The 71,949-nt window shown below is 36.8% G+C and overlaps 3 protein-coding genes across 6 annotated transcripts; 1 reads left to right on the top strand and 2 right to left on the bottom strand.

Annotated features, from left to right (window-relative positions):
• Positions 1 to 2,594: 2,594 nt before the first annotated feature.
• Positions 2,595 to 10,121, bottom strand: LOC112466841 (glucosylceramidase-like). Of its 2 annotated transcripts, XM_025035175.1 has the most exons (10): positions 10,095 to 10,121; positions 7,755 to 7,844; positions 6,300 to 6,515; positions 6,002 to 6,239; positions 5,715 to 5,868; positions 5,344 to 5,504; positions 4,229 to 4,626; positions 3,652 to 3,880; positions 3,391 to 3,504; positions 2,595 to 3,252 (listed from the first exon to the last, which is right to left on the bottom strand). In XM_025035175.1, exons 2-10 carry the CDS (start codon positions 7,795 to 7,797, stop codon positions 3,153 to 3,155), a joined length of 1,653 nt encoding a protein of 550 aa, XP_024890943.1. In that variant the 5' UTR covers positions 7,798 to 7,844; positions 10,095 to 10,121; the 3' UTR covers positions 2,595 to 3,152. The 2 variants fall into 2 exon arrangements, with proteins under 2 accessions (XP_024890943.1, XP_024890942.1); XM_025035174.1 differs by lacking the exon at positions 10,095 to 10,121 and having other exon boundaries at positions 7,755 to 9,041.
• Positions 10,122 to 12,361: 2,240 nt separating this feature from the next.
• Positions 12,362 to 17,090, bottom strand: LOC112466840 (glucosylceramidase-like). 3 transcript variants are annotated; one of them, XM_025035171.1, is made up of 10 exons: positions 16,927 to 17,090; positions 16,322 to 16,419; positions 15,723 to 15,938; positions 15,415 to 15,652; positions 15,129 to 15,282; positions 14,760 to 14,920; positions 13,671 to 14,068; positions 13,051 to 13,285; positions 12,791 to 12,904; positions 12,362 to 12,657 (listed from the first exon to the last, which is right to left on the bottom strand). In XM_025035171.1, the coding sequence occupies exons 2-10, from the start codon at positions 16,416 to 16,418 to the stop codon at positions 12,558 to 12,560; spliced, it is 1,713 nt and encodes a 570-aa protein (XP_024890939.1). In that variant the 5' UTR covers position 16,419; positions 16,927 to 17,090; the 3' UTR covers positions 12,362 to 12,557. The 3 variants fall into 3 exon arrangements, with proteins under 3 accessions (XP_024890939.1, XP_024890940.1, XP_024890941.1); XM_025035172.1 differs by having other exon boundaries at positions 15,415 to 15,565; XM_025035173.1 differs by having other exon boundaries at positions 15,415 to 15,562.
• Positions 17,091 to 33,859: 16,769 nt separating this feature from the next.
• Positions 33,860 to 59,638, top strand: LOC112466839 (putative uncharacterized protein DDB_G0271606). Its single transcript, XM_025035169.1, has 10 exons — positions 33,860 to 34,070; positions 50,057 to 50,228; positions 50,442 to 50,706; positions 51,827 to 52,125; positions 54,898 to 55,150; positions 55,662 to 56,581; positions 56,914 to 57,051; positions 57,326 to 57,708; positions 58,186 to 58,902; positions 59,105 to 59,638. The coding sequence occupies exons 2-10, from the start codon at positions 50,095 to 50,097 to the stop codon at positions 59,563 to 59,565; spliced, it is 3,570 nt and encodes a 1,189-aa protein (XP_024890937.1). The 5' UTR covers positions 33,860 to 34,070; positions 50,057 to 50,094; the 3' UTR covers positions 59,566 to 59,638.
• Positions 59,639 to 71,949: the final 12,311 nt, after the last annotated feature.

The following is a 71,949-nucleotide window of genomic DNA, read 5'->3' as shown; positions in this document are numbered from 1 at the left end:
GGCCCCCCTATTACGTACGCGGCATCAATAATGAATGGGCGAGGCTGCAACGTCGCAAATCAGACAGAGCTTCTTATCACGGGCGTGCAGACTCGCGGTTTCATTATGGGCTTCACTGAAAAACTTTTCCCTACAAATTATTTCATAATTATGTGCAATTGCGATGTATGAACGATGTCACATTCTTCAGAAAGGATTAAACTCGCGAAATTACCAAATTGTCAAACGAATTGCCGTTTGTCTCGAACGTTGAGCATCGTTTGTAGACGCGCGTGCACCGAGAGACGAACGAAAAATGAATTTGTCCTCGATCGGGTTACCAGGACCGCCGAGGATGCAGTTAGACCGCAACTGAGGATTCACCTCGTGGGGAAAGGGAAATCCAATAGCGTCGGAATTGAATAACTTATCGACAGATGTCGTGGAGCGTGAAGGCACGTTCGGGAACAACTTCCTCCTCTCTCGAGGAACCGCCGCAGATCAGCCTAAAGATCGATAGGCTACATCCAGTCACTCTAGCAGCCAGTGCACGATTTTCATGTTAAAATCTCGACCTTCACCTCCATTTACGCGGTTCTTTTTCTTCTCTTTTTATATATTGCATCGTCCCATTTTTCAAAATATTCTTCCTCTTCTTTAGATTCTTATCTAAACTCTCTCCTATAAATTGTCTTTATTTTCTCCAAAAACCTGTTTCTGACCAACTATTTCACCGGATGTATATATTTGATTGATAGATTAGATTATGTTACGTTGTTTTTATTTTATGTTTTTTTTTATCATATATTTATTTTGCAACAACGAGTTCAAACAGTGCGTCAATGTTTATAATGTACATGCACTTTATATAATCTTACTCATTGTGCCATATATACATATATATTATAAATATAAATTCTGTTACATAAATATATATATTAGACCATATTTTTTTAGACGGAATTATAATGATTTTATCTTCTCTCTGTTTGTCTATCTATTTATGCTTTTATTCATTTTATTTTTATACTATTTAAAATAGCTTTTCTGGAACAACATGAATAACACATAGTGTTGTAAGAGACACGAAGCCTTTTATATAAGAAAGAGAAAGAGAGAAAAAAGAAAAAAGAGAGAAAGAGAAGGAGGGAGAAGTATTCGTTTGCATACATAATTTTTTATCACTTAAAGCACTTTATTTTATGTCTGTATTGGAATAATACGGCATTAGATTAGTATAGATCCTAAATTGGTTAAAGAGAGAGAGAGAGAGAGAGAGAAAGGATATGTCGTTCAAGAAAGTCATAAAAATTTTAGTGAACGTACTACTGTCATATTGATATGTACAACCTCTTGTGCAAGAAGCATTCGAAGGATACCTATGAAGAATTGGAGAGGGTAAAAGCAGATCGTATTCACACAACAGTGCGCGAATGTATCGTAGTCGCTTTATTTCGTTGAGAGATCGAAGAGCTTGCTTAGTCTTATTTACCAATGAGATAGCACCAAATCTTCTTTCACAGTATTTCCAAAGCTCTTCGAAGCTAGAAAGTTGGCTGATCCTTCGATTACGTGCGAAGAGCAGCGATATTTGTTTGTCAGAAACAACTTCGTTTTTTCTTATCGTGAAGGATGGTGAAATCAATCGGTGCTGAGTTATTTCACGTACAAAGCGTTAAAAGGTGATGCATGTAAGTGACATGTTAGGCAATTTTGATCAGCTTTCGAGGAATTTCGAAAACAACGCTTTCCCGTTAAAATCTAACCCGGAATACGAGGCGAGGTGGTGGTGGAATATATGGGTCACAGAGAGGAAGTGCCTGCAGCGTATTACCTGCACATGAGCCCGCGCGATAACCCAGGGCATAGCATAGGCGAACCTTGGACCAGTAACCCATATAATGTGCGCACGCGGAAGCGACGCGAGTGTCCTTCATGTACACCGATAAGCAGCCTTGATCCCAGCTTTATTTTACTGGGGGAAATTTGGCGTTCCGTTCTCGCGCATGTCTCCCGTCCTAAATCTACGCACGTTCATTTTCTGAGATTCCCTGACGCACTCGATAGATATATTAAAACATTTCTCTCTCTCCGTGCCGGCATTGTTATCGAATCGGTTTTGGGATTATGGGAATCAACTCAATAGAGATGGAGAAAGTACTGTCGACAGGAATTCCACTGTGAAATAAAAATTATATACAAATGAAGAATTATATAAAGACAACAATAATACAAATAAGGAAAGAGCCATTTAAAGAAAATATAAACACAATTATAGATGCGTGAATATTTGCGATATAATTGTATGAACATGAGGGAAAACAAATCAAAAGAGCGAATAACAAAGGCTTTGCTCCGTTCTTTGATCGCTTTTAATGATTTAGATAAAATACATCAGATATAATCCTTTTCTTTCTGATCGTCATTTTACATACGTCAAAGATTGATCAAGTTGTGTTCTTTATTTATTACTGTTTATGAAAATCTTAGCTTTTCATTTCTAACATGTAAAAGTATAGTATACACATAACATTGTCATGAAGATAATTCATTAAAAAACTTAGAATAACATAGAAAAATAATTAGGACTTTTATCAAAAGTCCGTATGAAGTTTAAACCATTTCGTTATTATATATTAAAGTTCAGTCTAGCTAGCGGATTAAACGCGGAAGATATTTTAAACATTCAGCGAGATTGAGAAAGCGTTTGAGCAAGCCCGTTTCTGTGGCGCTCATCAAATCCGGCGAATTCTTACCCGGAGGTAAGAATTCTCAGTGAGAGTTTTAATGGAGAGTGACCCGAGTTATGCAGAAGTTTAGAGTAATTGCGAACCGACGAACTAACAACGCGTAACCGGATGCAAATAAGGCACAGTCCGGGGAGTTACAATTCGAGTGAAAATCCTATTTAAAAAGAGAGGACAATTTGCACCATTACATATTTATACTATCAGCAAGATTGTACCGCAAGAAAAGGCGAGAAAGCTCGGCAGTATTTTATGACACACTTAATGATTCTTCTTAAAATAGATTAAACTCGCTATACTATATACTTTAGCGAGATATATTGTGGCAAGAATGAAGTTTAAAAAACGAAAATTATTTGAGTATTCGCATCTTACACGTGTCGTGTATACTTATCGACACATTATACGGCGGATTTTGTATTTCCGCTACCAGTATTTCATGGTATTTATGGACTTTCCGAGGACATTTATCTTTGTTGTTCCTTTCTTCGGATCATCGATCAGAATTTCTTTCTCTTCTTCGTTTCTGAAGAACACAAAAGTTCAGTAAATATACGAGATTTTCACCGCAATTCACCGCATGAGGCGTCGTGAAGCATGATAATTCGCACATTTATATCTTATATTTATGTCTTATAAGAGTATTATACAAGACTAAACTTACAGATTTAAGATCACCAATACGACGCCGCCGTCAGGCGTAGAAAACGCAATATTTTGAATTCCCTCGGTATTCTCCGATGTTGTGCCGATTCTCACGCTGTTAGGTGGGACATACCTATTTAAAAAAGAAATTAATTAATAGAAATATACCGATGAAACGCTGTAGATAGATATTAAACGTAATTATTTTACAATAGTTATCAAAGTTTTGTATCACTTCAGAGTTACAAGTATCAGTCAAACTACAAAGATATGTACAGACTTTGAAAAATGTCCAAGAACATAGAACATCGGTTGCTTGTAGAATTCGTCGGCAGTGCTGTTGACTAGTATTGGAGAATTAACATAATTTTCTATATAGGTAGGTCCACCATTCGTATTTAAAACAATGTTCCAGTCGATCCAAGAGGATACCCAATGCGACATACTCTCGATGATATTTGTTGCGTACATCTCGCCTTGTTTCCACGAGCCCAGAATTACCTTTGTGCCTTTTTGTTTCACAAAAATTATTAGATTTAGATCTGTTATACAGTTGAAAATGTATATCCGCAAACATATGTTAAATTAATTAATTCTTTTTTTACTTGAAGTTATAGAAAATGACTAAACGAGAAATTCTTATAAAGAACCATATTTTTATAAAATATATTGTATATATATATATATATACAATATATTTTAAATAAAAATATATAACGGCAATATATATATAAAATATAGAAAAATATAGAAATTTTTCAATTTACTGTCGTTGTTTAAACTAACATCAGCAGGGAATCTTTTGGAGCGATAAAAATTTAATGTAAAAATGAAAATATATACATATCTTCACCAACCTTCGAAAGCTGCAGCGCAAGCTTCTGTGTATATCAGTGATTTCTCTGGAAAAAGCTGTTTTATTTCATCCAAGACACTCGGGCCGATTAAAGTATCGTAATAAAAGTGGATCGCGATTCCAGAAATAATATCTCTTGCTTTCTTGTTTTGAAATACCGTTTTTGCCCAATCAGGAAGCGACAGCCTGTTATCATCCAATGAAAAGATCTTGATGTGCTCGAAACCCTTTTTCTTCAGAGTTGGCGCCAAGTGTTCGACAATCCAATCACGCTCTTCCTCGGCTGTCCACGCCATCGCATTGATACGAGATAGCGGAATATACTTGTGACTTTCTGGCTCATTCTGGCACATTGTACCCCAAAATTCTAAGCCGTTACGACGATAAGCCTCAAAATATCTGAAAAAAGAATAATTATTTTTATAAATAATTATTTTACTTTCAATTTACCGAGAAGTTCGAAACAATTGATCATCTTGTGAATGAATAAGAAATTTTATTTAACCCTTTATTTAACCCCCCTATTTAACACTCTAAATGTTCAAAACTTACGTAAACTCTAAACATGGATAAATTTTATGCAGCGCATTTTTATTTGCTCATAAACAGCCGAAGAAATGATAGAAATTTAATGCTCTTTTTTAAATCTGTGTAGAAAAGTGTGTAGAAAGTATTGAGGAAGATATATAATTCTGTTAATAATTTTGTAATTAAATAAAATTGAAAAAAGTTATAATAAGAAAACAAAACACAAGTTTCTTCAAAATTCACTCTTTAAATCTGAATCAGTGAATTAGTACTGCTGAATCAGTGAATAGTCCCTGATTCAGATTTAGAGAGCACTTATCTCTAAAAAAAATCTAAAAAGTTTAAACATGGGTAAAATGTTTATAACTTAAACGAAATTTTCCTGTTTTTCTTGTCAAGAACGCTTAGGTGACAAAGCAACTAATTGTAAGTCATACTTTTCAATAGAGACTAATAAACTAATTTTAAACCCAGTGTATAGTGCTGTTAACTTCATGTTTTAAGAGCGTTAACGTTTGAAAAGTTTAGGTAAATTTTATCCATGTTTAGGATTTTAGGGGTAATAAAAATATTGTAATGATATCTTACTTCACGAAATAATCTGCCCACACTTGTCGATACTCCGGACGTAATTTAGAATTATTTGTCCAAGAGTTTTTAGTTTTCATCCAAAGACTGGCACTCCAGGGTAGAGATATTAATTTAATTTTCCCGTTGTTTAATTCTTGAGCTCGCTTTATTGTCGGTATCTATTAACAAGATATTTAATAAAATATGGCATTTAATGTACATACAATACATCAATTATATTGCAACTGCTACTTATATTATTCCAGTTTAGTTAACTCCAGAAACGCAAGTCTCTTCTCGTATATGTTTTTCGATATCCGAAAAGAGAGATTGCTTGTTTTATAAGATATGAATAAACAATTAAGATATTAATCAATAAATGACTAAACCTTGTAAACATAATCCTCTGTCTGTAATTCGAAGTAGTGAAGCGAAGTGTCGTTCTCTACCATCGCGTAGGTGTAAGGTCTCGTTGAAAAATCCGAGCCACCCATTGGTGTTCTGATAAAATTGTAATTGATACCACGTGGGCCAAAGTAGCTTCTAGAATTTAGAAATTGAATGTAAAATTAACTTTCCACGGAAAGCATTGCAAATTTCTTAGATGTGTCAATTGTGTCAAATCACTGAATTAGCAAAACTCTTTTGAAATTTAACAATTTATGAATTTTTGTACCTCATCAAGTATTCGGATGTCTCATACGTTAGATCGTGAATATTTATAGCTGCTGAATCGGTCACAGCTCCACCAAATCCAAAAATTTCTTGATACACATCCGTTCGATTTATGGTGATCTTTCCCAGCGGAGATGATTTTACAGTTTCTTCTTCAAGAAATATTTGAATATCCATATTCGAAAATATGGTAGTAAATATTGCTCTTAATGTTTGTTTAGCAAAATGCTGTTTTGCACCTACTCGTACAATTTCCTTTAGTGATTCTGATGTTTTAAGGAAACAACTTCAGTACTTACAGTCAGTCTCCTCAACATTGTTATAAATGCCGTTCGATACATTAAAAAATAGACCACTTTTGCTCGATGTTATCAGGACATATTCGGCAGGATTGCATGGCCTAATCGCGTCCGGAACTTCGTCGCAATATATCGCATTGCAGACGCAATAATATCCATCATCATCTCCATTTTCTTTTGATCGGCGTCTTTCGATACAGCTATTCGTTGGCGCAACTAAAAATTGTCCATCAAGAAGTATACTTGAGTAATTATTTCGCCATTACTGTTACATTAGGTACGCATTTCCACATTTCTTGATAGTTTATTTTTTTAATGGGCGAACATTTAACGAAAATTAAACTGATAGTTCTACGCTAATGTAAGTTTATTAATATATTCTAAAATCGTTAGATAAAACAGAAAATTTAAAACAAAAAACCTGCTTTTTACATTTTTGTAAGAAGAACCTGAACACACTTTTGAAAGAAAAAGCTTTTTATAAAAGAAGATTTGAGAAGATATAGGGAACTATATGAATAAAATATATACATATAAATTCTGCATAATTGCGATGATATGAGATATGACATGAATTATTATCTATTAATAATAATTATTTATGTGAATTATTTACTGATAAAAACGTAATATTGCACTAAGAATAAATTATTCCAAAAATTGGAACATATAATAGAAAATATGCATTAAAATGTAAATATAAAAAATATTGAGAAACACATAAAATGTATAACAACTTTCAAATTATATAAAATAAAGATTGACTAGACTTGAATAATCATTTTAACTCTCGAAAAATAAATCTTATTGATATAAAATGATCGAAAAATTACTTCGCAACACAAATACATTATATTCAATTTAATTCTAATTCTGCAAGACGACTTTTCCATAATTTAATATTTCATAATTGTGCATTTTGAATTAATTATATTTTAGAATTTTATCTTATGTGTAAGTTTATTTTTTTAACAGACAATTACTATTATATAAACAGGGAAGATTAAAAAATAAAGTTTGCATATATTATGAAAGAAATAAGTTCTCATTATTATTATTAAAATACAAAATTTCTGATTATTATTAAAATAAATATGTTATTATGACAGATATAGATAATAATGTATAATTTTCATAACAAAATGTTTTTTCTACAAATATTTTTTCTTTTGATTGAATTGAACCATATTTCTCAAGTGTTTTTGAATTGATAAAATTTTATAATATAATATTTGTTGATTAAAAGAAGAATATTTTGAGAAAAGATAGAATTTTATATCCGTACGTTAAATGTAATATACATATATGACTTTACTCAATAATTACTACTTTATTAAGCATTATGGAAAAAAAATGGTTCAGGACTTTACTCAATTTTTGTTAAGAAATATCGTTATGTAATTAATGGGCGCTTTTTAAGTAACCTTTTACATATGTATATAAATGTTTACTTACTTGTCACTGCAACAGAAATTACGAAGATGATCGTGCGCCACATTGTGAGTAACTGACGCAGAGATGTCAGTGACTCTATCGCAAATTCCTCTATGCTCATGAAGAAAAAAGAATTATTAAGAACTTGTTTGCGTCTTATACGAAGCAGTAAGACTTAAGCAGTAAGCAAATCAGCCAATCACAGTCAAGAACTTAAGACATGTCATAAGCGGTAGCGAATCAATACCGTTGATTTCCTTACGGCTTAAGTTTTTCTATGTGTCTGAGCCTTTAGAAACGTGCAAGAAACATACGAATTTAACTGCTAAAAAAATATAAGATTTGTCCGGATTCGGAGTTTAGTCTCTTTCAAAATAATTTAATTCAAAATAATTTCTACCGCTAGAAACATTTCTTAATATCGTTTTTCGGAATGTTCATAAGTGTCCTTGTCAAATTTTGTTTAATTGTTTCAACATTATCAAATCGATACCTCTTAAAGAGTTTTTTGAATTTCGGGGATTACAAAAAGTGCTACCATTAATAAGCTACTAACAATAAGCTAAGTCCGGCGAATACGAAGATGGTTGTGACCTTCGTTGGCTCGTAAGTAAATAAATTGAGACAAGTGGAGACATAATCGAGCATTTGCTCAACGAGCTATAATGAAGCAGTCTAGGACACGTATTATGGAACTTTTCGGAGTGGATTTTGATCGGAATTATTTTGTTTTCTCTAGAATTCAATAGAAATCTTGGAAATAACTAAACAATTCCGATCGAAATCCCTTTCGAAAAGTAATATTTGTCCTGAAAAGTTTCATAAAATATGTTATGCATATGCTCATATGCTATTTTTATAAAATTAAACGTCTTATTTTTACCAATAAACTTTGAAACAGAATTTAGTACAAACGCACGTTGCTCGATACACATTGCTCTCAAACATCTCATGAAAATTTCCACGGAAGAAAACATGATTAGTTTTATTGTCTCACTATAATAGACTGATGGTACGCAAAGACGCGTGAGTTTTAAAATATAATTGATCTGAACCAGTTCTACCTCATCATAACGCATGATAACGCTTATAATAATTATATAATATGGTTTTGATATATTTTAATACATATACCCATGTGTCTGAATACTTTTTAAATAAATCTTGTACACAATGTAAATATTGCTAATTATACGCAAGTTTTAGAAACGCTGCAGTGGAAATTACACGTGTGAATATTGTCAATTTTTCGATTATTACAATTGATTTTTTTAAGAGAAGCTTTATATGAGAAAATCTTGATTAACATTTCTTGACTATATGTAGAGAATTATAAAAGAATTTTTTTTTTTTAATTATTTATATCACTTTTGCTGCACTATATGTATCACTGATGTTAGTTTATTAAAATACTGAACTAACAATAAACACTTCTTTCCGATGAATGCGATTTATTTATCAATAATGTTATATTCAATAAGACAATAATCCCAAGTTCACATTTTTTTATAAGAAGAAAAATTTTATTTCTTTGTTTATTTTAATTATATATAGATTGCCTTCTTATCTTAAACTTTTGTATGTTACTGTAACTCCATCCCATGCGAATGTGTCTTGAAATAAACCGGATTTTGTGACATTGAAGTTTTTCTGCAAATGATAAACTTGATTTTTTTTTAATCTGTCTATTTTTAAGGTACAAACTATATATTTTTTTAAATACATATCTAAATATAACAGATAACATAATAGATAGATAAATTTAGGGCTGTAAATGACGACAGATATGTTTTTAACATCTAATTACATTAATAATGGTGACATATATTAAAGGAACTGTAACAAAGACTTCTAGTTATATTATTGCCGATAACGGTGTTTTTTTTTTATTAAACTATTATCCCTTAATAAAGTTTCACTGTATCACAGTTATTCTTTTCCATTTGCCAAGATAAATTGTGAAAATAAAATGTAATTCTCTTATGAAAACCCAATATGCATGACAATTAGGTATATACTAACTGCAATGTGTAAAGCATACTGTATGTTTACAAATCGTTTTCCATATAATTGTCTTAAAACTTTTACTATTATCACTATTATATTTCAATTTATTTTTTATTGTTGTCGCAACTTGTTTAAAATTATATTTTTATTTTCTAAATTTTGTGAAATATTTTCTAAATAAAATATATAAGAGAGTTGACAATGATTATTGGGCAATAATAATCTTGAAGGAAAGGGAAAAATAAAATCTGCATAAAGAATTTCTGTTTTTTGTACAAGACGAAATATCGAAAGATCTCGTTATTTATCCAAGAATGTAATTAATTAATTAATGAAAATGAGTAGAGAGCTCACCTGTTGAACGTGCCAACGAGAGACGGAACTGTGACGGGTGAGAACGATTAGCAGTATCTATAAGGTACACTACGTAAGCGCCACGTACAACTATGTTAAAATATTTAACGTTATATAAGTTGGTTATGACAAAGTATTGCTCCATTTGATACTCAATTTTGCCGCGACTGCACATTGTCTTAAGCGTGTGAAAATGATGATTCCGCGAATCTTTTGCGTAAATTAATAATATGAAGAGATTGATAGCATACTTGCCATACTTGAATATCTACGTCACTTATTTAGCTGCCGAATTGAAGAAAAAGAAGCTGCGCAGAGATACGTGTTTTTTTTCGATTTTTTTTACAAACACGCGTTTTTTTCTATCTTGTTCTTTTTCACGCCCTACTAAACGAGTTAATAATTATTTTATGAATGTATAAAACTAGCCAGTTGATCGAGCATGTTGTAACGAGCGAACTAAATTTCATTAATTGACGCACGCTTATATTTGGCTCTCTCTCAACATTTAAATTGAATTTTTTTGTTAACGGGAAACAGAGCGTCCGCGCCTAGCGAGGCATGTCCTTTTTCTCCCATTCGTAAGGTAATCACTGGACCAGATATTCGTTAGTTTCGGACTATGCCCAGAAGAGTTACTGCAGCCTTAATCGTATCTCACTATATTCCGTGTTATACTGCAACTCGCTCAAACCTTTCAGGTCCATTGTGATAAATACGTCGAAGTACTGTTTTATAAAAAGAAAACTTTATGAATAAACAGTACACGCGTTACTACAAAATTGCTAGATAAGTAAATGCTAGATACATTTTTTTTAATCTAAATAGGCAGTTTTTCAATGGGAATGGTAAAAATTCAATACAGCAAATGAAGAGCTAATATAGCTAGATATTTTTATTCTTCTACAATCAATTATTACACCAAAGTTGCCATGCATTTAAAAATAATATTATATTAAACGATTTGAAACATTTAAACTTGTTTTCTGGAAAATTTTGTTTTTTGAGTTATGTCATTGTTGCAGCAAATGACAGATATATAATTTCTTGGAGAAAAATAACGATGTCATTATTGACATAGATAAATTTGATTCAATTTTCTTTTTGAAAAAAAAAGAAACAAATAAATAACCGACGAAAACGATAATTTTTAATGTATCGTATTTTATGAATATTTTACGAAAACGTGTCAAGCGAAATATAAGAATCATGTACCATCTGAATGAAATGTATGAAAAATATGGCCAATCTTTCGCAAAGGATGTCGATAATGAAATATTGCGCAATTTAATCAATACAAATAAAAGAAATTTCGGCAAAAGAGCCAAGAAACTGAGCATATAATATAGCCGTATCCGACATTTACTGAAACTCAGATACAATTTGAAGTTTGATATTTGAATGCCGCGTGCGCTTACTGCGAGAAAAATAGAGTGGAACAAGTCTTTTTTGCCAACCCTTTTTTAAATCGATTGGTGACTATTGAGAAAAATATACGATATTCTGTGTGTATGTGTGTATGTATTGATATTGTTCAGTATCACTGTATACTGTTCAACGCAAGCGGTCTTGAAAAACGAATCTGGCCAGTCAATGCCAAAAATCAATTTGCACCCTCAAAGACGCTATTCTTATACGTACTAAAATTGTAATCTGAATCTTTGAACTGGCAATATGGTTAATTCAGATGAGTATTGTCAACAAATTTAAAACAACAGTGTAAGAGAAGTGCCGGTTTTGATCAAACGGCATTACCTTCTATCACGACAATACTATAGACTTTCACTCTTTCACAGTGTTTTCAATTAAAAAAAATAAATTCAGATATCTTGCATCTTTTATATTTCTTTACAGACATTGTTCTTGTTTTAATCGTTACAAACTAGCTGAGTAAAAAGAACTTTATATACTTCCGACATAAAATCTACGTGTTTTCATTTTTTAACGATAAACTATTTTCATTTTTCTATGATAGTGGCATGTGAATATCGCTAGGATAAAATGTTATAGAAAACAAAGACGATTGCACAAGTGATTAAATACAACATATGAAAAAACTAATACATTTTCTGACAAAAAGTTAAGTACAGATAAGTAAAAAGAACTTAAACTTTTATATCCAAATATATGAGGACACATTATATTTAAACAAATTAATAGAAAAAATATTTTACCGAAGAATTATTAAAAATACTCTACATTCTGCAGCATATTTCTCAAGAATTATTTAAATTTTGTCATGATACTTTTAATATAAAATATGAAATAACTAAATTATTTCATGACACACACACACTTAATGATTCTTCTTAAAATAGATTAAACTCGCCATATATACTTCAGCAAGATATATTGTGACAATGAAGTTTAAAAAACTAAAATGATTGAAGTGTTAACATTTTACACGTGCCGTGTATACTTATCGACACATTATACGGCGGATTTTGTATTTCCGCTACATATCTACCAGTATTTCATGGTATTTATGGACTTTCCAAGGACATTTATCCTTGTTGTTCCTTTCTTCGGATCAATGATCAGAATTTCTTTCTCTTCTTCGTTTCTGAAGAACACAAAAGTTCAGTAAATATAGATTTTCATCGCAATTTATCGCATGAGGCATCGTGAAGCATGATAGTTCGCACATTTATATCTTATTTATGTCTTATCAGAGTATTATGCAAGAATATACTCACAGATTTAAGATCACTAATACGACGCCGCCGTCAGGCGTAGAAAACGCAATATTTTGAATTCCCTCAGTATTCTCCGATGTTGTACCGATTCTCACGCTGTTAGGTGGGACATACCTATTTAAAAAAGGAATTAATTAATAGAAATATACCGATAAAATGCTGTAGATAGATAAAAACGTAATTATTTTAGTTATCAAAGTTTTGTATCACTTTATTGCGTTACAAGTATCAGTCAAACTACAAAGATACGTTGTACAGACTTTGAAAAATGTCCAAGAGCATAGAACATCGGTTGCTTGTAGAATTCGTCGGCAGTGCTGTTGACTAGTATCGGAGAATCAACGTTATTTCCGGCATAGTTAGGTCCACCATTCGTATTTAAAGCAATGTTCCAGTCGATCCAAGTGGACACCCAATGCGACATACTCTCAATGATATTTATTGCGTACAACTCACCTCGTTTCCACGAACCCAGCATTACGCTTTTGTCTTTTTCTGTAAATAATAATTATTTATTAAAGGTATACGTATGATAGACCATGACTCAGTTCGTGTTTGTTTCACAAAAATCACTAGATTTAGATCTGTTACAGTTGAATATGTAAATCCGCAAACATGTTAAATTAATTAATTCTTTTTCGTCTTGATGTTAATTATAGAACAATGACTAAACGAGAAATTCATATAAAGAACCATTATGAATAGTAAAGAAAGACACACGAATTTATGAAGAATATTTAACGGGAAAATATAGAAGATAAGGAAAGAAGTTTTTCAATTTACTAAATTTTATTGTCGTTTAAATTAACATTAGTAGAGAATCTTTCGAAGCGAAAAAAATTTAATATAAAAATGAAAATATACATATATCTTCACCAACCTTCGAAAGCTGCAGCGCAAGCTTCTGTGTACATCAGTAACTTCTCTGGAAAAAGCTGTTTTATTTCATCCAAGACACTTGGGCCGATTAAATCATCGAGATAAAAGTGGATCGCGGTTCCCGAAATAATATCTCTTGCTTTCTGGTCTTGAAATACCGTTTTTGTCCAATCAGGAAGCGACAGCCTGCTATCATCCAATATAAAGATCTTGATGTGCTCGAAACCGTTCTTCTTCAGAGTTGGCGCCAAGTGTTCTATAATCCAATCACGCTCTTCCTCTGCTGTCAACGCCATCCCATTAGTATGAGCAAACGGAATATACTTGTGATTTTCTGGTTCATTCTGGCATGTTGTACCCCAGAATTCTAAACCGTTACGACGATAAGCCTCAAAATATCTGAAAGAAGAATAATTATTTTTATAAATAATTATTTTACTTTAAATCTGCCGAGAAGTTCGAAACAATAGGTTTTGATCATCTTGGTGAATGTGATCATCTTGTGAATGAATAAGAAATTTTCCTTAACCCTAGCACCCTAAATGTTCAAAACTTACGTAAACTTTAAACATGGGTAAATTTTATGCAGCGCATTTTTATTTGCTCATAAACAGCCGAAAAAATGATCAAAATTTAATGCTTTTTTTTTAATTTGTGACAAATTATTGAGGAAGATAATTAACAAAACACATGTTTTTTCAAAATTCACTTCTCTCTAAAAAAAATTATAACTTTTTAGCGATAAGAGATAAAACAATGATTTCAACGAAATTTTAAAGAAAAAGGTTAATTTTTTTTTTTAATCTCAACCTTTATCAAAGATATTCTTAGCATTATCGTAGCATATTGTTATATTTCATTATCATTTTTCCGAATTTTTAATCTGACCTGAGTTGACCCGAATTGGATCGAGTCAACAAATCGAAAACGCTATATGTATAATAAAGTAATTTTAGATCTAGTGTAGTGCTGCTAAAACTTTTTATGTTGTAAGAGCGATAACGTCTGAAAAGTTGGTCTAGGTAAATTTTATCCAAATTTAGGGTTTCAGATTTTTAGGAGTAATAAAAATATTGTAATAATATCTTACTTCACGAAATAATCTGCCCACACTTGTCGATATTCCGGACGTAATTTACAATTATTCGTCCAAGAGTTTTTAGTTTTCATCCAAGGACTGGCGCTCCAGGGTAGAGTTAATAATTTAATTTTTCCATTGTTTAATTCTTGAGCTCGCTTTATTGTCGGTATCTATTAACAAGATATTTAATAAAATATGGCATTTAATGTACATACAATACATCAATTATATTGCAACTGCTACTTATATTATTCCAGTTTAGTCAACTCCAGAAACGCAAGTCTCTTCTCGTATATGTTTTTCAATATCCGAAAAGAGAGATTGCTTGTTTTATAAGATGAATAAACAATTAAGATATTAATCAATAAATGACTAAACCTTGTAAACATAATCCTCTGTCTGTAATTCGAAGTAGTGAAGCGAAGTGTCGTTCTCTACCATCGCGTAGGTGTAAGGTCTCGTTGAAAAATCCGAGCCACCCATTGGTGTTCTGATAAAATGGTAATTGATACCACGTGGGCCAAAGTAGCTTCTAGAATTTAGAAATTGAATGTAAAATTAACTTTCGACGGAAAGCATTGCATATTTCTTAGATGTGTCAATCGTGTCAATCACTGAATTAGCAAAACTTTTTTGGAATTTAACGATTTATGAATTATTATACCTCATTAAGTGGTCAGATGTCTCATGCGTTAGATCGTGAATATTTATAGCTACTGAATCGGTCACAGCTCCACCAAATCCAAGAATTGTTTGATATACATCCGTTCGATTTATAGTGATCTTTCCCAGCGGAGATGATTTTACAGTTTCTTCTTCAAGAAATATCCGAGTATCCATATTCGAAAATATGGTAGTAAATTTTGCTCTTAATGTTTGTTTAGCAAAATGCTGTTTTGCATCTATTTGTACAGTTTTTTTTTTTTTTTTTAATATTTGTGGGTTTTTTGAAGATACAACTTCAGTACTTACGGTCAGTCTCCTCAACATTTTCATATACGCCATTTGATACATTAAAAAATAGACCACTTTTGCTCGATGTTATCAGGACATATTCGGCAGGATTGGATGGCTTAATCGCGTTTGGAGCTTCGTCGCAATATACCGCATTGCAGACGCAATAATATCCATCATCATCTCCATTTTCTTTTGATCGGCGTCTTTCGATACAGCTATTCGTTGGCGCAACTAAAAATTGTCCATCAAAAAGTATACCTGATTAATTACTTCGCCATTACTGTTACATTAGGCTGATTAGGCACGTATTTCCATATTTCTTTGCGAGAAAAGACAAAGTTTAACATCCGTATATTAATGTATTATTCCGTGTATTATACACTTCTTTGTGTGTGGTATAGTGTGTTCACGCATACTAGGCGCACGACTTACTGATGTGCGTAAAAGACGGTTCTGATTGGATTGACTTTACTCAATAATTACTGCTTTATTAGGAAAAAAATGGTTCAGGACTTTTTGACTCAATTTTTGATAAGAAATAGCGTTATATATATAATTAATAGGCGCTCTTTAAGTAACCTTTTACACACATATGTATATAAATATTTACTTACTTGTCACTGCAACAGAAATTACGAAGATGATCGTGCGCCACATTGTGAGTAATTGACGCAGAGATGTCAGTTGTGACTCTATCGCAAATTTTCCCATGCTGAGTAGGAAAAAAGTATCATTAAGAACTTGTTTTGTACGATTTGTACAGTAGCGGAAAGAAGTTTCAGAAACATGTAAAAAATATACGAGTTTGGTTGCACAAAAATATAAGATTTATCATCAGTGAGAAAAATGTCCAGCAACTTTAATCGGAAAAAAGCGTTTAACTACTCTATCCAATCTATTTCAAACGGATATTCGATGAAGTAATACATGCCTTTTTATCCAATGAAATGTAATTTCCGATAATTATGTGAATGGAAAATGAGTCGCCGTTTATTTGGTCGTTCAAATTTCATCGGATTAATATCGGACATTAATTTCATCGGAAAAAAAAAACGAACTATTTTATCCGACAAAGTTTAACATCCCATGAAATTGAGTGACATTTGATGAAAAGTTATCCGATGATGTCAGTGAGCTGAATATTTTATCCGATATCATTTAGAGCGCACGCGTAGTACACGGCTCGATCTTCGTTTCCGCCGTCTTCCGGTATGCTTACCGTTTGCCTTGTGCTCGTGTCTGCTCGTGCCTGAGTGCCTCGTATGTGCCTCGCGCTCGCGTGCTTTTCGATTAGAATCGTTACAGCTGCGTATGTGCGTGTTGAGCCGGTGTGAAGTTGTGCAAGTGTGCAGTTTTATCTTATCCCGAATATGCATACGAGTAACACATAAGTATATGATATATGTTTCTCGTATGCATAGGCTAATGGCAGAAAACGAGACGTCTGTCATAGTCGTGGACGTAAAGTAAGGATGTTGTATGATAGCCTATAACATAACACTTATACGTTTTTCTCTGCCTTGCCTTATATCCACGACTACAACAGACGTCTTGGTCTTTGTTATCAGCCATATTCGGGATAAAATATAATTCTAATAAACTAAAACGTTAGAAAATATAATTGTATTTGAAATTACATAGAAATGCAGTTACAATACTCTTATTGGTGTTATACCTATATATATTTTTTTAATAGGAAGTTTTACATCACGTGACAAGCACTAATTGATAACATTATCTAACGTATGCTGATTTATTATGTTGTCTTATTTATAGAATTATTAACATTGTTAATAATTCGCGCGCAGATCAATTATTATAATGATAAAATGGATTAAACCCACGCGCATATGATGTATTTATTAAATTGCACGGAATTATAACGAAACTAGTAAAAAATATCGCATATTATTTTATTCAGCAAACACAGCTCAAAAAAGAGATAAAGCAAAATGTAAAATTTTTTAAATTCTTCAATTATTTGGTAAATGTTTCATCGAATCTTCTGCAGTATTTGTAATCTGCTGATTACCTCGTTTTGTATATACCTACAATAAAAATATTGATCACTTCACGTTCACATTTATTCACATACTGTTTCAATATTTTTTTACATCTATTTAAATAAACGAAATTAATATGCCAACTGAATTTTTGATCGACTTGGAACGGTTACATAGTTACTATTTATATCAGAAAGTTGCAAAAATTTATACCATTATAATATTAACTGTATGCTAATATTGACAGCATAATGCCTGATAAGATCCGCTTATTATTTAGATATGTGAATTAAAAAGTATAATATGTGATCATATATTACTGCGATAAGTTTGCAGGACATTTGCGAATATCTGCGAATTCATAACACGTATCATGAATTCCGCGTTACATATATGCAGAAAAATTTGTAAGGCTTGTGAAAGTTAATAAAGATACACACACACACACACATTATTTTTTAAAAGAGTCGTTGTGAGCTTTCGGTGCGCATATTCCCGAAATTATTTTATATGTGAACTTCAGCTTGATTGAACGTTATGCTTTCACAGTTAAGCATGCTCGAGTGTAAGCTGATTTTCGAAATATGAGTCTATGAGCGGTATTCATAGTCGGATCTTATATCTAAGATCATCTTAAGTCTGGTCAAAAGCAGTCTTAAGACTCCGCCAGGCCAATCAAATGACCGTATTAGCAACTTAAGACATTACTTAAGACGGTCTTGAAATAAGATCCGACTATGAATACCGCCCTATGAGCTTCATTGATTTATGCTTTAGTACGAGTATTGTTTCAATGGTTTATATGATTGCATACTCGATACTTCCTTTCGCTTATGAATTTTGATGTATTTGTTTATCGAGAACGTCGAGAAGAAGTAAGTTAAATTTTAGTATAATAATATTTATATAAGCGTGATGTGTGTAGGAAAGAAAAACGCTAAACCAATTTTATATAAAATAATTACAAAATGTTAGTCACATATCATGAAACTATATATGTACGGATTTCACGAGTCTTTTTTTTCCTGCAAAAGTCCCATGCACAGCTTTAGAACGAGAGTTAAAACTTAAACGTCGGACAATTATTTAGCGAGAAACAGCTTTTAAAAAATTGTTTTTTAAGGATAAAATAACAAACATGTGCACACACACATATATACACTCAATATCATATACAACTTGGAAAAAATGAATTTTTTAGGCGAAAGAGAAACTGCACAAAGTTGAGCGTGATGCATAAAAAATATTTCAAACTTTAACATAACAACTCTGGGAAAAATAAAGACGGAAATAACCCACTTTAGGGCCCACGATTTTAGATAATCAAATTATTTGGATATCCGTAACTCTGATTAACATTTTGGTTAGTCCTCTTAAGTGAAAATTATTTTTGCGTAACTGAATATCGACAGAACTAATTGGGAGAATTGACTATAGTATAACTTAAAAATCTTTGAAATAGATAGAATAGCTAATCAATTTTTAGTTACGCGTAATCGTTATACCTACGGTTATATTTTTCCCAGAACTAACGTTTAACCGAGCGACTGAGCAATTTTTCATAGAAATTTTTACTTCTGTTACTTCGGGTTAGCTATTGCTATACCTATTAACTGCTGACTGACAAATTTAATTTCTTTTGTAAGAATCTATTTAGAGAAAATATATTAATTTGACTAATTTCTTTACTTCCTTTTTTTTCGATTGTTCTCACATTTCTTGATAATAACACTTCTTGTAATTATAATAACGTTATTGCCACACAAATAATTCTCTATCATTGTTATTCAATTTTTTTATAAAGAGGTGAATTCACAGATTTTAGAAACCTAGAGTGGATGTGAAACAGATTAGAAATTGTCGAAACAAGAAGATTTACAAAGCATTAAAGAAATTGACAAGTTAGAAAACGTTCAAATTCTTGATAATTTTGCTATCTTCCTTTCTAATCTTTGATGTTCAACTTATCTATTCTCTTTCTCAAACATATTAATTGACACTTCGCTATTTTTTCCCCTTTTTCAATTTTTATTCAGAAGTGTTCTTCAACCCACACGGAACTGTTCTTCAACCTTAGTGATAAACCTTTTCCTCAGAATATTCCTTCCTTCTTTTTCCCTTCGTATATAATTGATGAGATTTTCTCTGGATTCTTTTCTTAAACCAGTTTCCTTCATTCACCCCTTTTTTCTTAGATCTTTTATTACAGAGTTCAGTTTTGCAAACATCGATAACCTCCGAGTCATATTGTCCCAAATAGATCCTTCTTATAGTATTCCCATATATACTCCAATAGCCTCTCTTATCCTACCTGAGCTCTCATAACCGCATTTTATCACTTCGTTTCTCTTTCTTACGATCACATAAAACTTTCTTCTTTCTCTGCGTTTTTATGCATGTATACATTTTTCTATTATTTACAAATTTTAATATTATAATTTAAATGTTGTGTAGATTCTGTGAGGTGTAAATCAAATTTAAAATTAACATTAAAGCTTTTTTTAAAAATTTTTTACTAATAGTATCCGTAACATTTGCAAGTTTACATATACATACAAAATTATCAAATTTAAAATAAGAAAAATAAGAGCAAAACGCTAATGTTAAAGCGGAAAATGAAATGCAAAAAAATAACTTTAATACAAACATAAATACAAATTCCAACGTTTCGGTCTTAGACCTTTTTCAGTGTAACAATTAGAAATATATAGTTATAATAATTTTAAAACGAGTCGTCAACAACGCATATATAAAAGTGTGACAATGTAGTCATGTTCTATAAACCAGTGGTCTGCTGCGAAGTTGGTTAAAAAGATTAACTAATGGAATATCACGAAATTGACCTCTGCCTTTTAAAAAAAGAAAAAAGATGAAAGGAATTGACTAACAAATTAGTAACTCGCAGGTGTTATATGATAATGTGTAATCTACTTACCGAACAATCAACTTCGCAACAGTCACCAGTGTCTGAATTCGATACGAGACAATGCTTTCTGTCTAATTGTAAGATTGGCGCACCGACTGAAGGCTTAGCCTCTGTTACAAGGTAAACTAGGTACAAACTGATATCATGAAGCAACACGTGTATAGTGGAAAAAAAGCTAGTCAATAAATAAAAACAAACAGAATTTGAATGTTAATCCCGTCATATTCGACGTCAAATGTACGAAAGATAAGGAGGAATCGCAATTTATCGTTGAGCGTATTATTGCCAGAAAAACATTGCGTAATAACAGACAAACAATACTAGAGCAACAATGCAGGCAGAATACAATGTGTAAAATTCTCTCGCGTTTTATACGAATTATATTTTAATAGTATTTTTATTGGCGCAGTATTCAAGAAACAATTTAATGCAGTACATTACATACTTTAGTAAACATTTTACAATTTCGTCGGAGCTATTAAAATAATTAATTACATCAATCAAATCGTTTTATCAATTCTACATTTGAATAGAATCTGAATATGTCAATTATGTGGAAGCAGTCTTTCAACAATAGGTGAATAATCATTACAAAGATCTAATGTGTTCTCTTGTAGGTTAATGCCATTATTTTACCTTTTGTATAGTATAAGATTGCTTAATATTTTAATTGTTATGCTATTTAATTGGCGATTAAAGAATATACATTGGAATATTATTTAACATATATTTTTCCTATTGAAATAGAAAACAGTTGCATTTCTTATTTCTCATGGCAGATTCGAGGACTCGTTAAAATTTTCCGCGATGCTGGATATTTTCCATAATCGACTTATTCATTCCGTAAATTAATCTATCGTAATCTTATTTGGAAACTTGAGCCTCCGATAATTATAAGGATGCAGCAGTATTCGTATCGAAATCCTCCTGTTATGGATCAGAGCTTCTCTTTCTTGCAGCCATAATCGGAATCCCTTTGTCCCCTTTCCCTTCTTCAACCACCCCCGTAAGACCAGTGAAGTATTAATGGCCGTAAAACACAATCGATTATCGCTGCAACCATTCGCCGCAACCAACTTTTTCTACCCTCTTAAGACCAATAAAATTGATAAATTACCTATCTACTTAATTTTCCTTAATTGCAACGTTGATATTTTACGTTATCGCCCTACTTTACGTTATCACTATATTTTACGCTGCACATATCACATATTTACGCTTTAGCTCACGTTTAAATCGAAGTAATTTAATTTTCAATAACAAACATTATGGCACAAATGTATATGGCACTGATACTTTGAGCACAAACATTTTTTTTAACAATGCAGGCTTGCGTAAGAGATTAAATGATAAATTGCGATATGAATTTATAAACGCGAGAATTTGTAAATGCGTGCATCAAGGAGAATAATTAGTTCGATATTTTTAAGCGCCCGTAATAGCCGGGTATCCGTGGAAAAGCTCGCGTATAATTTGATGCATTATTGATGCGGGAGGATGGATCAATGGTATGAATGAGATCGATCACGACTAGAAAGAGCATTCGTTTCGTGTGCAGATAAAACGTATGGGCCACGAGCGGAAACAATTGCGTTAGTACATGATCCTTTTTTTCACAGTATATCTTATCGAATCTAAAAGATAATATTGTTCGAAAAAAAAACCTTTGCTAAATTGATTTACCATTTTATAAAGTCGATTGAAATGCGGCAATGCATAGGGCCTTAATTTTCATAAATATTGTCGACAGGTGTCAATGTAACCCAAGATATATATTAAACTATCGAATATCGAAGGCCGGTATTCATAATCGGATCTTATTTCTAGACTGTATTTAAGTATAATATCTTAAGAAGTTAATACGGCTGTGATTGGTTTATGACATCTTAAGATTGTACTTAAGACGGTCTTAAATATAAGATCCGACTATAAATACCTGCCTAAGTCTCGCGAATGTAGACATAGTAGACATAGTTTGTTGATAATAACGTTGTTTATCAATGATTGCAACGATAGCTAGAAATAACAACATATATTAATGTAATTAATATTATTTTGATAGAATAAAAGTTCGCAGCGGCATATTTCTCTGTCTGCGCGAGGACCCTCGTTTTCATATCGTTTATTAAATTATACCGACGCGAAAACCTTCCACCGCGCCTTGAACAGCCGTCGTTAAAAGAGCGAGCGGAACGGACGGGCACAAAAAAGAAGAAGAAAAGGAAGAAGGACGCGCAGGCAGGAGCGTTCGCGCGGAAAATTTAATGCGAATTCAAAGTGAAGACGGTGGATCGCTTCTCGATGTCGCTCTTATCCATCTTCGGCGTGGCGCAAGTCGAGGCGAAAAGCGATCGATCAAAAATTGATGAAACCACGCTTCCCCGAGGCGAGAAACAGTAAATTCGACGTCCGTAAAGACGTGAGTCTGCGAGGCACCTCGATAATGGCGCCGGCAAGGACCGTCGAACGCGAATCGAAGGGGATAGGCTAACAATTTTCGCGTGAGCCATACGCGAGAGAGCTTTGCGAATGCATCTTTTATCTTGCTTCATCGAGGCGAACGATCGTGTTGCAGTTGCACTCGCAATAACAATGCACATTACATAATTAAGGATCCAAAATATTTCGTGATCCGAAACTTGCTTCTATCTTCGAAAGTTAATTATTCTTCATTTTCATTCACGTCCGGAACTTCGGTTTTCTCGTATCCGACGCGACGTCGAGCGGGGAAGAGCCTGTCGAAAAGTCGTGCAAAGTTTTCGTGAAAATTAACCGCGGTTCGTATTAAAGCACATCGAGCCTTAATTGGAAACCTTGGAATCAAAACTGATAAAATTCTCCTTTGATGCCGATGATATATAACCTAGCTCTCTCTTCCGGAGTAAATTAGATTGATTTAACTTCACTTGAATTTGGCGAAGAGTCTCTTAAGCAAATATATATTTTTAATCACTTTTAGGGCAATCTCTTGAAGTCTTCTTGATGCAAATACGAAGTTAGATCATAGAAAGTAAATTAGGAAGTTTAGGAACGAAACCAAGTTAGCAAAATGTGTTTTGAGATCGCAGTGTCATAAATTCGCGATAAAATGTAATACTAGCCGATTAATGTTAAATTAATCTTAAATACCATTTGGATGTATTTTCATGTGCAACAATACAAAATGGAAGACGTATTTTTGTATACGATTCATCGCAGTAACGAGGTGGATTAGCACGGTGGATTTCGCGTGATGAGTGGCCGCGCGACGACAGTCGCGAAACGTAATTCCTGTGTTGGTCGACCTCCGTAAACTCGGGATACTCTCGCGAAAATCCGCCGGTGATATGCGCGACATTATGAGTACGGCATTAGTACATTCGCAGGAATTAAGGAAGCTCCGGACTTTAAATTAGCAACACGTTTGTCCGTTCATTTATACGATAAAACTTTGTTACAATTACAGCAAATAATTATCATTTAAAAATTAATCTTATAATTATCTTATGATTATAGCATATTAATATGTTATAATCATATGTTTATAACAGTTAGGGCAATCTCTGAAAAACTTATAGATACCTATAGTTACAAATTTATAAGAAGTAAATTAAAGCATAGCAATATTATAGAATAATATAATTTTGGTGTTATTTTGTGGTAAAACGTAAAACGTAAGAAGTATGCGTTTAATTTTACACATTAGACGCACGCAAATAAACTGTTTCACAATCGCAATAATCCATTTGCCATATCTGCATAATTTAGTTATCCACGTTTGTTAAAAAAAATGCATTGCATTATCTATACAGTTCACACGAATTTCGTGGAAGAACAGAATGCGGACAGAATTCGCAGAAAGATGTCAGTTTATTCTCCATCGGTTTTTGGCATATTCCGCTACACTTTGACATACTTTACCGTGCACTGTGTGCTATTTATTTTTTATTTTTTCTCTTACATTAGCAAACCATTCCTACTTTATTTGATCTACATCAGGAATCCTATTAATTAAATTATACTTTAGCCGTAGCGGATAAGGAGAGAAATAGGAGACAGTAAGTATATAGAAGAGGAGAAGTAATAAGTTGCTCCGTTTTCTGTTCTTGGTATAATCGTGGAAAAAGACGCACTTTCATGTGCATGTACACATTTTTTTCGGCAATAGCCCGTGTATCTTACGTTGATGACCGTCTTGTAATCGTCCTCAGTCGCATTGCCTCGACGCGAGATTTTCACGAGATTTACAGCTTCCTGAATTTATCCCCATTCTCCGAGTGTCCCGCGGAGAACGTCTTTTTTATCATTTTACTCAGAAGAACCTTCCACATGTGATACTTGAAGCGCGCTCACTCGAATCCTCCCTTGTGTACGATCGGAGATATATGTCGGCCATCATTCACACCTTAAAAAGGCAGTTCAGAGGGTTATCGTCCACTACCTCTTTTGAATATTTATAAATAAACGAGTTCCCTTCTATTCTTCCTCCTCCCTTCCCTCCAGAACAATTTTCGTTCGACGAAATATCATTATTAACCGCGTCTCCCATATTATCACGTTATTATTGATCTTTTATAATTTTATAAATGTAAAAAAAAACTGTGAAATGTCGATGCCTTTTTTACTGTTCTCTATGTTTTTCTAAAAATAATAGCTAGTACGAGATGTTTTATTTCTTTTTCATAATTTTTTTAGAAATATAATCTTTTAAACAACTTAAACTAAGTGTTTGAAATTTTTAGAGTTCCTTGATCGTTTTAACATTGTCAAAATTGATCCGAATCTATGCGTGTCATATAAGATTACCTACCGAAAATGTACCACGCAAGGACCGATAACATGCAGGTAAAAATTTAATGAGATTAATGTGTTACGTATATAGTTGTGTGTTTGGTTGTAATTCGATGAATTTATCGTGCTGCCCTACATTCCGTATCGAAACCGTCTCTAGATGTGACCGTGATATATGTTATATATCCATATATTGAGATCAAATTTCCCCGCGCGCGAGATATTTCCCGGTGGCGTTAATGAGATCCTTTGTCATTCTTATTGTCATCTCATGCTTCGTGAGGTGGACGTGTAATATAGGTATATGTATATATGTATATATATGTTCCCCCCGCGTACCCCGCGTACTTCGCGCATCGTGGGGGCATCCGGTAGAGCCGCCCGGCATCTTTTTTATCTCAATTTCGAAGATCACTCATCGCCCGCAGACAAAACGCTAGCGTAAGCTAACTTCCCTTATTGTTCGACCGCAGATCGAGTGCCACTACTGGCTCTAAGTAGACTCATCCGTTCATGATCAGCCGCGGTCGGCAGCAAGAAAATACGGCGTGTTTTGTTCGCGGCTTTATTCATCTTGTTTTTTTTTTCGTTTATATTACCTCTGATTATGCCAATTTGATTTCTGTTCTATTTTTCCTTCTCTTCTCTTTTTGCTTTTTCTCTCTTTTTCTAACCAGATTTCAATTTAATATGAAATTATAACTTTGTTATAACACACGAATAACAATGATGGGTAAAAAATATTTTTAAAATGTAATCCTGAGAATAATAGACTTTTCTTTGTTTTTATACAATACAATAACAAATTATAATTTTATTAATAGCAATGACAAAAATTGACTACAAATAAATCTTGTGCTTTTAAAAAGACTGTTTAAATAAACATATCGAACTTTAATGGAGTTTTAAAAATAGTCAATAATGGGCATGTACAATACAGATGATTAAATAAACGTGTTAAACTTTGCTGCAATGTAAATGGATACGATTAATTGGAAGACGAATATGATATCATTAGAATACGTAATATCGCTGCATTTTCTCTGCGCCACTTGCCTTCTACCACCGCGAGCCATAATTAAAACGAACATATGGTGCCGCCGATAGCATGGTGATGTCTGACTTTTCCTACCATCGATACGTCGAGCAAGCAGATTCGATAATCGGCGAAGTTTTGATCCACCCTCGGAACTTTATTGCCTCCTCTTGCGGCCGACTATGTTTGTAATTAGAATCGTTCGAAACTACCCGAAACTGTCCAATGGCACGGCGGATGTTATCCAGACACATAGCGGCCACACAATAGATATTTAATCTCGGCCTTCCATCTCGGGCGACCGGATTGAAATGATCGATCGCTCGTGTCACTTTTCAGCGAGCGAGTTCAATCTGCAGTAACCTTTTAGGCTCCGCGACTTTTCCGCTATGCGCATCTTAATTCGATAAAAACGTAACGTACGATTACAGTGAAGTATCCCTGCTGGAAGTTTCCTCTACGGCGTGATGTATTGCTTCGTTTAACCAAATTGTCACTCTCTCTCTTTCTCGCTCTCTTTCTCGTAATATTGTTAGAACTTTCCGCGTGCTGAGAATAATACCAGTCAATATTGAATGCGTCACGCCAGTGCTTCGCTTCCACAATAAGCTGATCACTAAATTCGCACATAATAAAGAAGTAGTTCTAAAGAAGTACATTTTGCGATTAATAATTATAGCACGAACCACACATTACGTGAATTAAAGTTCGTTAAAATATATCGTAATCTTTAACAGATCAATTTATTACAAGCAACACGCCAGTGATTAATCGCGTTACTTACGTATATGGAGATACGGGGTAAATTATAATATTATTTATTTGCATAATGTAATTATATTAAATTAATAACAGTTGAGTTAATTAAATAGAGCGCGATGTATGATCGTGTTATCGTGAACAATTATATATTATAGTAATAATGTTGTTAAGCTAACATATACTTATGCGAAGAATCGAAGTTAACGTGATGTAGCAATTCCGAGGAAATTGATATACGCTTATACTATATTATTATTAGATATATGAACTTTAATTCCTTGATCCATTTTTATTATATAATTATATCAATTTCAATTTCTTAAGATAAGGCATGTACATGCTACCGCAAGAAAATCGCTATAGGAAAAAATTTAATAAACATCATCGTTCATTAGCTTGATAAAATATCTCCGACTACTATCGTATCGTAATCTTCAACGACTCCTCTAACCAGGGAGACTGAAAGAAGAATTTATATTATCAGTTATAGCAGACGCGAAAGAAACGAGATAAAAATCAAGATTTCCGCAGGATAAAAGAACGATGAAATTGGGTGCGACCAATCCCGCCAACAAATGTAATATAAATTTGCATCTTCAAGATCTAATTTGAAATCATGTATTTTCATTATCCACGATCCTTTATCATTATCGCTTAAACGACATCGGAGTAATTGACATTATCAGCTTGGCTTCATTTTCTTCAAGGAAAATTTTTACTCCCATAACTACAGTCAGAAACATCTCTCTGAGCAACCGCAATCAAATCAATCGAGTCTCCGCCTCTCGGTTCCCGACTTCATTATCATAATTATCACGTCTCTCGATCGAAGACGTCGCAGAGAAATCTTTTCGGTAGACGTCAATTCAATAGGAGGTCTGTGGCAAAGAGGGCAAAACAGGGATCGACCCGACAGTCTCACAGGACAGGCAAGCCGTCGACAGGACTAGCTAGAGCAGAGACGTGCACCGGCGCGGCGTGTTCCGGTCGCGGAGGCTGCGCGGAAAAATCGATAGTCGACGCTCACCGGCAGCAGCGGTGGCGGCGGCGTCGCCGTCGTCGCCGCCGCCGCCGCTGCCGCCGACGACGCCGACGTCGAGCGGCGCGATGGAGTCTGTCCGATGGCGCAGTCAACGTCGGGACCGGCACCCCAAAAGATCATCCCACGCGGTTAAACTCACATTCGCCAATCCACCCCTTTTCTGACTGGCCCCCTCTCGAGAGATGTCGCATCCTCGGCGTAAATAGTCCCGATCGACCGCACGAGCGTTTTTACGAGGCGCGTAAACGCGGCGGGTGCATGCGGATGACGGACGGTGGATACGCATGCACGATTCACGGAGCGAAAGTGCGTGCGGTGCGGGGATGCGTTTGTGCATGCGTGCGTCCGTGCGTGCTTCGCCGGCACGTTGACACCACCTTCGTCCCGCCGCAATCTCGATACGACGGGATTCGCGAGGAAAGGTGACGTACCACCCCGTATGATTGTTATAGCCGGGTCGACAACCTCGAGCTCGCGGACGCTCCTCCTGCGGCGATGCCGCAACGTGCATCGCGATTATTAACTCCGGGACACGACGCCGCCGATGAGCTCCCGCAGTGAAACCAAAAAGCGGTTCCGTTGCGAGATGCGAGCGACGGGCGCCGCAAGGTGAAGAGATATAGAGATTTTAGTGCGTACTGCGGCACAAAGCGAGTGCGTATACGTGTGCTCGCGTGGATATTCCGCTACATTCGCGAATTTGGGACCTCGATCCTTTTATTCGCGCATTCTCTGTTGGAGTGCTCTTCGACCTTGAGTTGGTGAGAATATACGCGGAGCAAACGAGATTGCGTGGATTGTGCATTTGACAATCGTATTTCGCAAAGAGGGAGATTTATTTTTTTCTCCTTCGGGGATTCTGCGAATTTTTATTTACACGAACGCCTCTGAGCAAAGCGAAGAGCAGGCACGCTCCGCGAAGAGCTTACCAGACATCGACTGAATTATCGTTGCGCAGAAAATACAATTACGGTTTTGTTTGGATCTGATTTCTGAATTTCTCTCTCAAACGCGCACACGACGACGGTACATTTCGTTTCTCGCGAAAAAACTTTCGCATGAAATGATGGCACGTGGTCGTTATTACTGATCCTCTGCTCGAGTTTTTATACGTATCGAGTTCCCTCTGCCGAGTTGCAAGCTGCGGATCTCCGATACGACCCTGCGATACGCGCCTTTTCGAGGACATTGACCTCCGCTTCCGCGTCTGTCTGGCTAGTTTATCTGTTTTCCCTGGCACTCAAACGTCCTCGAATCATCGAATTTCGATAAAGCGCGTACCACGGATGCAAATGCGCAAAATATTTTTCGCGGAACATTCCGAAGGGAAATTTTACGAGGTATCTCGATATCAAGTCCGCCTCCCTGTCGATTCGTTCCTCTCGGGTGTACATTTATCGTCTGACATTTGCTGTCACCATTATTGTTCTTGATTTTTATATTGAGTAGAAAGAAAATTTTTGAACATCTGTATCGTTCGATGTTCAGTAAATACACCGTTAAGCACTGATAATCATCAAATTGAGTGTTAAATTGGCAAGGTGTATACGAGGCGAATAATCTAACGATATAAATCCATCGTGATTAGTAGTTGCAGCTTCTTCCAGCCGATATATATCTCCGCTTGTTGTTCGAACGATACCATTATACCGTTCGTATAGCAATTTCTAAATTACCCCACCGTAATTTCTCCATTAAGTTGACCCACTAATTTTGCGTCTCTGTGTGTGATTTATATTCCTTTCTGCTTCGCTTTCCTTTTATACAGACTAATTATCGCAGAATTTGTCATTTGTGTAATTTGAATTTGCTGCATGCAGAAATGAAAAATTAAAACTTAATCGCCTGACCTCGCCTTCTCGTCTACATATAGCGCATAGGCGAGGTCACACGATTGAGTTTCAATGTTTCATTTGTATGTTTAATTATAATACTTGTTAAAATCATGCAGAGACTAAAATAACGGTAATTCAGTATTCATAATTACAAAATACGCATAAAATTAAGATGCAGAATATGCGTAAAATTAAAAGTCAAATACTTAATATTATTTAAAATCGAACCTTAACATGTGCAGAATTATTATTATTAAAAAGAGCGATTGATAATAATTTGAAACGTTGAAATTTTGCAGAATAATTCATTCATGATTTAGATCGGCGTCGTAAGAAATTGTCCGTTATGAAAGCATGATCATCATTTATCACCGCGACGATATACATCGCGCGATACGACGCAATCTGACGCATCGTACTGTAATGGGTAGCTTCTATTTCCCACTTTCCCTCAGTCCCTTTCTTTTCGCGGCTGTTTTTTTGTCCTGAGAAACGGCTACGGAGTCTTGAAGTTACTCCAGCGGCCAACTGCGCACTCATCTATATAAGGTGCGAGGTTAAAGATATTACGAGCTTCAAAAGCTGCATAATTATTACACGGTCGTCGTTATAATTTTGCTGATATTACTTCCCTCGTGCGCGACCCACTTGGACATATACGAATATTAATTTCCCTTCTCATCTCATCCCTCCACTTATTTGATGATTACATGAAGATCCGAATTCGCGAAACACAACAACGTGCTTTAATATGTAAATATGCATTAGCAGTAGGTCGATTAAGAAACAAATATAGAGAGCGTTAAATATTTTAATTAAATAACGGTAAAATTAAATTATGTAATTTTCGTTGTAGTTAATTAATGGAAAAAGAATTATTAGACTTCTATTAATATAAATTAATGACGAAGGGAGATTTAATTTTTATAAAATGCTTCGATTTTATATTTACTCATTGTGAAATTTTCGTGTCGAAATAACGAAAGAAGGATTTTATCAGTGGTACATTTCTCATATTCGAGGCATATAAAGCTTGTCAAACGTTTATATACATTTTATTTTTATCTTTATCGAAGCAATAATACACGACGTTCGTCAGAATCCCATGATCCCAAGTGTATGCTAAATTTTTTCTACCGTACGCCCGCTGCTCTTTTGAGTCATGAATTTTCAAAAGTCTTTGGAGAGCCGTCGCGTTAATCGCACCGGTAATTTATTCCTAAGTATCCGGTTGACTCCATAGATAAAAGTATCCAAATCACATTAATTAGCTTTCACTTTAATCGTTTAATTTATGCCAATAAATGCAAGATACTTGATCAAAGCAAATTTTGAACTGTGGCTCTGGGGTCGCCCTTTCATTTTATACGCGCGATAACAGTGTGACTAGTACAGTGTAAATAATGGTGAATTAAAAATTTTATGATATTCACGAAATTGTTTTGGAAGGAGCGTATTTCGGCTGATTATCGTTTCCGGTCACGGTGCAGTGATAAATTTCATTACTCCCGAATTCGAAGTGCATCCTTTCCTGCGGCCATCTCGACGATTGGTCCGAGCCGCTTGAACTGCTTTGTGGCGATTTCACCAATTCGACGCGAAAATAAAAATTGTTCGACGTTTCTCGACGAGAGACGGGAAAGCGGAAGCGTGCGAGAGAAAGTTTGTCACCATTGTACCGTAATTTTTCCTCGCAACGCAAAAATGTCGATCACGCGCGAGGATTGTTCGGTATCACGGAATTCTATTCGCATCGCTTTCTTCCAAAGGTTCTTTGTTCGAATTTTTGCTTCTCGAGCAGGAGGAGAACGATTGTCAAATTGAGAGTACAAGTTTCATAGACCCCGTCGTAAGAAAAATAAAATATTTTCTGCAATATAATACGCATCTCTGACAAAATGAGATCGAAAGGATATCTCTACGACTGAACGGAAGATCGTAAGTTTTTTATTTTTTTTTTAAGCTATAAGACATGAAAAATGTTGCTGTAACATAGGAGATACTTCTTCTTAGGTCGTAGAGCCACTCGAGCCCTTCCTTGTTGTAGGTCGATATTTCGTTATCGGAAAGCAGTAGCCACCTTGATGAAACGATGTGAGGGATATCGGTATAAATTACAAAATGGCAACACTGAAAACGTTAGGATGTTCACGATCTTGTTCAACGACGTTGTCGCATTTGCTACGAGCTCTCTGAATGTCTCATGAGATTCATTGCATAGATAACACCATTGTGACCTATAATCCCTACGGATCGCTATTATCCGGATATGAATAGCCATTTCGTCGAAAAACATACGAAACCGAAAAAATTCTAGTCAATTAAGTCAGACTGATCAATACTTGACATTTTTTAATTAAATAGAAATAGCATTTTTTAATCATGTAAAAATTGTGTAATTTAATTTTCCGAACAATTCTACGTTGAACCACTTTTACTGTTAATTAAAATAAAATTGTAATCGGCTGTGGATGTGCGCCGCGCCCCGCTAAATAATTATTTCAACAGATTCGCTCCTAATACGAAATTAATTACGGCTCAGTTATTCGCAATTAAATATGCCGGAATCTATCGCAGAACGATTCAGTTAAGCCGGTCAAAGGAAAGCAACAAGGACAAGAGGGCGAGGGTGGAAAAAATGGGTTCAGCATTTGAGGAACGGGAGCAAAGTTAAATCCGTGCCACCTAAACAGCCTCTCGCGATATCTTGTTGAAACAAGCCTGTCTCGGCGGGCCAATAAAGATCAGCGTTTTGTTTTTCCTGTCTTTCGCGATGAAAAGAGGACCTACCCTACGTGTAATCCTCGATTTCATCGTAGATATAAAAACGCGAAGGGCCAAATGTTTCGACGTAGAGATATTGGGGAGAAAAGTAAGGTTGTAAAAATAATAAAACGTTCGAAGAGTTTTCGAGATTGCATGGATTTATGTAGGAAGAAATTTACATAATGCTAATAAGTCAATGAATCTTTTTTTGTTGTATTATAACACGATATATGAAGAATAAGAGGTGTACGTTATTAACAATAATGACACCTTCGATAGCTATAAGCTATGATTAATAACTACGTACAAGTTTGATATTGAAAATCTGATGTAATAAGAGTGGAAGTTTATGCAATGCAAATAAGTGGACGTATGCCATTTTAAAGCCGGGTATAAAAAATATGGGCGTACATTGATGGCCTTGATAGCGCTTGATAGCTTTATATTGATATATAATCAATAAATCTGATGCAATAAGGGTAAATTCTAGAGAATCTAGATAGTTTTAACACTCTTATAAATTCTAACATTGCATTATAATATTGTTTGCAATTATGATGCGCTAAAATGGAATGACAGGAATTTGGAGAGTCAAAAGGAATTTTTTTTACAACAGTCGTTCTGTATACGTAGATATTGATTAACACATGAATTCCAGGAATTATCGTTCCCTGAAGAAGAAAAAGAATGATCTCGAAGCGACGAATATTTTTATTTGCAGAAGAAGAGATGAACGAGCATTTCTGAGGGAGAGAAAAGGAAATCAAATCAATGAACGAATGTGTAGAAAAATACGTTTTAATGAAATAACAACGAACAGGATTGCCGTGGAATAAACAATTCTGTTAGCGCCGTTTCCGCTGTGCAATAACGCTAGCGCAGTGCAAAGCAACGCTTTGTTCCCTTGATAAAGCGGCAACCAGTTAAGTGAAAAAGGAAAGTATATGGAGGAGTAAATGGTGTCGCGTGAAAAGTGCCCTTGGACAACGGATTCGTAAAATGAAGTGTTCTGCAAGCTCCACTGGGAAGACAAGCAAATCTAATTTCAACTGCGATCATACGGGGAATCACGCCTGATGGAAGCTTTAAGACGCTACGCGCAGTTGGCGGAATTGCGGAAAGAACGTCAATTTTCTTCTACTGCGGACCCGGTGCGCTTCCGGAGCATGGACGAGGCTGGATTCCGGAAACGACAGGTGTGGGAGGAACACCGGGATCGCCAGGTAAGAAAGTGACGATCAATAGCCTCACAAACGTGCGCTCGCGTCCTTTGTACGGTTTCTCGTTACCAGTCGATTCGGATCTCAATCAGAGAGGAAATCTCTGGAATGTCTCTGATATCGGGATACCTGCGACAGAGAGAGAGAGAGAGAGAGAGAGAGAGCTGCGCGTTGAATCCGCTGGAAAGAGAAATTCCTTCCTTGATTTTATCATCGTTAATTACGAATATGTATTTAATTAATAGTAATATTTAACTAGCATTGCCTTAATAAATAGCGAGAAATAATTGCAACTTGCTTGACAGCGCGCAGAGATAATACGAGCTTCACGTAAATAACGTCGTCACTATCTCACGGCGATATACTATTTAACTTCAGAAACTCGCAAAAGGTGTACAGACAAAAGACACGAGTCTCGGCAATTTGCTTACATTCGTATTTATTCGCATCGCAGAAAGTCTCAGTCGTCCAAATGGAAAACCAGATTAAAGAAATTAAACTGGTTCCTTCTCGTCGGAGACGTTTTTCCCATCCCCTTTTGTTGCAAGCACGCCCCATCTTCTGTTTCTCGTTATTAAGCTTTTTTTTTTCTCCGCGGGCATTTGAGATGCGCGGAAAACCGTCGAGTGTCCGAAGAGGAACCTCGACGTCAATTGACCTCGTTGCACTTTTTTCTGTAACATATTGTACGATATATTTTTTTTTAACCCTTGGCATGTAGACGACCGGAAGAAATGTTGTTTTCCTTCGTTTCCATCTCGCGGAAAACTTCGTCTCGTTCTCTTTCTCTTTCCCTCCGTTTCTGATCTCCTGGAGGACAATGACCCTACGACGGTTGCATTAAACAAGCGAGTTATTTTCAACTCCAGAGGAGACTTCTCGTTACGAAAGCAGCGTTAAAGAAAATTTTATTACGTTCGATGGATCGAAGTTTCAAATTTTTTATAACGCGTACAAACACACACACACACACGAGTAAGATTTTCCTGGTTGGAAGTATCGATTTCCGTTAACATTTAATGCGCGTTATATATCCTATCGCCGTTTGTTGCACCATTTTATGTAGTTACAAAGTGCATTCTCCTTATTCTGTTCTCCTCGTATCATTCCCTGCCTCAGTCTTCTTTTCTTTTCTTTAATTTCTGAAGATCTCTTTTTTTCGTAACAAAATCTTGATAGGAAGATCTCGCACTTTTTGAGAATTTGATTCTTGTCCTCGGTACGACGCGAAGGGTGCAAGTGCGCTCCTCTTATCGCATCTTCAATTTCCAGCGTTCTACCTTGGACAGTCGTTCCTGCAAATAAACTCGTTCGATCTAAATGAGTCGAGACGTAAAATAAATATCTTGAATTCGGTACTTTCGTTTTATGTTTTTTACAAGAAATATCGAAAATACTTAAAAATGCACATTATCCTCTTCAAACTAGAAATCAAGTAACCAACGCAATTGGTTTAAGCAAAATAGAGTTTTAATCGAATCTTTTGTTTATGAGATACTAATATACACATCAAATGCGTTGTTATTTTGTATAATAATTGTTATATATAATAAATAATGATTATTATGCATGTGTAATTTATTATATAATAATTCATCTGATACATTATTATATATTTACAATATTTACATGATAATCCAATCCCCTATCAATATTCCCGTAATGAAAAATACAACAGAGTACGTTTGGAAAATTAATCATCACAGTGAGTTTGGTCACGCCGGGTACTCGGAATCGTATTTACGATGATCGGCTTTTATAAATATTCATCGGCGCTGTACTTTTACAGGTCTAATTGTAGAATCAGATTCAATTTCTGCAGCTTTGGATATTCCGTCCGTGTTTAACGGCTCATACTGCGACCGTAACACGTCATTAACGAGGGAGCTTGTTTGATCATCGCGCACCAACAAATGTTTTCACCTTGGTACTCCCAATCAGGCTAATAGTGTTTCGTCGGTGGTGACGTAGAGCCTCCACCTAGAAATGCATCAGCCGCGCGGTTTGTGCGCAGTTGATGCAAGGCAGTCAGGGTGGTAGCCAATCTCATTACAGCTACCAATTGTTTTCGACTCGCATTGAGCTGCGGCAACATGCGTATCGCAGCTCTCAACATTTTGCCAATCCTACTGTTTCCTGCGAGAATGAAAAGAGCAAGGTTGCATCAGGTAGTTGAGTAGTTGGAAATTTACTATTCCAACTACGCATCAAAACGCGTTTCTCTATTCCTGGATTTTTTTTTTCATGACTCACGAGGATCAAATCAGGGACCGTTTGTGAAAAATATGCGACATTACTGATATATTAAACATTCACCTATATTTTTTATATATTTTATCCTACATATGTATATACAGTAGATCTCCATATAACACGGATTCGTATAACAGGACGGAAAATTTTTAATATCTGTCTGTTTTAAAGTACAATAAAAAATATTTTACCGTTACATTTATTTGACATTTTTTATAATAATTCTTTACTTCTTTTATAAATATGTGTTTCCATATGTATACCTACATAATCCAGACATGTATAATCTATATGACTTGTAAATATAACACGCTTCATATACATGGAACGCATTCTCCGTGTATGCAGGGGTCTACTGTATGTATATGTACATATATACATATATATATACACAAATACCAATAAATTTATGTTTAATCACGTCAATTATGTTTGAAACGATTAATTATATAATAATTATTTAATTTACGTTAAGCTCTACACGTATCAGAATAATAACTGAATAGTTTTCAGCGCGAGACAATATACTTGACAAGCAATGTTACCAGTAGCATATTGAATCGAAGTGTGTTCGCTATAAGTTACCGACAAGAACTGAAAAATTTAATTCGAGATGGATCTTTGCTTATTAAAAAGAGCAGAATTTGGATATAACATCAGCCAATACCCAATAATATGCCTACTAATATCAAAAGTAGTGATTAATGCGATTTTTCGAAAGAAGAAGTCTATAGAGTTACTAAAAAATATGAATGCAGGGTAAGGGATTGTATATAGGACAAGATCCATTTAGATAGGGTTAAGTTCTTTTATTACTGTGTCAGAAGAGTCTCGGGAAGAAGTTCAGGACTTCTTTTTTTTTCTTAAGACAAAAGACAGATTGTAAGATAAAAGCTTTAAGGAATATTTTATTAGCCAATGTTTGTATTACAAAAACTATTGGAGAGAATGAAAAAGATTCTTAAAAGGTTTCAAGTATATTAGAAATTTTAAAATCCTAAGGTAACACAGTTGCGGTAGATAATATATACAGAAACGAAGAAGTTATATCCGCAATTTATCAAGAACCACTATTATGTTCATTTTGATTAATGTCCGTAATACTGTTAATGGTAGGTCCAGAAAAAGCACAAAGAAAGTAAATGTATTATTGACATTAATAATTATATTATAAAGTCAATACTTTATTCAATTCTTTTTGTTTAATTTCAATAGTATATCATTTAAGAAATGCGTTTTAGTAAGACTTACTGTTTAAATTTTTTCCATAATCAGTCATCTTTGTATATAGCTTCTTTCTACCTACTCTATTAATAAAAATGGACGTGGCCTGAAAGAAAAACGAGTTTCTCGAACTTTAAGTTTTTTTTTGTAATTACTGGATTGGTTTTTATTTTTGATTAGTCGTTATAACAATAATTAGGCTTGTTAAAAATTCTATTGAAATTTAATGCAATAACGTATGGTATAGTTTTTATATTTTAAACTTTAAGTTTTGATTGACAGTAATATGGACATTGTCAGTAATATGGTCTTTCCTAGAACTTCCGTGATGAGATATCGCATTGATGCGTGTAACTACATGCTACCGACAATTCGCGTTATTCTGCCGTCTTTCGCAACCTTCATTGATACGTTTGTTCAAGCTGTGCGCCGCGTCATGACGACAAAGTTGCGTGGAATTCACGCGCGAGCAGTCGATGCGGCACGCGTGGTCGGATTTTGCGTTCGGAACGTGCTGTTGACACGTTTGATAAGGACACTTTTCGCCTATTGAGAACGAATAAAGGCCCGCGCGCTACAGCTGGCGTTTATACGCCGCGGCGCCGGGCCGATAGATTCGAGCCCGTCATTTCTTTTTGTTCATGTCCCTCGCGCACTCGTTTACGTCAAAATAATGATGCAGTTGCATAACGCCCGATGCTTTGCGCGTACGAGCCTGTTCGCTCATGCGAATCGAGTTTTTCTTTCCGCGTGACGGAAAAAAGGCGTCGATATACTCGCATAGACTGTTTAATTGTTTAAATTTTACTATTCAATTACGTTTTACACATACGAAGAATCACAATTGCTCTCTCGAAAACATGAAATTAATGATAATTATTAAAAGTTACGAAAATTTAAATATAGGGTCAAATACCTAATTCTCCATAATTCATAAACTATGATCAATGTGCTATGTCCCAAACGTGTCTAATACAGAATAATAACCGAGAAATTACTAACAATAAGACTAAATAACTAATATTTTATATACAATGAAACAGAATGAAATGAATTGAACACTATATTTACTGTAACTTGTCATTTTTGTTAGCATATAGTGCAAAAGAGATATATGAGCTTGTAAAAATAAATATTATTAAAAAAAGTCAACAATTTGAATAGTTATATGACTCTATTTCATATATATCTTTGAAATAATTGTCCGAATTTGAACAATTATCAAACAGTTATTGATTTTGAAAATTATTAAAAATTTCAATATACACTATTCAGTTTTAATACAATTTTAATTTCAAATTTTTACAGAAATTTCTAATGCAAGTTTTTTAAGTCACCAAGGGTGCTTACGAAGAAGGGCTCGGAGTTAGCTCGGGGTTAGATTTTGGTATAGCATATGTTACGTGAACTATACCAAAACCTAACCCCGAGCGCTTCTTCGTAAGCACCCCAAGAATAAATTCGATGTTAAAATTGACTAATATAATAAAACAATAATCCAATGTTGAATCATATACGCATAGTATATTTAATATGGCTTAATATATAATCTTCCTACAAAACAGAACCAAATTTGAACACAAAAATTTTATTAATTTTGATTTTGATGTTTATAATTAAAAATTTATAATAATGTTTAATGTTATTAATGTTTATAATGATGTTTATAATTCTCTTTTGAAAATTAAAAGTTCTAAGAATCTATTTAATTTTGAAAAATTTTTAGTTCGTTATACATATAATAACTGCATGTCACATAGAATTATATATAGAATCACATTAAAATAGCTCTTCTTTTTACAAATTTAACTTCAAACTTCTTAAGATTATGTTATAAAGAACTTCTAAAACTGAAATTGTATTGATCATATAAGGATATTCATAAAGTATGAATATTCTTCTCTTTTAGATTTTTTTCTGTTTTCGTTAAACTGTGTAATTGTCATTTTCGTTAAACTGTAAATTCTCGCGCGAAAGTTCGATAACTCTTTAGTAGAGTTAAGAGTTGCGATGTTGAGAAGCGATGTTGATTATTAGCTTCGACATTATATTCTCCGTAAATTCTAAGAAACTGTTATCGCGATTATCTCTTTAGTTAACATATACCTTGCGACGTGCAATTGTGATAACTGAAATACATATATATATTACAGAGTCTACAATTTTAATAATAATCTGTTAATTTTTAAAACGCTTGCATCTATCTTTTTATTTTTCTCTTTGAAGTTTATTTATTTATTATCAATTTTGTTCTATTTATATGTAGTATTACAATGTAATTAATCGTTCTTTTGCGAAGCACATATATGTGTATATATATATATATAGCTTTTAACTGTATATTAATATACATATAGTTATGTGACACACTTAGAAGTTTGTTCAATTGTCCTACATTTTTCAAAAATAATTTATTAACGCATATAATATTTCTCTTTTGCTGCTGAATACTAATGAACGTTACATCAATCATTTCTAGCTGAATTAGACTTTGATTGTACAGATAAAGATTAAGAGGAAGAAACTAAACAGATAATTTAAATTGTTTAAATCAATTACAATTATTTAAATCAATGCCGTACGATCAAATTAGCGTTTTTTGGACGACTGAAATCGTTTTTTCTAGAGCAATCAGAAATGCCTACAGATTAGAGCATGTTCACGATGCAGCTGCGATCAATATAAATGAGAGAGAAAGAGAAAGAACAATTTATAAACAAGTACGGGAATAGGATGAATGCTATTAAATGCTCTTATAATAGCGAACGCGCTATCTCACGGACGAACTTTGAGACACATCACGAGTTAGTTTGCTGAGAGAAAGAGACATAGAGAGGGGGGAGGGAGAGAGGGAGAGAGAGAGAGAGAGAGAGAGATCGACAACACTTGCGAGAAACTGATATAATATCTTATGCGAGGACTTTGTTGTAGCAGACTTACGCGTACTTGCATGAAGATGCACGACTAAGAAGTACCTGCGATCTTCCATTGTATGTATGCGTGTGTGCGTTACATTTTTAGTTATTTACTACAAATTATGCAGATGGGAACTGATATATAATGCGCATCACAAAATCTACGTTAATGCGTTGCGTAGAAAACGTGTCAAAAACAGATCTCCTTCCCTAAAAATAAATAGTATTATTATTTGCTTATTATTACTGTGGTATTCGAGAGATTCTTTCATTCTCAATATTTTTTCTCAGTTGTAAACTAATGTTAATATTACTATGTTTATGTACAATTATTTTTGTCTCGCTATTTGTGTTACGAAAAGTTGTTTCGTCGTTCATGAAAAAGTTGAAGAGATTATTTTCAAATTGTTTTAAATATTTAAAACAATTATATATATATATATATATACAATAATTTTCATTTTTCTAAAAATGTTTATATTATAGGATTTACGGGTAAATAGGATTGTAAATATGCTCTTCAAAAATTATCGTTGTATTCAACAAACATAGCTACTTTATTTATTCAATAAATCTCTTTTGTAAACTTGTATCATGTGCAGTCTGTAAATAACACAGATTATATATTGCATTAGCGTAATATTGTTTCATAAGTCGTATCGTTTGCCGTTATTTCTGCTAATGGATTATTGTTTCGGATGCATTAACGGTAAACGGGCATCTGCACGGTTCGTTAAATACATTAATTCGAGTGGAAAGTGACGAGACGCAGTCGTCCCTATCAAGCTTGTTCTCGAAGCTAGCCGCCGTATCATTTCAACCAAATCGTTGAACTCCAGAAACTGCGAATTTGTTTCGCAAGTTCGTCCGTTCCCACACACCTCCGGATGTGCAGTCGAAGTTTTCCTCCACTTCCTTCCTGTTCCGATCGTGATCGACATGTTACTTTTAGCCATACTTCGTTGTTCCTTACAGCGCTGAGTGTATTTCTTTTCTTTTAAGAATAGTAAGATACTTATGGGATGAGTATCGAATAATTTCAACACAACAAATCGATATTTCTTTACTTCTCTGATACTTTTCTTGAGGATGTATATCGCTTGTGTCAAAATAAAGGGATAAAGCTGAAAATTACAGAGATTGTGCACTTATATATCCCAAAAACCTGTGTTAAATTTGCGATCGATTGTCTGACCCGTTTCTGAGATATTTGCTTTAAAATTTACAGAAATTATATATATATATAGATATACGAATATAGAAAACGGGCTAACTAAGAACCAGGCGCGGTAAATAATGCGCAAAAGTTTTATTTTTATTTCTATTTTACATATCTTCCAACCTTAGCTGTGCGCCGACTAAATTTGTCAGACTTGAAACACAGTTTTGGTTGGAGTAGTAAAATCCCCCTCCTTTCCTACACTTAATTAAATCGATTCGATTTAATTTTTAATGCTATATTCATCTAAATAACTGTAAAGAAATAATTGCAAAAAATAATATTTAGCTATGTGATTTATTTTGTTGACCAAGAATGGAACATTACTTAATAGCTCTTGATAATACATAATGTACATGTATTCTCGGAAAAATAAATTTTTTTATTGTTGAAAGTTTAAAGAAGCAAGCGTTTGATTCAATTGCCCATAATGTTCTTGGGCACAGTACCATCTGAAAAAATTCACAAATAAAAAAATTTTCTTTTTAATTCATGCTTGCGCATACAACTCTCTTTGGGTCTTCATTATACTATCTTAGTACTAACTATGTGGCTTCCTTATTTTATCCTTCCACATTTCGATGCTTGAAAACGATCCTCGAAAAAAAAAAGAAAATGGTAGTATTATACTTCAAAAAAACCTAAGTAACAAGTGGTAGACGTACTCTTTGTATCTCGAAAAATCTCGAAAAAATCTAAGGAGTAGTATCTTTATTTCCAAAAAATTATTATGTTCATTCTTCTATCTTGAAAATTTTAGTTTGCTATTCTTCAGCTTTACTTCATTAATTTTATTTTAATTCTTATGTTTTCTGGACTGGTTTTGGCAAGTTGGTTTCACTTCTCTTTGTCGATTAGGCCCAACTTCTGGTCTGATTACTTTGCACTACGAACATTAGCAAAATTTTACTAGTATTTCCTTATGAAAATTATACTTTCTTTGTCCATTTAATTTTGAAATGCTCACGTAATCCTGGTCGGAGAGCGTGAGAGTATATAATTTCTCTTTTATCATCGCTGAAGATGACTCAAACTAAAGCCGAAACGTATGATTTATAACTTTGTATTGAATTATTAAATTGAATGTCACATAACTCATGCACAGCTAACCGCGTTTGACTCTCAAAGGCCACTTTTTTTGCTACTTGTTAATTTCAATATCGAGTCTTTAGTTAATTATCCATTTATTTAAAAAGAATTTAATTCTCGCAGACATCATTTCTTTTAAATTTCTAATTCGATATCAATATCGACAATGCATAATATTTTCATAAAATGCGAAACAGTTATTACCTATTCAAAATTTATTGTCGGTCGAATGAATATAGCAATACACACAACGATCAATTATTGTTTTATCGAAAAGTAGAAATACTATAGTGAATTCTAAATAACATAAATCATTGTCAAATTGCTGTCATATTCTAAATTTAGCTGATCTAAAATCCAACTGTGTTCAGAGCTTTTACTTGAAGGTCTTTACAAAACCTAAAGGTCATGCTCTACTTTACTGCATAGTTCGGTCAACCATGATACTCCATTATCCAAGATAAGAAACTTATTGCCCTTAAGCATTTTCAACAATAGAATTGTTTCTAGAGAAGACCGCCAAGTTTTTAATCGAATTCACAACTTGTCTTTTGAAACGTGCAAGTTAAAATGAATTCTCCGTTTATGGCTGTTTTCGAATTTTATAGAAATTGATATAAATATATTTGTTTGACAAAATATTTCATAAAGAATTTATTATATTAGATAATATGTATTTGTGCGTGAATATTTATATATGTATAATGAAATTTTTTCTAATGATTACATTTGCGCGTATGCAACTTTTCACAGTCGTATATAATATTATGCGCAGTGTAAAATAATTGTGATTGATTTCATCGCAAAAATATTGACATTTTTCTTTCGTGTCTGATAAATAGGATCGAGGTAGATATATCTCGGTCTAACGTTCGTTCGTACGTTCCACAGGGAAATCACTTGTGAAATTGCATAACCAGCTTCTATCCTTTGATTTGCTATCATGCTCGAAGATTCGCGGATGGGACAAACCGCATCATGCGATTAATTACTTGGCTAAAAAAAGAATTATGATAGTCGCGATTAATATTCATGTATTCGTGACGCATTATCTTTAAACGTAGACAACACATTTTCGTGGAAAGAATCGCAGTTAGAATAATTATTATCGCAGGTAAGATTTAACTGATTAATTGCGCAACTGATATCTTTTAAATTCTCACGACATCGGTATCGGCAATTGTTCCAGCAACAATTAATCACGCAATAATATTTATATAATAACTGGATACCTATATGTATAATTAATACTGCTATTTATTAATCAATGACATCAGTTGTTTATATGTCTTTTAATCATCAATAAAGATTTGCAGCAACGTGCAAAAGGACGAAAGCTTGAGAGCCAAAGATAAAAAAGTAAAAATCCTTGCAAATCAATGTAAAAGTAATGAATCAGTATTCTAATTCATCATCACTCAACTAAGAATTAAGCTGGTATTATGCACAGCGATGGTAGCTCGAATTTCTGCCATCAAGGAATACCGCCAGTTCTTCAAAAGCTTTTCGAAACTTCTGAAATCCGACGTAATTCGATGGTAGCCAAGCTTGAAGAGCTTTCACGTTATCCACCGCGTCCTCACGAGTACATCACTATTTCCTTCTCTGTCTTTCTCTCTTCTCTTTTTTTCTCTCTCTCTCTCTCTCTGTAAGCGCAGATAACTACGTTCTGTTGACTTAACGTCACTGCCATTGTATTTATTCACCTACATGTACGAAAGCCGTCAGATAAATCTTTTATGTTGTACGTATACGTGCGCATCACACATTCCCAAATGTTCGCATAAATACTATCGTAGGAATGCACTTAAAAACTTCTATCTGTTGCACCATTTATTGCAAAACTCCCGCAAAATGAAAATTGTATTGGCGAACATATTTCGAAAAATATATGGTCCACAAAGGTTCTACAAAGTCTCTCATTCCATCGTTTTTTTTCGAATGAAACGTAACGAAATATTGAAATTAAAAAAGCGAATTTCTGTAAACGTAATCTCTGTAAAAATAGATTCTCTTTGTTCGATTAATTGACGAGATTCTGCCTGGAATTATCTAACGTAATGTTTATCCAAGAACTCACCGTCTCATTAATGTTCTATCGATCGTCATACAATTTACCTGTATTATTTGTTACACATCGAATTCATTTGTTGAAGCTGATTAAATTTATGAAGAAAACATGATAGTTTTTATACAATAATGAACTTTCCTAGGCCCGTATTATGGAATTTTCGGAATGGATTTCGATCTGAATTATTCGGTTTTCCCTGAAAACACAATAGAAATCTAGAAATAACTAAACAATTCCGATCGGAATCCATTCCGAAAAGTTTCATAATATGTGCCCTGTATATAATTCAATACGTTTCCAAAATATTAATGTAAATACTTTGTAGTCAATATTGCAGACTGGTTTCAATTTACACATATCACTTTATTATAAATACGAATATATGTCAATTTTATCGTTATTATGTTAATAAGTATATCATTATTTACACGTTTACATACATAAATAAAACCTGAATATTGTAAAATATATTTTATTTCACAAATATTAACTAAACAGTTTTTGAAAAATGTTATTAGATCGAATAAAAATATGTTTTAGTTCTTTAGTCAAACACATAAAACAAATAAAATTTATTCTCCGTATCATACGGATAGATATTATTTATACACATTTTTTATATGACTAAAGTATTTTAAAAAAATACTAATTTTTTTATTAAATTACTTCTTCTATGCGTCTGTATAAGACAAAGAAAAAACTTATTTAAACGCCGCTTATCATAATCCTGCGAAAAATTTTAATCCGTTTTATTAATTAATTAATTGGATGTAGTCGAGTGTTTATTTTTAATTAACGCGCCCTGCTTTCGGATTGTTGGTTCTCTGTGTTGAGCTTCAGTTATAGATAAGGTTCAGGGATACGGAGATTAAAGAGAGATCGGATAATATTATCATTATATTGTATTAAAATGACATGCGCAAATATCGGATGTCATCCGCAATAACGGAAATTTAAGTTCTAAAATACTTTATAGAATTACACAACTGCTGCGACTTACCTTTAACTTACTGTGACGTTCCAACGCCTGCGGAGGGATATCCTGCTATACCCGCGAATTGTCTTGACTCTTATGTTGCAGGCGCGGCATGAGACTTTATTCAATGAATTTCACGACTTTAATGTACTTTATAATCAATTTAATCGTACGAAAAGAACTAATATAAGAAATTAAAACTTCACTTATTTTAATAAATTACCTCGAATATCTAGATTTATAGTTCTCATGTTATATTTTGTATTGTGTTATATAATATATATCATATTTCCTTTCGGTATTTCAATTTATCTAGTGATCGATAGTCGCGACGTTCACGTGACGCTCATAAATTTTCCCGCTGTTCCTCCACTATGATCTTTTTGTCAGCGATTCACGTTCTTCCTCACAAGTTGGCAGTGATCCTGAAACATATGTCCGGCAAATCTGGACTCATATTATCTGAGTACGTGATCCCATCCGCTGCTAGGACAGAGTCCTAAATGATAAAACTCGAGATACAGAATGCCGTCTATATTAAGCCGGGAGTTTTCCCCAAATCTCGTATTAATCTTTCTCTCCATGTGTCGCGCAATTTCCGCCTTTTCATTGAAAATCCTGCGCGGATTAGAAACTATTTAAAATGAAATGTTTTCGTTCCATTCCACTGCAGCCTGGATGAAAACCCGAGAAGAAATTATCAAATTTACAAATAATTAACTTACAAATATCAGAGAAATTTGTAAATTCAGGACTTCATTATAATTCCATTGAAATAAAGTCCGCTTGAGATTGAATAACGAATAATTATTTTATTATCCGTTCACGTCAACGAGGATTAATTTAGGAAAATCCTTATATCTGCGACAGTTTATAATTGCGATATGTTTGTTGGAAATAATTCAACTAGAATTTGCTGAAGGACTTATAGATAAAAAAATTAATTTTTTTTTCGATTTTTGTTTCTTGAGTTATACATTTTTTATTTGCATCTTTATTAGTCTTTATAGAAGGAATATTGTCATTAATATTAAAACTTTTACTAAAATTTTTTATCTTTAATCAAATTATTTAACAAAAAGGTTTTTAAAAATTAGCTTTTAATCTCCTTAAAGTACACAACTTAACTAGAAAATATTCTAAGTAACAATATAAATATACAAAGACGATTAGACTAAGTTCATAAATCAAATATCTTTATTACCTCCAATATGATAAAATGATTCTATAAATAATATAAATATAAGGAAATGAATGTGGAATGGTATGTAGAAGGAGCGCCGCGAAAATGTATATAAATCATATAACATTAGTACCGCGGAAAAGATTAAGGATCGAAACATTCGTGTTGTCATAAAGCGCACGAACTCGCAGTAGAAATCCCCTTCCGCCAGCGAGAGAGATTCGCCCACTCATTTTTCTTATTTTCTTTCGCGAGATACGCAGCCATAAATTTCGATTGGAGAACTCGCGGTGCACTTCGTGGTTCTCGTTTTAAAGAGGGCCGCAACGTGCGCGTGCTTTGCGCCCTCCGCTCGTAAATCCCAATCAGAACTGGCAATTTATGGAGCGAGTTACGTGCGCACGTCTCGAAATTCGCTGTCCAAATGCACGCAAATCCGATCATCCCCCCAACGACGAGTAATTGCGCGCGCGATTTGCTCTTCGATTTGGCGTTGCTCCCGCGCGCGTTTTTCTGCGCTGTGCCCTTTTTCTTTTAGCCGCCAACGACGATAACTCGATACGGACGATACTTCTACCGGCTACACATTCGGAATAACCGCGATTCCTCGAACGGAATCCCGCAGAATGTAACTAACGATGCGCGAAATCCGATCTTTAAAAATTATGTTTTCAAAGATTAAATTCCCTTATTTGTATGTGCGCGAGGCACGTGCGTGTATGTTGCTCTGACAAAATTATAAAGAAAAGTATCTCGTTTGACATGACTTCGAATAAATCAAGTCGAAAACAGAAAATAGTATAGCTTTCCGGAATTCACGCTCGGTTGATCTAAAAACATTACATATAGGTATATACGCCGGGTTTTGCCGAACAGCGGTCGAGGGACTTTTAAAATCCTTGATTTCCAAGTTTTGTCTTGGCATTTTACGATGCCGACGGAGTCCGGGCAGGGGAAATCGTTGTTGAATTTCAGTAAATGGACTTGTCGCCGATGTGCCCGCGGGAGAAATTCTCGCCATGGGGGAAAACGAAGTTTTCATTGAGCCCCCGACTGAACTGAAATACAGATTATACGTCAACATATCCGATAGGAAGAGTGCGATGGCTCTTAATCGGCTAAGAATCGGAAAACGATTTGTAATGAGGTTAAATCGTCCGGGAAGTAGAATCCTCGTTCGAGGCGTGTCCAGCATCAAGCGTCGGCGAACTTGATTCGGACGCGGAGGAGGAAAAAATTGTCGATCGTAGACGCGCTCGCGCTCGAACGCGCGGGCAACGGCGAAGATTGATGAATCTCAAGATGCAATTCAAGATTGAGACTCTTGGCAATCTTGGCTTCTTCCGGAGAGCTCTCGATTGAAAGAAAATCCGGTGATCCTGGAACGCATCCTGTACGTTCATGGGTGATATTATTTTCAGGAAAATCTGATGTTTGTTCGTTTCTCATCCGCGCGCGTATACCGCACGGGAATACCAGACGATCCGATGAAAATTAAAACATAGAGAACAAACGTTCGAAATATTCGCTTCGTCGGTTAATTTCGGCCGCGCGGATATTAAATTTTTCGTCATGCATATTGTTGCTTTTGCGGCTAACTATTCATGACCGTGCATCGCCGAACTTTCTTCGATAGTCGATATTTTAATGCGCTCTGTTGGAACTGCCGCTCTGTTAGGCGCGACACCGTTGAAAAAAATATGAGAAACAGAAAGGGCGTTTATCGGTTTTCGACTTTGACTATTTACGGCGTCTACGCGCTGACGCCGGGATTGCCATTTGTCGTAAAAAAAAATTGCCGGCTGCAATGCGTGAAGAAATTACGTTAAAAATAATCGTGCACTGTCAATTATACGCAGCATCTTCGTGGAGGAAATTCTGAAGTAGTTGTTTATAAGTTATATTGAAATATCTAAAACATGAGAAGCCAATATGAGATACGCGATTTTAATGACATCTTGGAGTTGTGATAGACGTCTTGCTCTTTTTCTGAAACTACTAGAAGCTTTTCCTCGAGCCTTAATTAGAAAACTTTTTTACGAAAATATCGAATAAATATATGCAAGTCAGGATCCTAAACCCGTCCGTAATATTTACCGACTTTTTAAAAATATATACGCATATTTTTTTATTGGCTTTATGGATTTAAAAATCCTCCTTCAAAGTTAAAGTTGCACCTATATGCATTAAAGTATATGCTTTCCACGTCGGTCGATTTTACCAGAAAATTCTGATTTTGATGAAACTTTATACGCATGTAAATGTTTACCCCTTTAAAAAAAACTTTATCCTTTCCCTCACACGTGTGTAAAGTTTCATCAAAATCAGAATTTTTGATTTCGCGAGGTTTCCTTGTTAGCGTTATTCGAACAATGGAGTCAAACGTTGAAAATATTTTACTTGGGAAAGAAAACAATCACTCCTCCGGAGAAACATGAATTTATGACGTTTTACATGCGCGAAGGGACCGCGAAGTTTTCGAGAAATGAGAGGAAAGAACGTTTTTAAAGGCGATGAAGAGTACCAGCATTTTTCTTTGTTATATATCCTGTCTTCTCTTCTCGTGTCAAAGTGAGGTGAAGGAGAGAAGACGCGTCGAAAAGCAGCGCAAGCAGTGTATGTTCGTGGTAAATTCCTCTTCTCATTGTCAGTCGATTCTTGCGGAAAGAATGATTAAAAGCGAACTCTTCCTTCTGCAATTGTTGTAATGCGCTGTAAGCAAGACATACTTCATTAAGCTGTTTGTTGCTGTGTACATTATTATAGAAATTTTAATTAATATTTTTCAAAGCTTGCGCTCTTTTTACACGTGTTGATAAGAATCCTGCGACGTTAACTCTTTACATCTCTACTAGTTTTTTAACTTTACTAAAATTTAAAAGAATTCTTTATACTCCATTCTGAGAAGAGAATCATTTTCTCTGTCTCCGCAATAGTAAAGCAATTATTGTTTTTGTCGATGCGAAAAGTATGGTTGCGTTGCACGAATAGAAAATATCAAAGAGCAGGCGTGTAAACCTTCACTGAATTCATTGTTTCTTTTTCTTGGGCAATTCCAGGATGCAGGAGCGACAAGATTCCAGGTGCACAGGATAGAATGAATCCTCGCCGGGAGGACCCGCTGTTACGGCAGCATCGCAGCCGTTTGCTGCAATTGGCCGAGGCGACGAACATCAAGCCTGGCCGTGGCAGCGGGAAGAGACGTGGACAGAGGCATGGCTTCGGTCCCAGGTTAGTTAAAAAATTTCTGAACTTATGTAAAGAATTCATTACAAGTAAATGGATAAAGGGTTAAAAAGTTTATTTGGATAGAATAATTTATTAGGACTGCTTGAATCTTCTCTGAATATAATCTTTTATATATTTTTTTAATATAATTATTTCGCCATTATTGACAATTATAATTAGTAGACAAAAATTGACATTACGCGTGAATCGTTGCAGTAACGGTGGACCCAGCCGCGTGACGCTCCAGGATATCGTCAGGAGCGATCCTGGATATACGCCGAACATCGAGCACTTAGTGTTTCCGGAACGCAAGAGCAGCAATCCGAATTTGGTGGGCGTCGTCGATGGCTCGCCGCCAAGTAAATCCAAGTCAAATGCGACGAGCTCGGGAAGATCCAGACTCGCCGAGGTCTTCGCTCGGCATTACGCAAGAGGATCCTCGCAGGACTCGTCTGTTACGTCCAGAAAAAATCACGTGAATGTACGTAATCCCCGAGATACAATCGCGCGAATTGTAAAATTTCATCGATCCCACACATTGCCGTTTTTTATCGTTATTTAATCGCGTTATGGCCGGAGTAAACCGAAATCCTTTTTTTGTTGATCTCTATATATTTCGCGAAATTATTTGTCATGTGCTCCCGAATGTGTTTCGGTCGATTGCAATATTTTAAATAAATTGACAGACGTTCTAAAATCGGGCGGCACGTCAATGCGATATTGGGTCGTGTGAAATAATAAAAGTCAATAAAATGACACGCACGTTCGAAGTTCGAGTCATCGCGACAGATCGCTCGTACGGACGAGTTCTCCTCTTGGGCAGGACGAGAATAAAAATACTTTCTTCGACGCACGGCGGAGTTGCGCCAACCCGTCGGTCGTTCGTACGTGCTTCAACCGTATTTGGAAGTAGAGACCGCCGTACAGCTTCTCCTGCTCTTATGGTCACGCGAGTTTAGTCCGTGATCGACGTAATGGCGCCCTATAGCACGGCGGGCCCCCCTTTAGCGATTGACACAATTTCATAACGATCATGGCTGGGCGATAATGGTGCCCGTTAACGAGTCGTGGTTAATAAGGGAAACCAAAAGCGGTCGAAGAAAAGGAAACTTTGTTACTGCTATGACGTGATACGTTCGTCTCAGAGATTTCCGATTTAGAAATTTTTTCTCTCCCGAAGAATGCCTCGGAAATTGAGAACAATGTGTTATAAAATCATGGGAATATTAATCATCATTTAATAACAATCTCTGCAGTCTGCATACAAGAGAGGAGTACTTAAATCTTGCCGTGATAATTATTCTAAGACTACACACACATATCTCTCGGATCCAGGCGGAATTTGTTATGTATTACTCTAAATGCATGTTAAAAATAAATTTTCTTCCCAGAAAAGTGCTAGATAGCATAGAATACGATTGTGAAATCAAAATTCAAGTCTGCTTGGCTAAATCGCAAAACATAAACAAGGGAAAATCCCAAGAATGAATTGGAATTTTCGTCTGATCTCACAGATCCGTAGATGTGTAGTTCTCAGATTCATTCGCGTCCCACGGATTTTCTGTCTGCCCACGAAGAGTGGCCTTGGATTTCGGTTACAGAGCACGTCGCTGGATAGTGGGAGCGCGATAGGTCATCAGCCGGGGTCCGGCGGGCCCACGGTGGTGACGCGGAATGCCGGGCGCCGCTGGCTCTCGCAGAACTCGCAATCCTCCAGACAACACTCGGCCGAGGATGGGATACGTGGGGGCAACGTGGGCGTCGGAGGGCCCGTTTCGACCTTGTCCTCGAGTCAGGCCCCCGGTCAAGCCGCGCCTCCCGCCCTGCCGCCGCGCAGAGTCAGTCCGGCCGCGGATACGAGCGAGATCACCAACGCAGGTCCTATCTCGCGTGTCGACAGGTAATATCGCGTCTATCGCTTTTCTATTTAAACTACTCGCCGCCATCGGAGAGTAGTCCCGGCGTGTCCTAAATGTTCTGTGAACTCCACAACTAGTGGTATCGCGCGCTGCTTTTGGCTCGATAGTTGAAACAGCTAGTAAAGACGGCAAATTGAAAAATTTAGAAAAGTTGATTGCGAATTTGGAAAGATTTTGTGAATGCATGGTTACCGCGCGCAGTGGAAATCGTACGTGTCGTACGGAACGTCGACGTGGTGAAACACCTTCGTCGCTGAAGAAGACATCCAACTCGGATCTCGCGAAGTTAGCGTGACTGTCGTATGGGAATGACGGAGACACTCGCACGAACGTTATCTTGTTCGTGCGCTTGTCCTTTCCGCCTAGATTCCCTCTAGATGCTGCTGGTGTTTACATACGATGTAAGTTTCATGAAGCCCAACGGACCATCGCGAGGACTACTCTCATGCTACTTCTTCCTGCACTCGGATACTCGCCCGAGAGTGACCTGGTTACACGAGAGAATGTAAAATTCATCGGTCAAATACCAAATCTAGAGTGACGTCGGCCGTTCTCAAGGCCGATTGTCTGTCTATTAATCTGTGACTCCCTGGACAACTGGAGTTTTTCAGGAATATCCCGCACGATAAACATTTGAAAGTACATATTAAAAGTACCAAATTTCATACGAGAAGATACAAGATGCAGAAAAGATTTGTCTTTTTCATGCGAGACGTTTCCATCATTACTCGTAAATAAATATAGCGACAGCAATCGCTGTATTATCATGCGATCGATTTTAACAGATAAAAAGTAAAGATGGATAAAAACGTGTGACACACGAGAAATATTTCGCAGCGTTCAATGTGGTTATATATTGACGCAAACGTACGCGGCAATATGGATTAAAAGAGAGGGTGATCACTCCATCTCACCGTTTTCTTACTCGGACCAAAAGATCGCTCTATTTAAAGAGCGGTTCTATTTAAGACATCGCACTATCAAAGGAAACGAACGACTCTTCGTGCCATGTCGGTTAAAAGGTAAATATGATTAATCGGGGACAGATATTCCCGTCCCCAATTGATTTGTTCCGCGCGTTTCGTCAACTCCATATGTGGAGCGATATCGACGACAGGTTATTCGCAGCGAGTATCCGAAATACGCTTTGTCACCTAGTTTCACCGTTCCTATCTTTAGCCCGAATTAATTAATAGTTCCATAAATCACACGCCTCGGATGTCGAGCTGCTCATATAAATTCTCAACGAATCGTATTTGTCTGAAAAGAATCATCGACAACTCTTTTCAGCGTTCCGTCAAATGAAGTTCAGGACCCTCGTAAAATCGCGATGACTCTCTCGACTAGAAGCTTTTGAGGCGCTTTCAGGCGGTTAATTTCGCGTTTGCCCGGTGGATCAAAATTGCGTCTAATACAGCGGCATCGGGACTTTGACTCGAAAGCCCTTCGAGGAGAATTTCATTTTCGCAAACGTCTTTTTGCGATCTCTTTGATCACGCGCTAATCACGGCAGGCGGCAAAGACGATTGAATCTCCGATGGGCGACTTTGAACCTCCTCTAGTCTAGACCATGTGAAAATATCGATCATATCTACTCTCAGTTTATTCGCTTTCCAGAGGAATTCGTACAGCGAGACCGAAGCTCGCGCGCACATGTCTTTCTTATTAATTCAACTCGTGTGGAAATAATTTCATCTTGTCGTACGTAAAAATTTTCTTCGCGCAACGAAAGGTACGGAAAAAGAAGATCTGAACCGCGAGGTACGAAGATAAGAAACACAGCCGGGGATGCATTTGTCCGCGAAATTTGAGAGATTTGCATCTACTCTTGAGAAAGACCACCTAGGTATCTGGTTTTCATCCATTCACCGCGGATTTTTAACCGGCATACAAGTTCACGCGATGCACAACCTGGATGCACCTTCGCTCAGGCTTCTCGTCTATCTTTCTCTCTTTCTTTTTTTTGTGTATCACTGTATAAATATTTATGGCTGCAACATCAAGCATGATATAAATATCGTCGAATGGGAAAGAGAAGCGAGAAAAATACCACGCGTGAGAAAGATGCGGATGCGCGGGAACGTGTACAAGCAAAAACGACTGCATCTATCTTACTTGAAGACGTCGGCGGAAACGCGAGGCTTCCAACTGTGCCGACTGTCGCGTAAAATCCCCGGAGATGCTAAAGTGCACCGCGAGTCGATTTCCTTTTCCAACGAAGTAAAGCAAAATTCTGGATTCGATGATAGCAAATCAAAAAGAGGTCGAACAACCGTGCGAAGAAAGAACTTTTTATAGTTTCAGCTTGCTCGATCTCGATGCTGAGGCACGCGAAGAGAAAAGATTGCGCAGTTTTATAAAATTTGTTGAATTAAGATCGGATGCGTGTTAACATAAAATCAATTAAATAAATTAACTAATATTTGAGGAGCTACAATAAACGAAAGAGAACTGCGATTGTTTTCCTTTATAATTGAATAAGATGAAAAAGTTAAATTTTACTTCCCGAATATCATTGTTTTATTTTATATATTTTTTTTATTATTAAATATCTTTAAAGAGTAAAAATTTTATATTCGACAAGCTCTGTCTCGTCGATACTAATTGACAGCAATCACATCAATCGCATGAACCACATAAACGTCAAATAAATCTTATTTGAAGAGTAAACATTTATATATGTGGCGTAAGAATTATTATTCTTGGCACCACACACGGAACCGTTCTCGAAAAGAGGCAAATTTCGGTTGCAGAGGTCCAAACGTGTCGATCCTCCATCTTCGAAACGCTTCGGCGGACCCTTGGGAGGTCGGCTCTCAAGGCTCCTCGTACAGCGTCGGCAGCAACAAGAGTCAGACAGCGAGCGGCAGAGGGAAATCCGGCGGGAACGCGCGTGGATCCTACAGCCGCGGTAGTTCGATACCATCCCTAAAACGTCACGATACATCTACGTCGGCCACGCCGACGTCAAGCCTCAAGCAGCATCGCCAAGACAGCCACGGTCAGGTGAGGAAATCGCGGAAACGTCAGAAACATTCCGCCCGCGCCAGTTCATCCGCGAGCTTGGAAGTAGGAGGTCAAATTTATGCGGAAGTTCGCGAAAAAAAAACGATTCTATGGATCGTCGCAGTAAATGTTAATTTAAGTTAAATGAGTTTCTGCCGAGTACCGCTTTAACAAGAGAATCATTTAAATCACGGTTAGCGTGATTAATATTTGCGGAAACGGCTCTATATGATTTATTCTATAATATAATACAATCAACTTTTGTTCTAAATATTATGGAGAAGACTATAATGGGAAGTAATGTACATGGGTGCACGTTCTAACTTTTTAACTTTATAAACATAAATTAATGTTATTCTTTTTTTCCGGAGTTAAATTGTCGCATTATCCAAATTTATCACAGTAGAGTGTTGTTCAAATACAAATCAACGTGATGAAGTGTACGTGACGCTATGAGATTTGGTACGACACTTAGGATGTCTATTAGCGACGAGAATTCTCCCCTGTGCAGGTCTCTAGTTCCCGTCGACGCGATGCCGTAAACTCCTTCCTGTCGGGCAATAGCGGCACTTCCGGCGAGCTGTTTATCAGCGGTAATTGCAGCCGCGAACTCTCGCCCGTGCGATGGTGCGATCGCGAGGTCGACGGCGTTTACCTGGGCCGCTCCGGCTGGGTACAAGTGCAGCAGCGGTCACTCGACGAGAATCGCCGTGCGAACTACGAGAGCAACCTGGTGACCGCGACCACCGGCACTCTACCGTTGTCGCGACGGACGGCGGTCAAGTTGGCGGACTATCATTGTAACAGCGAGCCGGGCAAGTGTCCGCAGGACTTTACCAGAGGATTGGACTCGCAGCGACCCGACTTTCTCGCGCTGCACAGCCAGGATTACGATTCCATCACTACCAGCGCCTGCACGTCGCCGCACAGCATCCCGGAGTCCTTCTCCCCGCCGTCGATTACGCCGATTATATCGCCGCCGCCGGCGTTCCAGGACGCCGTCGCCGGCAGGAAATCTTCCTCCTCCAGACATTCGTCCTCTGCTGCCGTGCGTAGCAATTACGGCGGCAAGGCCCCTTTTCTACCGCGATCGAATGCCATTGTCGATAGCGACATCATTAGTCCGCCACCGTCGCCGCCACCTCACCAGGTCAACTGGAGCTCTCTACCGTCCGCGTCCAGGAAGAATTCCGGCTTGGCGTCCTCTAGATCGAAGAGACAGAACGCCAGCCAGCAGCAGCAGCAGTATCGCATGGCACAGGCCAAGTCCCTGGAAGATCAATCGTCCTCCAGAAGGTCGCAATTCGCGCAGAGATATATTGAATCATCCAGCTCGTCGTCGTCGTCGATGGGATTCAGGAGCCTCGACAGTTGCGTCACAAAGCCCATTATGCCTAGTCTTGCGGAGAACACGGATTCTTCGGTAGAGGGGTATGTAAAATCTATATGATAAACGATTCTGTTAACCAACTTGATTTTATTAATAATTAAGAATAATCACGTTTAATCTTGATTATAAATATTTAAATTTATAATTAACATTGATTGCAGCAGAGTTAAATAAACAAGAACATTTACATTCTCTCTATTAATCATCGTATTGTATTCTATTATTCTATTAATCTATTAATTTGTATTCTATATGAATTATAAGTATAATAATATAAATTAATATAACATAAAACGTTAACGTTAACAAAATTTAAAAAAAAAACTTAAAAAAAAAATACAGTGTATTCAAAATATCGATTTTTCGATACTAGATATGAAGATGGCGACGAGGATGATAATCCTAGTTCATCCTTAAATCTCAGTCTGGTGTCGTCATCGGCTCTTGCGTTGAATTCGTCCACAGAATCGATACGTGCCAACGGCGAACGAATATCGCCCAACAGGCAAGGGTATGCATATAAACTTATGCTTATGAAAACTTATGCTTATGAAATTCTTACAAAAATAGAAATTTAACGTAGAAGACAGTCAAAATTGTAAATATTTCCTCTATCGGTTTTTTAATTCGTACAATGCGCGAATATTTGAGGCCATTACTTTCACATATTTCCACTCTTGTTTAATTAATATTTTATACATTAAAAGAAAAAGTTAATTTAATATTTCACAACAAAGTGTTTTGCGATGTTATGTGAAAATGAAATGCCAAAGTGTTATGTCTAGGAGAATCCATAGAAACCAACAGGGGCTTAGAAGGTCACCCGGTTCCTCCGAGTCGGGAAAACAGATGTTCAATTCGCCCTCCTCGTCGTCTTCCTCGTCTAGCAGCGAGGGACGACAAGGGCGATCACCCACGCCTAATCCATTCAGACGTGGCAATCCCACGCGACAGCATCAGAGCGCCAGGGTCAATCAGGAAACGCCCGATTGTCATGAATCTCGAGTTAGAAGATCCAGGAGCCTCCAATTGCCGGAGAAAAGGTCACCAGGAACGACGGGTCCGCAGAGAGATCATTCCCGAGAGTCGAATGAAGCACACAGAGTCGTTGTTAAGATTGTGAATGATCGGGGTAGCGACAGATCCAAGCGCCATGTTCTTCAAAACAGTGAGTACCATGGATATCTTACGTTTTAACTTTCGCTGTTGCATATGTGTATCGAATAATTACAATTCACGGAGAATAAATGTACGCAAGCGTACCTTTTATAAACCTCGTGTTCTCGATAAAGAGATAATTATTATATGCAGGAAATTCTTTAAATCTTTATGATAAATTATTTTTATTCTTATATTTATTTTTAAAAAATGTATTTATATCTATTTTTCACACATTTCACAAAAAGATCAACAATACAAAGTTTTGTAAAACATAAAAAATGTAAAAAGAACAGAAAATTTATGAAATATTTTAAAAATGCATTAAAAGATTAACGATTAGAAATCAAATGTTTATTACATAAAGTCTGGCAATCTAACCGAACGCAAAAAAATATCTTTGAAAAAAAAAAATCGATCATCATGTCGGCGAATCGATCAAATTAATCTCATCCCCGTATTCGATCATTTTCCCCAAATTCTTTAGGAAAAGCTCAGTCCACAGATGACACCATAAATGAGAATCTTTTCCGCGAAACGGAGATGGTGACCGAATACCTGTATGGCACGCGTAGTCGCGTTGTGCCGAGAAATTTGTTGTCAAGCCGCTATGAGAACCGTCGCGATGAAAGCCAAGAGCAGAGGCGAGGGAATTCCAACACATATGACGTCTACATCATCTCCTCCAAGCAGCAGCAGCAGTCGAAAACATCGAATTCTTCGCAGTCCCAACAACAACAGCAGCAGCAGCAGCAGTCGCAGCAACAACAGCAACAATCAAGGCGGCCGCGAATGCTGCAGAGAGGCGCTACGACACCAAATACGAACGCACCGTCCGCCAATCAAGACTTTTCCATCAGCCCAGACACAAAGCTGCGCTGCAACAGCAGCACATGCGACTTTTGGCCCCACTGCTCACAAAGGGAAACCTTGTACTCGCCGAATCAGGCACCACCGCCCGTTTTTATGAAGCTGTCACAGAGCTATCCGGCGCATCAGAGGCTCTCCACCGACGCTGGCAGCCATCGTGGAAGTGCCAGCTCCTCGCCGGCCTCCCTCGAGCGAATGGATGATCGGGAGCTTCGCGAAAGAGACAACGCAAGGAAGAGCAGAAGCAGCCAGCAGGGCAAGTATCAAGAGAGACCCAAGAGCGTGCTCAAACAGGGCAATAGATGGTCGCCGTTGGAGGGAACCAACGGGAATGGTCCGTAATAGTTCGATTAACAAAAAATTTATCCCACCCTGAATTCTTACAATCGTAGAAGCGGATTCTTATTTTAAATTGACAGATATTATGTCTTATTTTTTTAAGAAAAGTATTTTTTTTTTAAGAAAAGTTTTTATTTTAATGTCTAATAAGTGGAATAATTTATATTACATCTATATTAACATTTTCTATAAAGCAGGCTCCGGAGCAGAGAAAAGAGATCAGATGCACCACCGAGTGTACCGGAAGCCCGACTTCCCGGGCTCCTTCGAAGGCGCTGACAGCAAGGATAGGAGGGTGTCGCCCATCCAAGGGATGAATGTCGTCAATAGATCGCCTAGTGGCGGTCCGGTCGTCTCCTCGTCGACGAACACTTCGTCGTCCTCGAGCAGCGATATCTGGATCACCACGTCGGATCGCACGGTGACGAAGAGCCCGCGGAACGCAAAGAGCTCCGGTGCGTCCACGCCGATGGAGGATGCTGTGATCGGTTCGCTCAAGACGTTGATAGAGCCACCGAAGGACGGCACGCTCTCCAGGCCTGGCAGCGCGCCCACCCGAGGTGAAGACTCGCATACAGGCGACATCGTCCTGGATCCTCATCAGCGATCCTTATCGCTGCCCAAGTCCTTCCTGGCGCACAACACGGCGGACGGGTAAGTACCTGCAGTAAAATTCTTTTCCTCGACTATACGACTCATCCGCGGCGATAGATAAAGCGGGATCTCGATTCCGGGATGGGAATGTCGCCCGTAGCCAGCTTTCTCGTCCCATTTGAACGAAACGACGGAGGCAATTTCGAGGCGGACGGCCTCGCAGATTCACGAATGGATTCGCCTTAAATACAATGCGCGTCCGCGGCCGCGCTCGTTTAAATCCTGCGGTTAAGTTTACTGGGTTGCCGGGCCACCGTGCCGCGCACCCGTTCGATTGCTCCCGGTAGTCCCGGTAATTGGCTCTCGATCGAAACCCCGTCGGGTATTCCATTATACGTGCTCTGCATACGCGAGTCGCGTCAGGACGGCCTATCGAACTCGATGCATCCTTGGGATTAGATTTAAGCCTCCAATACGAATGTTACGGACGGCGTGTCCCGCACGCTTACTAGCAAGCTTCCCTGAAATCGATATTAAAGTATTCTAAGTTATTACGGGGTACACATTGGCGCGCGACTTAAAAAAAAATCCAATTGCAAATCCGCTTTTAACGAAGCACGCTTTTAACATTTCGATTTTTAGAGAGGCGCTATAAAAGTTCTCATAATTATTACTTCTACAATAATCCGATAAAGTACGAGAAGTACTGATCGTTATAGGTACATATCGGATTTTATATATGTCATCCTTTAAAATACAATTTCCTTCAAATCAGGTTTTGAAATGGAAATAGAAATGAGTACAGTTTAAACACGTACGTATATTCGTAGATTAATATTTTTACAGCATTGAAATTCCATCGGCAAATATTTGTATAACACAAAGGCACATTCGAGATTTCACTCACGTTCATTTCAGTTCGTTTACAAGTTTCAATGTAAAGCTGTCAAAAGATACAAGTAATAAAGTATCGAAATTAAAAGTATTGAAATTTAAATTGAAAAAAAAAAAAATTTATTGAAAGACAGATTATTCAGAGGAATCTGGAGGACTCGCGCCGCAAAGCGTCGCAGCTGACACAATATTAATACACCTGACGTTATATTTATTACACGTTAAATGACACCCTCGTCCCTGTCGAGAGACGAGAGACCGCGAGGTTGCGTCCGTATATAAAAACACGCGCGCTCACGGAAAACAGCACGTGTGAAGCTTTCAATTAAACTGTCGCAGGGAGGCGGCATGGCATCACGGCAGTCGCCGGCGCGTGCTTTATCCGGCGGGCAAATGTAATTTTAGCGACGCAACCTCGAGTATTTTCTTTCTCCACGCAGGATTGTCCTCGATCGCGAAATGACGAATGACTTGGGGGATCCGCGATGATGACACGCCGCTAATAGCCGTAATCAAGCGCATCGACGTATCCCGCGCGAGAAAACGTGTTAATTTCTCGTTAATTTCTCGCGTTGCTACCGTCGGCGCCGTCCCTGCATTTCGCGTCACCCTGTCAGACTGACAATAAGCTCGTTTACTCTTGAAACTCACCGGCGCGGCGGCTGCTATCGCCTGCCAATTTGCGGTCTCGCGCACGAATGCGAACGCATGCGATTCGGCGCGACCTAATTCTCAATTTAATTCCTCGACCGTCGCAACGGTAACGAACGTCAATGTCAATAATAACTTTTGCGTCGCGAGAATTTTTCTTTGTTTGGAGGCGCGCGTGCGAAGCATGACACGACGTAATCGTGCGTTCATCGAGTTGATTGAGCACGCGGGTAAACTCAATCCACCCGCGGCCCACGTGCGATTCGTGCCTTCGTGTCGACGCGGGATAATGAAGCGGGCCTCGCCGAATTGGCAGGGAACGATTTCCGATTGACTGTCGTTATTTTTTCGACGCAAAATGCCGAACGCGTTCTTCGCCGGAAACGAATGGAAAAGGGAAACATTGAGAATACAAGTTCAACATCGATTTTCTCTCCTTCTCTCCTGAGAATTTACAATTTTCAAGTTAGCACGCGAACTTGGAATTCTCGAATATTCAATTCCGCGATATCGTCTCGTTGCCGACCGATCTCTCGATCGGCTAAACCTCGTCCGGTGTTGGTCGCTTTGGACGCGCCGCATCAGACTTACAAACTCGACGTTATACTTACGCGCCGAGTTTCCAACGTTTCTGAACTCGACAGTTAATCCGGTAAGCGCAAAGTTCCGCGAGATCCGCGGCACGTAACTCCCTGCCTTCTTTCTAACATTCGTTACATTCGTGAAACGCAAAACTTGTGATCCGCGCCGACCTCTCCGCATGAGTTTGCATTGTACAAAGTAGCGCCGGAAGCCGTTCTCGAGTTCGTCGAAGCGGAAGACGTTGGATGTCTGCGAAAAATCGCGTATATGTAAAACGTACGAGATGTTAAGGAATGCAAATTTCAAGATCATCTTGCAAGTCAACATAAAATAGTTGGTACTCGAAGGATTCAGCTGAAAATTTCCAAAAGAAGTAAGAGATCCTCTTGATTATAAGCCGTTTTATACTACTTTATTTATATTACATACATATATATATATATATCTAATATTATTTATAAATAATATTAAATATATCTAAAAATATTTACATACAAATATATAGATATCTAGACAGATATTTAACATTATTTCCTCATATATTTTTAACACGTTATAAAAGCGTGTCGACAAATATTAATTTATTGATATCGCAACCATTCGCGTGGCAAATCGTTTATTTTGATGACACATCCAGATCATTGTTCATCCCTCTCCATTAACTCCGTAATAGTGCATACTACAGATCACACAGCGCTCGCCGTAAACAGCCCCCCCCCCCCCTAATAAAAGTGACAGCCGGTAAATGGAATAAACTCTGTTGTCGGCAAGTGACAATATCGATCTTTATCTAGACCGTCAAATCTCACTTTGCGCGCGCGACGACTGACGTTTATTTAATATTTATGGAGTGTTATCTATCAAGAGAAACCACATTTCCCCGTTCACGACGCCATAAAAGTGTCACCGTTCGATGTATTACGCTACCCTTCTTTTTACCAGATCCGCCTCGGGGACATCCCTTAATCATTCTCTGCACTTTTCTTTCGCCTTCTCTAATCGAAAGAATCTCCTGACAAAAAGGCATGTACCGACAAATTTCCGGAGTTATAAGGATAATAGCAAATTTCGCGAAAGACGATTAAAAATTAATTATATAACGATTAACAGTTTGCCTTTTTTGCAACTTATGATTTATAACTTATAAGATGTATTCATTCATAAAAAGAATGTCGTTCTTTCTTAATTTAATATCTGAATCTTTTAATTTACTCGTAAATGAACTGTTGATAAATCGCTGTTTAAATAACAAGAAGAATTTGAAAGAACTTTTTTACGTGTCTTTTTTTATGTGTCTTCTATTTGCTCTGCGAAATAGAAAAATTTATTAGATCCGCCACTGGACACGGAGCAAGAACAGCAGCGTTTTATGGTCGAGTAAACTCTTGTTTACCTTTCTGGCGAAAACGACGCCTACGTGGGTCGAAAACCGTGTATGTGAGCGTGGAAACCGAGAGACGGCTTCTTGGTTGCAAAGCTCGATTCCGCGCCATATATCGATGACGACCACACGCTCGCAGTATTAATCTTCCGGAGGTCGTAATTCGCGCGACAGGTGGTCGGCCAAATCTCGAGGCATCGACCACCGATACCGATTAGACAGGGAAATTGTCTAATTGTTCGGCAGACTAATCCGAGATTAACGTCTTGGACGATTTTATAATACTCCGTACATTTCACAAATTACTCCGAGTCTTTTCTGTAGAAGTTGTTAACGTATCGTTTTATTGAGATTTATTCGAAGCGCGCCTTCTCTCTTCAGAACCACCGAGAGTCTGCCGAACTTTTATTTCATACGAGATTACACTCGAGTCAGATTACTCTTGGAAGCGCGAGTACATAGAAAATCGAGCGCAAACTCGACAATGAGCGAAAAAAAGCGATCTTTGAAACGTATAACTGTCAACAAAAAATCAATTAATTTTTATTGATTCTTTTTTCGAAGATCCAACCTTGTGTCGAATATGCGATATTCAATCGCGAAATATATAACATCGCGCATCGACCTGTCGAATTAAAAGCGCTCGAAACGATGAAGATCGCGCCCGCGTCCCCTCAATCGGCGTTCGCGTTATATTTGGAACTTCATCGCTCGCATCGTTGCATCCTGTTGCCGCTAATTTTCTTTGGCCCATTTCGCTGATCCTCATGTAGAGACGGAATTGTAGACGGACGAGTATCGATTTCGCCGCCGCACGTGCCCATTCGCACCCATAATTGGGACAGCGCTGCATCGCGCACTTGATACACTTGAAAGCGCAAACCGTTCGCGTTTCGTGTCAAAGTCAAGCGGAAATTACGATTTCTACTCGTCAGTTTGATAGCGCAATCCGGTACCTTGATTAATCAGCGAATTGCGATTCGACGCATTTAGCGTTGCGCATCAGCAACAATTGCGCGTGCCATTAATCACTGCCCGAGTGATGCACTGCGAGTATCAAGCTCCTAAATTATCGGCTGGCTGACGCGCTTTCTATGATTTTATTAACATCTAGATCACAACATTAATCGCTAAATGGTTCTTTTTTCCCCGCGCGTAATCGTCCGCGTAATAATTACGCGCCAAATTGATGTCTCACCCTCCAGGCGAAAAGAAACACGGTCACTGTAAATGTAATTGAACAAAACAAAATAAGTTGTTTCTCTCTCTCTCTCTCTCTCTCTCTCTCTCTCTCTCTCTCTCTCTCTCTCTCTCTCTCTCTTTCTCTCTCTTTCTCTCTCTTTCTGTTATCGGAAATGTTGCAAGTATTAAATTATTAGACAGAGAAAGCAGCTAGGTAGTCAAAATGATTTCTAAGATATATATGAATATTCGTATTTTTAGTATTTTTTAGCTTTTTCGTAATATGCGCATCAATAGCCAACTACGATATTTAGGTGAAAACGATCTGTTCGATTGAGACTCGTGTTTCAAGTAAGGATTACGTGACTGTGTTACGTGTCTACAATAACAACACCGGTTTGGTCAGTACCAACACGTGCCACATAGGAAGATTTGAGATAGTGATGTCAAGTTTAAACGCATGTATATTGATCAAATCAGGCAAACGCTTTTTTCCTCGTTAACTTTTTGCTGTATATATATCTAATCACTGTCATACTCTCATGGCATGATTAATATACTTTGCATTAATAGTGTTAGATATCCTTGCATGCCAATATTATACCTTCAATCTTTTATGTATATGTATATATATACATGTGTATACATATATTGTAGCAACTAACATTTCATCTTATAATTTTTTAAAGTATTACCACACTCACCTACATTTATCTTCTTTCATCAGTAAAAACTAATAATTTTTTTACATATAAGTCTATCAAACTTTTTTCTGTCCATTTTATTGTATAAAGATAGGAAGCGCCACAAAAGTTGCAGTCCGTGTCTGGTTCTAATTGTATATAATGTTTCCGCATCCCGAATTGTTCAAATATCAATGGATAATGTCAAGCGAAAATATTTCTTTTTAAATCTGCATTCTACAGTATCATCAATTTTACCACAAAGATCGCATGTTGCTCTATATCCAGATAAGAATTTGTAATGTATCCAGCACTTGCGTAAGAATACGGTGTTGATATTAAATATATTATGCTCTTTAAGTAAATGTAATATTGCTTTTCCCGATAATTTCCCATTTATATGTGTATAAATTTTATTGCACCTATTGCACTTTGCAAATGAATCTTCTGTGTCAGTAAAATGTCTCCACAATCGAATACTGTCTAGCCTTTCCATTATGTCTTTATAACAGAATGTGTTATTTATACTAACAAACGTGATACGCTAACAATAAGAGAAATGTTCGGAAGGACTATTTGAGAGAGGTCGCAGAAAGACGGGTGGTTCTTTGCTAGAATATAAATATGGAGATATATAATTTGTATGTGTCTGACAGCCAGGTCGTGTCTCTCTGTCTTCAATTATTTAACTACCGCAATTTTCAATTTATACTAAAACACAAGCATTACTTTTGTTTTCCCCTTACCTATATAATTTATATTTTTAACTGGAACTACAAATCATGTATAATATAAAATTAAATTCTTTCATCTTTTATATTTATTAAATTACATGTACGAATAGTTTAAATGCAAAATATAACGATTCTATTGTACTTTACTTTATATTAAAACATGATATTGATTATCTTTTACAAATGATACTAATTGTAAGTGAATAAAGATTTATCATTCACTTGCAATTATTACACAGAATTATATTGAATTAAATTTTAAATTATATGTATTTTATTTCTAGTTAGCACAATCCTTTACATTATTTTGTAAGAAAAACAGTTTTAATACAAAATAAAGTACAAGATATTCTTCAAATTTTAACATTTTTTATTTTTTTATTTGAAATAATTTTATATTATTACACATTGGCCCGTATTCTCAGCTTACTTTTATTATAAATGCGCGCATTTATCGATAAAAGTTAGCTGAGAATACGAACCATTGTCTCTCTTTAATAAAATACATATTAATACAGAATCTTGCACTTTTTTTTACGGAAATAACTCTGTTTACAATTTTTTCCGTATTACATATTATATAAAAATTACAGAAATATATTTCGAATTTTTTAGCGATTTATGGCTTATTAAATAGATATACGACAAATTGTTTCAAGAACGTAGGACTTTCATAATGATGCATAACCATGATGCGACAAATGTTTTACCACGGCGATCGCAACTCATCACGAAATTCACGTGCGAAATTTCGATTCGTTAAACTCTTTCGTTTCGCAGCGAGTCGTCCGCGATGACGCGGGAAGAATTTCGAAAGTGCGAAAATGCGGACGAAACGCCATTATCGCCGTCGGTGCACCGCTGCCGCGCGCGCAATTAGGATCAAGCAACGGTGCAGGCGTTTCTTTCTCCTTGACGAACAATCGAGCAAAATGAACTCTCGGATGTTCCAGCCGGCGCGGTGGTCGAACTAATTGCGACCCTGCGTAATTACTGCATTTCGTAAACGCTACACCGTCGCCGTTGCCGCGCTGATGGAGAGTTCGGTAGAGAGAAGGGCGGGTCGCCAGCCTCCAGATGGAAATCATCAATGCTCTCCGCAAATTTCTTCCGCCGTCGCGCAATTTCCAAACGAAATAAAACGAAATCGTGAACGCGCGCGCGTCTGCGGATAGCTGTTATTTCCGCAATTACTTGTCTGATAAATTATAACCGCGAGCATCGCGTAATAGTTCGATTTGACGTTCTAAATGCTCGCGCGGAAAAGACGGCGCGGCGCGGCGACGGCGGCGTGGCCGTTGTTCGGCCGTTCGCTGAAGGATGGAAGCCCGTCGCTCAAAGCAACGCGCGTATCTGACCGCATACAAAAATAGGGCGACTTATGCGTCGCAATTAAACCCGCCACTCGCGGCGGTCGCCATACGGCGGAATGCACGACGGGCGTAGCAGGAACGGCAGTTTTTAAACTGCTTGCTCTCGGCGCGCGCGCCCGTTCACCTCCGCTCCTCGCGTATCCCGTTGCTCAATTATTCATCGGCTCGCGCGCATCGTGCTCGCCGAGAGCGTTGCCGGGCTACGCCGAGAAACTTCACCGTAGACACCGTCCATTTGCCTCGGCGTTCCACCCGCAGAAGCGTGCCCCTTTTTTTTTTGCAACCTTTGAGTGACATCCGAAAAAAGCGCCCGTTCGAGTTCCGTTGTTCGACGGTATTCTCCGTTGCATCGCGTTGTATATACCTCCGATTTACCGCAATAATATCTTTTTCTCAACAGTGAGATGTTTCAAGTATTGAGACATACTCTTCTTCCTTTTAAGCAAGATACTATTTACAATATTACTTTTATTTGCATCGTGCTTTGTGTAGAAACTGTAAAAATTAAAATTGAGAATTTTTTGGGTTTATAATATCAATTTTATAAAGTATATATAATTGAAATTATACATATAATTTATATATATAATATATAACATATCATATACGTATAAATTGAAAAAATTGCAAAGGATTAAATATACCAAACTCAATGAAAGATTAGTATTAGAAATAACTTGTTTTCTGACGACTTTTTTCTGGCTGAAAGCTTACTGCACGAATTTTAAGTGTGTGAAATACTCGTTACAACAGTAGCTGATCTTAAATTTAGTTTGCTCATTTCACAAACACGTCCCGTAAAATACCTACGTTGACCCAACTTATAATGAGTCGAATGAATACTAGGAATTCTCAGCGACATTCGAGCGAACTCATAAAGTATGCGCGGCGCAAGTACAATTACACTTCTTGTTGAACGTGTTAACCCATTGGCTTATCATTCTCGACTTCGTAGACTGAGACTGTCAAAGACGTATGCCAAATGAAAAAGATTTTGACATTTAACCCTTTACACTCTCTATAATATTTTTCTCTCTAATCTCAGACACGCTCAATTATTGCGATATTGTTCAGTGTTATTGTATGACCACACATATTCTGTTTAATAATTGCAAACGTTAGAGAACTAAAAATAAAGAATTTATTTCAATATCATGACAAATTATTGTAATTTGAAAACTGATGCTTCAACATTTTAACAAATAGTAAGAAATATTAGGCAAAATAAATTTTTAATTAATTTTCAAATTAGACTTCTGGAAGAGACAAAATCTATGTAAATTGAGGATAATATTCGAATTATCTCGGATTTTCGTCCCCGAATATTTATATATGGTTTCTCATATTATTTACAACGTATATTACAAAGTAAAGAATTAAAAAGTGCATGATCCGGATGCGGATTTACTTTGCGCTTTACACTGCGAAGAGCCCTTCTATGATTTCGTGCCGGCTGCCGGCCACACGTTATTAGAATTAAAGTGATGGACGCAACGCTCGACGAAGATTATGCAGCGGTCGAGCGTTTTGCGCTCTCGTGTTTGCACTAATGTTCGTGTACTTTACGGTGGATTCTGCAGCGGGCATCAATTAGTTGGGACAACGGCTCAACAGAAACAAGCTCGTTCCCGGCGTTCCGCCCAGTCACATGGAACGCGATCGAGTCGAATCGAAAGGGGCGAGGCGAGCGTTTCCCACCCTCCCCACACACCCGCACTCCCTTTTATCCGAATTTCCTGAATCGTTAAACACGGCCCGACCGGCCCCTGTTTAGTACATCGTTCGACATAGTCACACGGCCTGTTTAACGAGGGTACGAACGACCGAGACAAATAATTGCGGAACGTACGCGTATATGTAACGCGGCGAGCGAATGGGATCGCAGCGTGTGATATCCGGTTTTAAATTAAAGATTCGTACGTTCGTTAACGTATATGCACTATGTACTTCCGCTTGTTTCGATGCCAGTCGCCAAGTGATATTCTCTCGTATTCAATCGCTACACTTTCCCCAAAGCGCGGGTTTGTACCCTCCGGATTTGGCCTTCAATCTCTCATTCATCGGCCGTCATCCCACACACAGCCTGTGTATGACGTCGAGAAATCGTGCAAATTATTTCCGGACTACAAAACGTAAAGGGAATACACGCGAAGCATTCACTTTGCGAGATGCAAATTGAAATACAGAGGCGAGAGCTCCCTCTGATGGATTTGTCTCAGATATATATTTCCGTTAAAGTGCTCGCTTTTCTTGGCTTCCGAGTATCAACCTTTCGTACAACGTAACTTCGCTGAAACGGAATCCTTTTGAGAATCAGAAAGGGGAAACTCGCTTCCTCGCGATTACTGAATCCGCACGGATGTGCGAAGAGGGTTTTTATGCGACGCGACTTCGCGAAATCGAGCGTGAAAGATACCGAAAACGCGATTTAGCGTTCACCCATTCGCTCGTACATCCCCCTCGAGCGCTCTCTCTGCTGACGAGGAGGGTGGCTGATCTCTTTTGGAAAGCGATCGCGCGGGGAAATACTCGTCAGCTCGGACAGAAAGATCCTCCCCGCGGCAATGTGGTCTCGGTAAGACGTGCGCGGTGCGCGCCTCCGAGCGTCTTCACGGAAAATGCAATTAAACTGCATCGCAGTAACGGAGCCGAGAGCTTTGCGCCATCGTCGATATTAAGCGAGAAAGTTATCGCATCAAACGCAATCTGCCGCCGTCAAACTGAACGCAACAACGGAACAGAATTCTTGTAGAATTCTTGTTGAAAGTTCGCCGCCCGTAGTAAATGGACGCGATACGTCATTTTAGAATTTACTTTCTTCCGGATGTTAAATAAGGAAATAGCAGAAGATTACATAAAACAACAATTGGCACGTTGAAAATTATATCTTTATCGTTAGATTAGACCTCTGAGTCTTCAGATATTTTAATAAGTAGAAATGTATTTATTTATATATAATATATAATGATAGATATTATAAGTTTTAACGATTATTTAATTAATCTTGAAAAAGAGATTTTGCAGTTTGATTTGCGAGGTCATTTAGTCACCTGATTTATATTTAACTAAGTTTGAATTAGACGAAGTCTAATGTTTGTAATTAAACTGGAGAGAAAACGATCATAAATTTAAAATCTCGATCGAGATGATTTCAATAATTCTTCTTATCACAATATTTCATAATTAAATTATCATCAAGTTGAGAAACGCTGGGAACGTGAAATGCATTTGGTAGCACGTATATACTAAGCCGATCGATATTAATGATAAAACGATCGTTATGCGCCTTTGTTCGTCAGATATTCCTATCTGCACTCATCGCGCTGCAATATATGTCCGATCTAATTGCGAGCCCGTTGAACGGAATCTTTTTACAAAGCGGGGATTCGAGATTCATTTTTTCCGATACATTCTCATTTGTATGCATTTATCGTTTTTAATATCTTGCTCGGGATGATATCATTTTACACTTATATATATAACTTACATTTATATCATCTGTACTTTAATCAATTTAATCGCTTTCTATAAAATTCAACGAATAACTAAATATAATTATTAGATTAATGTAAAAAATTTCTCAAAAAGATGGCAAGAACGCCATTATGCAATTATTAGATTCGGTATTGAATAAAATTATAGAAAACTGACGTCTTTAAAAAACAAACTAGAAAAATTAAAAAAAAAAAAAAAAGTGCAGTATACTGAAGAGACAATTTTGCTGAAATTCAATTTTCAACTTTATTTGACACGACAGACATGATAGATTTTCACCTTAATCCAATATTTAAGAATCGGTACATTATTTAATAACCAATCGATGTCGCGTAAGTTCTAATTGATCTACAGGTGAAAATTACTAATACAATTTCACTATTTCTTAAAGATAATTCGAAACCTTCGTCGCTCTCTAACAATCGATTTCTGTACGGTGACGCGAAGTGACGACGGCTGAGACACGTGAGAAATAACAAATCGAATTTTCATGTCTTTATAATCCCATCGCGCGTGTCTGTCGCGAAATTTCCATCCGAAACTCGATTATCGGATCGTTCGCACTGCGGGAATCGTGCGTAGAGAAACGAATCTTTCTCATCGATCATTCAGATCAATCCTGATGTACTACTTTCTCGATTTTCCAATCGTCAAGCCGTTCTCCACGCCGATTTTCAAATCAATAAAAATCAGGAGAGAATTTCTTCGAGTAGTTCGAGCGTACGGCTTCGAGAGTTCGATAAAAGAACGCCAGCGCGATGCTCTCGCGTCGATCTTGCGCGTACATGATTCATAAACCTATATCGGATCATTATCGAGCGTGCCACACGTGACTAATCAATGGTTGTTGCCTCACAGAAGGATCACATTGTTGTGATCTGTCCACCCTGCCGTCGCTTTTATCACGCTGAAAATTAGTGGGACCTCGTTAGCGCCGCAAGGTCATCAGAATTCCGCGAGGCTCCCTTTAACCCGAGAACAGGTGTCCTTTTTTTCTTTTTTTTTGCATAAACGGTTATCACTGGAGCTTTTTTTATTTTGCCCAATTAAAGTCATTGTTATTAATTACATGTTGCATATTATGGATTGTTCTATAATTTATCAGTGTTTGAGGACAATATGTGTATATAGATTTACTCAAGGTTTTCCGAAAAAAGTAATAAAGAACTAAAAAAAAAACTATTTAAAAAATGAAAGATATACATTAAAATTACCGTGACGTGAGCTTTATTTTTTCAAATAGCCCCAGATGCCCGTTCTCGGATTAAGCGCGCAATTCGGATCGTTATACGATCGCACACTCGATCTCGATCCGCGCGACAAAAAGACGCGGATGAGAGCTGAATCCGCGAGCGCGAATTGTCTGCCTCGCGCGCGTATACCACCTTTCTTTTCTCCCTGTTCTCCCCTTCGAGCAGGAAAGGGAGGCAGAGGTAGAGGCAGAGGCAGGCAGCAGCGGGCGGTCGGCGAACC

Source organism: Temnothorax curvispinosus, unplaced genomic scaffold, assembly GCF_003070985.1.
Source record: "Temnothorax curvispinosus isolate PA1 unplaced genomic scaffold, ASM307098v1 QBEX01016595.1, whole genome shotgun sequence".
Lineage (NCBI taxonomy): Eukaryota > Metazoa > Arthropoda > Insecta > Hymenoptera > Formicidae > Temnothorax > Temnothorax curvispinosus.
This window is presented reverse-complemented; position numbering and strand designations above follow the sequence as displayed.

Bases quoted from the DNA above. Each gene is read 5' to 3' on its own strand.
- LOC112466839 (XM_025035169.1), top strand. From the start codon at position 50,095: ATGAATCCTCGCCGGGAGGACCCGCTGTTACGGCAGCATCGCAGCCGT. The intron at 56,582-56,913 runs GTATGTAAAATC...TTTCGATACTAG, and splicing joins ACGGATTCTTCGGTAGAGGG to ATATGAAGATGGCGACGAGG. The intron at 57,709-58,185 runs GTGAGTACCATG...CAAATTCTTTAG, and splicing joins GCGCCATGTTCTTCAAAACA to GAAAAGCTCAGTCCACAGAT.
- LOC112466841 (XM_025035174.1), bottom strand. From the start codon at position 7,854: ATGAGCATAGAGGAATTTGCGATAGAGTCACTGACATCTCTGCGTCAG. The intron at 6,516-7,754 runs GTAAGTAAACAT...GACAATTTTTAG, and splicing joins AATTTCTGTTGCAGTGACAA to TTGCGCCAACGAATAGCTGT. The intron at 5,505-5,714 runs GTTTAGTCATTT...TCTTGTTAATAG, and splicing joins CAGAGGATTATGTTTACAAG to ATACCGACAATAAAGCGAGC.
- LOC112466840 (XM_025035171.1), bottom strand. From the start codon at position 16,418: ATGGGAAAATTTGCGATAGAGTCACAACTGACATCTCTGCGTCAATTA. The intron at 15,939-16,321 runs GTAAGTAAATAT...GACAATTTTTAG, and splicing joins AATTTCTGTTGCAGTGACAA to TTGCGCCAACGAATAGCTGT. The intron at 15,283-15,414 runs GTATAATAATTC...TCTAAATTCTAG, and splicing joins ACATCTGACCACTTAATGAG to AAGCTACTTTGGCCCACGTG.